The 72089-nt window shown below is 35.3% G+C and overlaps 5 protein-coding genes and 2 long non-coding RNA genes across 12 annotated transcripts in view; 2 read left to right on the plus strand and 5 right to left on the minus strand.

Moving 5' to 3' along the window:
* The window catches only part of LOC144452005 (uncharacterized), a 36359-nt gene extending 26500 nt beyond the window's left edge, over positions 1–9859 (plus strand). For 2 of the 5 annotated variants that reach the window (XM_078142978.1, XM_078142977.1), the window contains 6 exons: positions 1–68; positions 691–756; positions 1425–1906; positions 3448–3465; positions 4404–4440; positions 6505–9859. The exon at positions 1–68 is cut by the window's left edge and continues 43 nt beyond it. In XM_078142978.1, the coding sequence (XP_077999104.1) occupies positions 1–68; positions 691–756; positions 1425–1906; positions 3448–3465; positions 4404–4440; positions 6505–6768 (935 nt within the window). In that variant the 3' untranslated portion in view covers positions 6769–9859. The remainder of the gene's footprint in view (positions 69–690; positions 757–1424; positions 1907–3447; positions 3466–4403; positions 4441–6504) is intronic. The other 3 variants (XM_078142979.1, XM_078142980.1, XM_078142981.1) reach the window with 3 other exon arrangements.
* A 1559-nt stretch (positions 9860–11418) lies between these two features.
* LOC144452507 (hypoxia-inducible factor 1-alpha inhibitor-like) lies at positions 11419–28204 on the minus strand. The gene is made up of 8 exons (XM_078143608.1): positions 28043–28204; positions 18504–18748; positions 17827–17975; positions 16927–17072; positions 16444–16550; positions 15985–16048; positions 15576–15686; positions 11419–14959 (listed from the first exon to the last, which is right to left on the minus strand). Exons 1-8 carry the CDS (start codon positions 28202–28204, stop codon positions 14843–14845), a joined length of 1101 nt encoding a protein of 366 aa, XP_077999734.1. The 3' UTR covers positions 11419–14842.
* Positions 28205–30410: 2206 nt separating this feature from the next.
* Positions 30411–42402, plus strand: LOC144451975 (sodium/hydrogen exchanger 9B2-like). 2 transcript variants are annotated; one of them, XM_078142919.1, is made up of 11 exons: positions 30411–30733; positions 33267–33599; positions 34558–34769; positions 35195–35465; positions 35866–36041; positions 38042–38148; positions 38669–38818; positions 39016–39124; positions 39585–39721; positions 40269–40346; positions 40623–42402. In XM_078142919.1, exons 1-11 carry the CDS (start codon positions 30705–30707, stop codon positions 40821–40823), a joined length of 1803 nt encoding a protein of 600 aa, XP_077999045.1. In that variant the 5' UTR covers positions 30411–30704; the 3' UTR covers positions 40824–42402. The 2 variants fall into 2 exon arrangements, with proteins under 2 accessions (XP_077999045.1, XP_077999046.1); XM_078142920.1 differs by lacking the exon at positions 30411–30733 and adding an exon at positions 31174–31249.
* A 989-nt stretch (positions 42403–43391) lies between these two features.
* LOC144452283 (uncharacterized) lies at positions 43392–48150 on the minus strand. The gene is made up of 3 exons (XM_078143350.1): positions 48068–48150; positions 45416–45626; positions 43392–45205 (listed from the first exon to the last, which is right to left on the minus strand). Exons 1-3 carry the CDS (start codon positions 48102–48104, stop codon positions 44188–44190), a joined length of 1266 nt encoding a protein of 421 aa, XP_077999476.1. The 5' UTR covers positions 48105–48150; the 3' UTR covers positions 43392–44187.
* Positions 48151–51983: 3833 nt separating this feature from the next.
* LOC144451990 (uncharacterized) lies at positions 51984–53612 on the minus strand. Its single transcript, XR_013482326.1, has 3 exons — positions 53569–53612; positions 52326–52550; positions 51984–52115 (listed from the first exon to the last, which is right to left on the minus strand). It is a non-coding gene; the product is annotated as an uncharacterized LOC144451990 (long non-coding RNA).
* Positions 53613–55550: 1938 nt separating this feature from the next.
* On the minus strand, positions 55551–58263 carry LOC144452334 (uncharacterized). Its single transcript, XM_078143410.1, has 3 exons — positions 58220–58263; positions 56973–57197; positions 55551–56762 (listed from the first exon to the last, which is right to left on the minus strand). The coding sequence occupies exons 2-3, from the start codon at positions 57119–57121 to the stop codon at positions 55712–55714; spliced, it is 1200 nt and encodes a 399-aa protein (XP_077999536.1). The 5' UTR covers positions 57122–57197; positions 58220–58263; the 3' UTR covers positions 55551–55711.
* A 3955-nt stretch (positions 58264–62218) lies between these two features.
* Positions 62219–63847, minus strand: LOC144451971 (uncharacterized). The gene is made up of 3 exons (XR_013482323.1): positions 63804–63847; positions 62561–62785; positions 62219–62350 (listed from the first exon to the last, which is right to left on the minus strand). It is a non-coding gene; the product is annotated as an uncharacterized LOC144451971 (long non-coding RNA).
* Positions 63848–72089: the final 8242 nt, after the last annotated feature.

Here is a 72089-nt window from a genome sequence, read left to right on the forward strand (position 1 = left end):
AAGAAGAGGAATGGAAGAAATTGTCTGAAGAAAAAGAAGAAGAAATTAGTCTTTTAAAGGAACAAGTTGTAAGTGAAATAATATTAATATATAAATGGGTTGATGTCGTATTCGTGAACATTCATTTAGGAGGAGGGGAGGGACTTTATTTTAATAGTTGTGTCATAATGTGTGATCATTCCTTATATAGTGTTTTTAGATTATGAAGAGGGATTCATTTGCACAGACACAGATACACACACCAAGACATGAAACAGATACACAGTGTAGACACATACATACATACATACATACATACATACATACATACATACATACATACATACATACATACATACATACATACATACATACATACATACATACATACATACATACATACATACATACATACATACATACATACATACATACATACATACATACATACATACATACATACATACACACACACACACACACACACATACATACATACACACATGCATGCATGCTTACACATACACCCACACACAGGCAAATGATACACATACCACAAACTATGATGGTAGTTTCCAAACTTCTTTTTATAGTATTGTACTCATGTAACTCCACTTTTCACATTATTTGTCACTTCAATAGCAGGTTTTTAAATTATACTGAACAGAAGTTAGACTATCACAAACTCATTTCATGTTTTGTCTTTTGTAGGATAAACTTTCAGAACAAGTAAACATTGAGAAAACAGAAGTTGGAATACAAACAGACGTAGTACAGGTATACTGGACTTTGGACTTTTGGTTCATACCTATTTTAATCTCTATTGAAAAAACTTTGTACGGTGACCCCAGAGTTTTTTTTCTTGATTTTAACTGAGAATATTTTTAAGGTTTCTAGAATAAAGTAACAGCACAAGTTTAAAGAGTTTATTTCTGAGTTGTAATCTAATGCTAAATATACTACAAATTATCCAGCCAAATAGTAATAGTTGAGCACAAAAACTTGAAAATTACTAAACAAATAACTAAAGTCTTACTTAATATAGTTTACAATCCATGTTATTCTGACAAACATTTACAGTGTCTTCAAGGGAAGAATGCACAAAGATATGAATCTATATTGTACTGTATCTCTGCAAAGCAACCTAGTCAAGGAAAATAGAAAATATTAGTATGTTCTTTATGGCAAATGCAAGGATGACCACTTTAAATACCTTTGTAGTTCATCAGTATTCCAGATAACATGTGACAAGTCTACATTATTGAACTGTATACAATAACAGCTGAAGAAGGCAGAGTGATTTAGCCAAAATATGCTTGGTAAATTATTTACACTTTGAGTTTGGAATTAAAAATATGATTCCAGAGCAAGGAAACATTTATGGTGTTAGCATTTCTCTTGCTCTGTTCTTAAAACCATTCTTATATGTATCCTTTCACTGACAGGATTCTAGAGTGAAAAGGCATCAATCAATGCCAGCCCAACAACCTCCAGGCAAGAGAGAAAACATGGTGTCATACAGTGCCAATAGTGTGCCAAAACCCCTACCAGAACCTCGAATAGAACCTAGAACAGAACCCAAAACAGAACCCAGAACAGAGAGCAGACCGGCTAAACCACAGGTGTACCAAAACCGATTCTCTCCTTCAGCTATATCCCTGCAAAATACCAAACTTCAGTCTACCAATCACGGTATGAAGTCAAAAACAAAGAATGAATCAAACAAAGGCACTAGAATTGATCTACCAATGCAATCTTTACAACAACCCCAAACACAACAAAGGAGAGATACGGCACACAACAGGTTAGAGGATCGAGCTATTCCATTGTTGTCACAACCCAATAGAGATAGGAGATCTCCTACCCAAGTCTCGGTAGTTGTGGAAAGCAAGGCACAAACATCGAATAGCACACCAATGATAACCAGGTGAGTAATATGCAAATTGTCAGTACAATATATCCAATTGGAAATAAGCTTGTAGGTTAATTATCAACTTTTAATGGTGAGCAGTCGTGGTATTTGCTATGAAGAGGGATTTAACAAACTCAAAACAGATTATAGATATGCAAAACAGATTATAGATATGCAAAACAGATTAGAAATATGCAAAACAAATTAGAAATATGCAAAATAGATTAGAAATATGCAAAACAGAAGAAAAGATCACTTGTAAAAGAATTGAATTTTTCAAAATTACAAAAGAGTGTTAACCTTTTGTTGAAAGTGTTGAAAGTTTAAATTGTTTTAAAAAACGACTCGTTATTTTGATGTTTTCGTATTGTGCAGCCAACTCAAGTGTAGTTTACGTAAATATCTGGAACTTGGCATCCATATAACCATAAACCCAATACATACATGTACAGTAACCCATAGCCTGAAAGATCCATGCATTCCTTCTGCTTATATAATGCACTTGCTCACACATTATATATGTGGTAGTCAGTGGTTACATAAACGAACCAATGACTGGACCTTTCATACAAAGTAACCCACAACACTGTAAAACATTATGCAAATAACTTATCTCAGACTACATTTTGATGTCCATGTTTGGTCAGTTTGGATAAACACTTCATGACAAATTAATCAAAAAGCACCAAATGTTATCTCACGTTTGAGTCCAGATTTTAGTACATGTTGATCACATGACACATCCCTAAACATAAAGTCTAACATTATATTAAAACATGGTGAAAAAGTTCAACAATGATAATTGTGTTTGAATGAAGAACTAACTGATATTTGAGAGGTAATCTGATATGTTTTGCAAAGATACAATAAAGATGAAAGTAAGATATATTGCTATTATCAAAACTTTGTTTTTACTTCACAACCCAACTAATCATTACTGCTATAACTATGTAACCATGGTAACAGTGGTATTAACGTTGAAACTGTCATCATTCGTAATAACTGAAATAGTCCAAATTAGAAAATAGACCATCATCCAATTAAACAATATTGACCTAATAACCAAAACTGGTCTAGTAAACAGTGCCCCCACAGGCAGCTATCGTAGTGATGTGAATGAATGAAGGCCAACCATGAAACAGTAAAAAATACAAATTTTTTGCTAGGTTTGGTTTGAAAACACTCTTGATAAACTGTTATATAACAAACCATAACAAATTTTGAAAGGTTTTGGCTTCTCATTCCTTGGCATCATAGTTTGACTTTAACACTAGAGGGCGGTATTTACCAGCAAGGTTATACACGAATGCACTTCTACTATAACTTATAACTTCATTCCTCTGAGTAAGAGTACTATGCACAATAATATGAACACATTTACAGAACTTTAAATGATTGCTGACACCACAATATTCTCAATAATTTGTGTATTCTAGATTCTTCTACTGTTTGTATTTGTTCACAGTCACTGTATTATTTCATGTATATCACCCATTCCAATTCTCGGCTAAATTCTCTCATTTCTTTTCACGATTTAATTCCATCCCATCTTGCAGACTTAAACTCTGGAGAAGGTAAACATAAGATGTGAAAATTCATACTGTACAACCTGTGTTCTAATTGGCTGAATTAATTCATATTACTTACTTTAATCATAAACATGACCAATCAGCAGCTAGCTTGTTTGGGTATTTGGCTTTACATTGTAAATTACATAATGTTTTTCATTATTTTTATACTAATTAGAAAATGTTTTCCCCTACTCCCCCATTAATGGTTACCATAGCAACTAATACCAAACAACAGTTTTGCGTAGGGTACCTGCTGCACAATATGCATGTCATCTTTTCAAACTAACTTACTTCTTGAAGCTTATTGCAAAGTGTATATTGTTGTACTGTTCATAAGTATGTTATTTACTGGCGCGTAACCATGTCGTTTGTGATATTTTATCAATTTTTCGCACACTGCATGAGTATTACGCATCCCAGGGATATATATATATATATATTATATATGCATGTTTCGATGGAAACCCCACATCATAAACAAGCCAATGACAATCTCATTCTTTTAATCATTTTACGTAGGCCTTATTCTATGAATATATTACAAATTTTCCTTTGTCAGCAATACTATTGCTCTTTCACATTCATTTATCTCCAAAAAGGCAAACATGTCAAATTGTAATTGTGTACTTTTCAGTGGTCTTGTACCTTCTCTAGTAAATTGTACCTAATGTGTCCTTCAAATCAAATCTGAGGGGGGGGGGGGGGGTTATTGCAGTTTATTAGTTGTAAAATTGTGCCCTTTAACAGAAAATTTTGATCTCGTTAGTGTCTGTCAGTATTTATATGTATATTTTTTTAACAAACAATTTTTGCATGAACCACGTTCAAAGCTTTGTTTGTTTTTTATTGTAGTCTTACTTTGTGGTGACTGATGTCCCTGTATGTATTTGTAAATATATTGCAGCTCACCTCTCCTGTGCTTGTTCTTTCTCTCTTCACAGCAGCAAGCAGCACTCTGCTCATTCCCAAGCAAAAGAGGTATTTTCCAAAAAATCTTCCATCTTGTGTCAAAGGTCACACATCCTGGTATCCAGAGTTCAAAAGTCACGATACCTATAGAGAATTTTTACATTTGATCCTTCAAACTTAAAATTTTGACTGCAAATTTGTGATTTACGGTATTTTGTTACTGTGTTGGATCGAGGAGTTCATGAAATTGGGACTAAGTTATACAGCTTAAAAGAAGAATTTTCACCTTTGCATGATTCTGTGCAGATTTTAGGGTTGCCCATCACTTGGAATTGCACACAAATTTGAAAGTGTTGCCGTAAAATCTTTGTGAAAAAAACTCTACATCACAAAAAATTGAAAGTCTGCCAAAAAAAATTCAGTGATGAAACAAAGTTACAGAGGTATAGCCAGACGATATAGTTGCAGCTTGAATTGAAAGTCTCTTGTAATAAAATTAAAAGCTAAAACAGAAATAAATGTCATGCAATGTTGAAGTCAAATCTTTTTTGCTCCTATACTGAAAATGAATATTATCTGATGAAATTATGATACCAGTAAGTAATGTGCAAAGTACCAGGATGTGTGACCTTTGAGGTCAATGTAAGAGTTTCTATACTGCAACTTTACCCTAAACTCTGCAGCTATTTCTTTCTGTCACACACACACATGCACATACACATACATACAGACATACATACATACATACATACATACATACATACATACAACAGACATACATACATACATACATACATACTGTACATACATACATACATACATACATACATACATACATACATACATACATACTGTACATACATACATACATACATACATACATACATACATACATACATACATACGGACGGACGGACGGACAGACATACATACATACAGACAGACAGACAGACAGACATACACAGACAAATAAACACAAACACAATATAGTGCTGCATGCCTAAATTATAGTAATTTCACATCCCAACTCACAAGGAATTATTTATTTGAAATATGTATAACTTGAGATAAAAATTGAGGTAAGCACTCTGTTGGGTTCATTGGTACTTTACTAAAAATTGGACAGACATCAGAGGTGGTGTAGTATGTTTCTGTGATAGAAGACCTAAAGATTTATATGTAGATATATATGATGGATTGCTTTTAAGTGTCACGTTTGCCACAGCCAGACACACTGTGTTACAATCAATTGCTTTGAAGTGTTCAACTTGTCACAACCAGACACACTGTGTTATAATCGATTGCTTTGAAGTGTCCCACTGATATGTGCTTAGCTAGAAGTGGAGATTAATGGAATGCTCAATCCTGAAGTCTGCTTTCAAAAATGACTGATCATATGACAAAAGACCAACAGTTCTTGCTCTGGCCTCACTTGTCATACTGCAATGCAGTTCTTATTTAGACCTGTTGAGGGCGCTGTTGTGAAATTCTGTTTTAAGGCACATCGAAAGTTGATAGGAATAAAGTTAACATTCTTTAATCTAGTTGTGGAGCTTTTGTGTGAATCACTCAGACATCATCAGGGTACTAATATTAAGCCATGTGGTCAGGTGACCACCTAGTGGAGTCACCTGACAGTAGACAATTGTGGAAGGTGGAAGGTTGTAACCATACCGATAGTTCTCGTTGAGGGACAAGTATTTCAATTGATTTGTGTATTTTCCTGAAAGGTGTTTTTGGATGATAGATACAATTTCAAACATGTAATACTTGTCAGGACACTAACTGTCAACAATGAACTTTTTCTACATTTTTTTATCTCTTTTTATTTCATAATGTAGGATCATTATTCTAAGTTTTTATCAGTAAATCTCATGAAATTACACAATTTTTACAGAGCAAAATAATTATGAAATATTTTGATGTAAGTGTAGAATATTTTATCATATAACTATTTTCACTTTCAAATTAATATATACAGTCTGTCTTTTACTTCACATACACAAACACATGGGATATGGGGAACTGTGCTGTGATATGTTTTCATTGCCATGGCAACCCACAAGATTGACATAAGCACAGCTATTGAATTTATGACAAACTGATATATTTTGTCTTTATTATATTTTCCAGCTAAGTAATGGAAACAACCATGTGAAGAAAAACGGATCTAAAATTGCAACCTTCTTGCCAAAACGTTATAAATCCATATCAGAGAGCCCACTGAGCAAAGAACAGTCGTCCACTCTAACATTAACTAACAATGAAGAACTTTCAAATGAGTATACCAGCCCTAGCAATGGAGTAGTGTCCAGGTTACCTACAGCTACTACTTCATCTGCTGAAAAAAAGAAGTCAAGGTCACGGCTACCTAAACCAAGGTCGTACCACCACTGAAAGGAGATTATATGCATTTCTGTTTTGTAAACAGAACGATGTGTATTTATAATGATATATTTATAGATTTACTCTTTCTACTTGGCCCTTATATTTACATGTGTGCTTAAATCTTCAGTATTTCATAGTACACCTTGTTGCTAGGATTGAGTATCAAGTGCTGCCTAAGATCACTCGTAGAAATCATTGATTTCTCGTTTCACTTGTTGATGAAATGAAGGAACGTGTCAGTGTACACCTCCTTACTTCATGAATATAGGAATCATGTCATAAATATTGTAAATGAAGGATTTTATGTACATGTAAATTTTTTTTTGTCAAAATATAGAAAATCTTGCTAACTCTTCACCTATTGGGTTACCTTTGCATCACATGATATGCAAATTTCAGAATATTTACATATGGATGACCTCACTGACCCAGAATCTGAATGTGAGCATCCAATCAAAATAGTTGTTTGTTGTAACTTATATGTCTTTTGTATTTGTAGTAAAAATATTCAAATGAGCGATTTATTACAACAGAAAGTAATAATGGCAGCTCATGTAAAAATTCGTTTTTTAAAAAGATATCGCTGTTCCGTTTAGTTTCTTCAACTGTATAAATTTGCGTCCTCTGTCAAATCGGTGTGACATGTATATATATAGATTATATATTATCTGTGAAGGCTTGAAATAATGTGTATAAATTGTGGTTTGAAAGGTAAATGGAAAGAGAAAACAAAATTGTGAAATTTTCAAATTGCTGCATGCTTCTGACAGTGTGTTTATGGTGTCTTTTGACACACAGTAATGTACTGTAGTTGTACGTGATATCTTATATAATATGCTAAAATTTGGAAAAGAAATATCAAACACTGTGTCTATCTATGACCATCATTTTAATAAAGAAATCTGAATTGTCATAGTAACACAGAGTACCTACACTACACCAAAGATTGTGTCATATTTGAGTTTACAGAAATCACACTGTTTATTCATAGACCCTATACGAAAGGTAGCGTCTATGGTTTATTGTGAAACTGGCAAGTTTTATTGTTTTGATAAACTTTGTATGTTGTCGTGTGCTTACGTAAAAATATTCCACCAAACGACTTTAAAACTTTTGTATTACATTAAGCTTTCCTTCCAACTAAAAACCTGAAAATTGTTATGTGAAATTTTCAACTGTGTACTTCAGTCTTTGTCAACCCATTATTCAGAAAGTGTGACCTTATGGACACGTGAACTTAATAAGGGGTCATAGGTGTTTGGAAGTTTTATTGCCCTTCATCTCTGTTTAGTGATGGTTGGCATACCTGGACTGGATGTAAAAGGCTTGAAATATGCAGTCAAAATTTCAGGTAACAGTTGTTAAGTTTATGTTTGGAACAAAACTTCAATGTGATACTTTGGATTACCAACACAGATGAATTTTCATTTGAAGATAAAGCAACTTGTGTTCGTAGTGGTTACTTGATATTTGTCTGTACAAGATACAGATGCAAGATTCTGGTCACCTACAGAACGATTATACCATCACACATCATAAAATAGCGACCAAGAATCAATGTATATGTATGACTGCATAAGTTGTACCCCACACATTAAAACACACATTATATAGGCATGCATTAATAACTCAATTTTCTTGTGACGATTCTGTTTTGATCCTGTTGCATGAGGTATGATGTTAATACGTCCTGAGAATTGCATAGTAATCCAAACAACTGTTCCTTGATAATTGAAAGAGTGCTCTGTTTTATAGCTGCAATGCATATTTACCTGGTCTCTAATTTACTTATCTTAGGAAGTACTCTAAACATGGACATTTTCACTGAAGACTTATTGTCACTTATTTCATTTAAAAGTCATAAACACCAAAATAAAGTAGTGACTAAAATGCCTTCTTGTACATGAACACAATGTACCAGTCTGGTAATTAGTAAAAAATTAGTCATTGAGAACTAGCTAAAGACTGTAAAATCACAGAATTTCTAGTAGTGAAAATATCTAGGTTTACGGTATTTCTGTATTTCTTGAGTTAAAAAAATGTTATGCAGTTCTAAGCAGCACATAATCAGGACTTTGATGGCAACTACCTATCCTAAGCACTCCTTGTGCATAATAGTTTATGTAGCCTATTATGTGAAACAGTTACTATCTCAACACTACAGGACTATGTTGAGTTTGCCATCGTACGTACAAAGGTGCTGGCGGCCATCTTGAAATATTGCAGTGCAGATTCTGTAAATATTAACTCAGCGGGGGCATACTTTATTTCTTTTTTGAAACTAGTTATAAAAATATTGTATAAAGTCTGTCAGAAATAGTGTACATTTTGAGGATATGTTTGAAAAGTTTTCGATGGAATTCATGATATAAAAATAAACAGTGGAGCTGTTTAGCAGTGTAGAACAGAAGGACATATATTTTAAATGCTGAGACTATTATTAAAGGAAATTGCTGCCATGCATGTAGGGATATTACATTACATTACACTTTGAAGTCTTTCCTTGAATGTCTTTCTTGAAACTTGTAGATTATACAAATGTCAAAATCTGTACTATATCCAACTGCTGTGTATTCGAGTCAATTCACAATTTCCACACAAGCATCGGGGCCAGGTCATTTTTTATCTGGATTGGGTGGATGTTTTTAAAGTACAACAAAGATTTTCTTATAACAAACTGCCTGCCTGTACCCATTCAGTGACAAAAGTCAAAGCTCAAACACCCCCACTCTTACCCCTTAGTCCCCGATTAAAACCGTTTTCATAAATACCAAAACACCCCACACTTAAACCCCTTACTAGTTTTCAAAGGAAGTTTTGAAAAACCGATGGTGATCAAGATGATTCAAAAAAGGTAAAATAGTGACTACAAAGAATACCATTTTTTTAGATGTTGAAATGTTACTGATAAATATTGGTAGCCAACAAAATTGTAGTGTGATGTATTGTGACAATGTGCAATGTATTCTTCCGTGTATTGTGTATTACTCAAGGAATGATTTTCACACTGCCAATCTCTTACCACAGATCTGTTCCTCTTCTACAAGGGTTTCTATACAGAGAGTATTTGCACGTTGTACCCAAATAAATATAAATAAAAAAGCAGTTTGAAAAAAAAATGTATTGTGTCTTCTTTCTCTTTAATGTAACCCTGATATTGGAATTTTGGGGGGGAACAAATTGTGATTTTTCTCATTTAAAGGGAGGAGGGGTTTATACCCCTCTTAGATAGATCACCATTCACCAGTGTCTCCAGATATCAATTGATGATCACCAAGTATTAATGAAATTCACCATTCACCAGTAAATCTTGTGTAAATTCACCAATATCAAACATACAGTTTTGTCATAGTTCGACAAGCCTTAGAATGTTAACATTATGTACATTGTATGGGGTTGGATATGTAGACCAGAGAAGTGTACACATGAGTTGAGGACAGGGGTGGGGTGGGGTGAGGGGGTTCTATCGGGCTGACAAAGTCATTCACACCCCCCCCCCCTCCCATAAAACCCCTATCACTAATTTCTAAAACGAGATAACACCCCACCCCCCTCCATACCATATTCACATGCTGGGTATTTCAGCGTGACTCAGAATGGACTACTTGCCTATGTCTCACATATACTTATGAGACAGCACCATCACCTGATTAGTGACTACATAGGAATTAAATATTTTTTTAATATCATCTTTGCCAGTAAAAGATGGGGGGGGGGGGGGGGGGCTAGGATGGGAATATGTACATCTATGGGGGGTTCTAGTGGTCTCCCGCTTGAAGCTCTGGACGTTTTTGGGCTGTTCAGGCAATAATTTCCAAGCTTTACAAGACAGCACCAACATGTAATTAGCATCTAAACAATGTTTAAATATTTTTTTGAAGATTAATAGCATCTTAAGAGGGGTGGAAGAGATCTTGAGACAGGGATATGTCCACCTCTCATTGGCGAGAGTTTCTTTACTTTAAAAGTCTGTTTAGGCAATTTTTAGTTGACAGTAAGCAATAATTTCACAGTTGTGATTGACAGTACCATCTATAATTAATTAGCAATTAATCTTTATACATAGGGATAAAGTGTTCAAGATAAGTTTGATAAAATCATGACAATAAAACGTTGGTGCATCTGATTGTTGGTTGAATGAGTATCTCCCATTCATCTGGGGATGAGGGAGTCCTAGGTGGTCTCCTCCTAGCAGATCTGGAGTTTTTTGGCTGTATTTAAGTTATTCATAGCCTTTTAGGTAATAACTTCACAATTTCAAGAAGCTAAAATTAATGTAAGTTTTGCATGTCATATAAAAATTGTAATGTTTTTAACATTGGTATTGTGGCATTGCAGACGGTAAAGTCACTTTGCTATCTTAGAGACCTTCAGGTGCTCATACGTACTGTGTATAATGGAACTGCAATCTGATTATATATGGTGATTTGTAGCATCAATAACATGTATAACCACATATTTTTATGGGACACATCGATTAAATGTAGCTATGCACATGTATATCGCAAATAACGTTAGCGGAATTCCACCACCACCATCCCCCTGTAATTGCAACTGATGTATACCGTGTGTCACTTAACAACCATACAAACAATGCAAGGTACACAACTTACAGACTGTGAATTCCATTCTTTATCATTCTTACAGTTGGAGGCAAAAAACAAGGCTGTGAAAAAAACATCTTCATATCAGCTTCATAAGCATGTTTGTAAAATACACAATAAAAAAATTTCCAGATAAAGCCATGGCCGCTTATAAATTATCAAATATGTCTACATTTTCTTATTAAAGTCACTATAAATAATTGAAAGGGAAAATCTATATTTCAATCAAATCAGAATCTATATTTTGTACTTTTATAAGTACACTGAAATGAAAAAAAACAACATCATTTCTGGCTGATATTAAGCTCCTGAGAGATAATATTCACACAGTATCAATAACTTTACTGTGCATTTTTCATGTTTCCCTATCTAATTAACTTGATATTTGAATCTCTTAACCAATCAGAACACACCTTATATTGGTTTGAGTGCAAAACCTGTCAACCAATCAGAACACACTTTATATTGGTTTAAATGCACATCTGTAAACCAATCAGAACACACTTTACATTCGTTAATGCATAACCTGTAAACCAATCATAACACACTTTATATTGGTTTCAATGCATAACCTGTCAACCAATCAGTATATGTTTTGTTTGAAACATTGTTCACTATCCAACAAAGTCTTCATCTTTGTTCTTTTAAGAACATTTTTGTACATTCAAACTCATCATTAGCAGTGTTTGAATTCATATCATTGGGTCTCATTTTAAAGCAATATTTTTCATTTGAATATAAAAATTACCTTCATGATACATTTTTGGTATATGATTTGCTACAAAGAATGCTCATGTCAAATATGATCAGTAAATACAGCTTGGCAATGATTGGTCAGTGATGATAACAAATTTGGGTTTCATTGGCTGAGCCATGGTAAACTCATGGATATTCATGACACTGGCCATAATTATCACAATTTGCATAAAATAGATAGCAAGTTCACAGGACATATTTAACTGGTAGACGACACCGGAGGAAAACTAAAAATGCTACAATACTTTTTAAAACAAAGAATAAACGACACATAAACATCAAAACAACAGCACTGTACCAAAGACAAGTTCATTCAAAAGCTAAACAACTGTTGTGACTAGTTGAAGTATTTTGAAAAAAATAAGGCAGTATGACTACAGTATCTATCTCTCTGTCAACTGCCTTGAAAGTCATTGAAACTCATATAGCTTAGATCGCCCTCAACCGGTTCAAACCTGTCATTAGCCAGCAGCAATTAACCAATCACAGAGTTCCTTTTATACTATCAATGATGACTGCTTTTCTACCATGGACATTGAGTTGTTGGTGGCAGCCAATCAGGTTAACCGTTTGAGAGCAATCTAAAGTTATATGAGTTCCACCAATCAGGTTAACCGTTTGAGGGCGATCTAAACTTATATGAGTTCCACCAATCAGGTTAACCGTTTGAGGGTGATCTCAAGTTATATGAGTTCCACCAATCAGGTTAACCGTTTGAGGGTGATCTAAAGTTATATGAGATCCACCAATCAGGTTAACCATTTGAGAGCAATCTAAAGTTATATGAGTTTGATAAATGACTTTCCATCAAGGCAGTTGATATATATCATTATAATGCCTTGATTACTCAAGACAGCTTTGAAGACAAAGAATTGCTGCCTCTAATACAGTGAAGATTTCTTTTTATAATTAGCTGAAACAAAAGCCCCATAACACTAATGAACCAATCACAACAAGCGTCTTACAGAGCAGTAACAAAATGCTCCTATCACAGCAAAACATCTTTTCAAAAATAAACGTGACACAAATGCACCAAAATTACAGTTTTTGTAAGCTCCGGACAAAACATGTCTTTTAAATTATCTTTCACAAATCTTATACGCTTCAAATAATTTTATTAGTTATAGAATGAATTTCCAAGAAAAGGAAATAAATCATATTTTTGTAAAAAAAAAAAAGAAAAAAAGAAAAAAAAAAGATACATGACAATTGTGTACATATAACAGAAATTCACAATACTGAAATTCCTTGTCATGTGACATCACATGACTAACATGTGACCAACATTTGGTCATTTTGTTGCCAACAGCTGTCACACTTAGGATATACTTGTACTTATTTGTCTTTCCAAATTATGTTGTATTTTGTCTCTCTACAAATATTGGTACTTTATAACTAATTCTCCCCCCAAAATGTGTTTGAAAATGTTGGAGAATTATATATATTACCGATCTGTGTTAGCATCTTCATCCAGACAAAGACCCAGTGCTTTTGTTGTTGTTTTTTTTAAAGATTGTCTATACACCCAGCACACAATGAAGAAGAAAAAGCTAATTTATTGATATAAACATCATGAAAATAGAGATGTGAAAACACAAGGTAATAATTCCTTGCTTTGTCAATCACTATAAATATTATAAATGCTGTATATGAAAAATTCAATTCAGAAGAAAAATCTGTCTTTGATTGCCTTCAATTGTCAAAATTGTTTTTTAAACATAAAGACATGCAAATTGTGGTGAATGATCATAAGTACAGACATGTACACTCTAAAATAAAAAGTGCTGGTGCAGTGTCAATTGGAGAGTCTACAAAGGAGGTCTGGCAGGCCAGGGAGGGGGAGGGGTGTTGAAGATATGCTCCACTTCTTTGTGCAGTGTCAATTGGCAAGTCTATGAGGGAGGTCTGGCAGGCCAGGGAGATGGAGGGGATGAAGATGTGCCTACTCCTGTCTACTGACTGGAAATTGTCAGTTCAGGTCTTTTTCTGCTGTCAAAGTTCTGAGTCTAAGTTACAAAAAAGTCGAGCCAGAAGAAATTTTAATATTTGTCTGAAAATAGCAGATGATGTCACTGTAGATGGATTGTGTTTCTTTTGTTGAACAACAATCTCAAAAACTACCAGAAAATATTGAATGAAATTATGAGTTATTTTATGAGTTCTTTTTCTCAATGTCTCAAATTCAATTTATGTATTCTACATTTAACTGCATGATAACGCAACATTGAAATAATACTTACACAGTAATTTGATGAATAGAGGTTGTCAGGAATTTTAACTTGAGGTAGCGCCCTAGACACCAGTGCACATTTCACAATCCTACCACTAGATGGCGCTCATACACAAAACATGGAACAAGTGTGGATTTCACCCTATCACTCAGGTGGCAGGGATAGGGGGAGTACTGTAACAGCATAACTACTGGCTGGGTGCAAACAATTTGATGTGAGACTTGGGGACTTGAGAAAAAAAAAGTAAAAGTTCAAATTGTCCTGAATAATTACCACAAAAAAGAATTCCACATGTGGTTCCTTTTGTACATCTACTCTTGAAACCATCACAGTAGTATATTCCTGGAGTGGTTAACCTTTGAACTTCAACCTGAGGTTGTGTCATATCTCAGCATAAAGGTCAAAAGGACAGATGAGGTTCTGGTAGGGTTTATCCTTGAGATTCTATCCCCTTGTGTTGTCTGTGCTAGCTCTAATGTTTATTACACGCAGTCATGACGGCGACGATGACGATGATGATGATGATGATGATGATGATGATGATGATGATGACAACGACGTCTTGAAGTTATAACGTCCTGTAACCATGGTATTCAAAAGAGAAGTAACCTGATGAAGGAAACCAAAAAGTCACAAATGTTAGATTTATTACTCAGTTTGACCATGCCAAACAACTCAGATTTTCTCTGGGTACTCTAGTTTCCCCTATACTGCTTCAACACTAGGGCACTAGGGTGGTGTTCTGTGGTGACCATTCAACAAATTTCCTGATTTACTTGGATGAATAAAGATTATAATTATTATTATTATTATTATGATGATTATTGGTAACCTGGCTATCACTGTTTGATGGGGAATGCCACTGGATTCTGGAAAGTCATTTCATGACTTCACATCACATAAATTTCTCTTTTGTTAGGTACAATGCCTAACTCCTATTATCACACACCCTAAATAGTATTGACTCACCTGTAGCTGTACACATAAAGTGGTACAATAAATCCAACTGAATTGATTTTTGTCCACACCCAAAAAACAGCGCCTTCAATGGCAATCATGATTTCAATCTGCTGCTGTACTACTTATGGATAAAATTGTCCTCTGATCAACCATATGCAACGTCTAGTTACTAGTATTTTCAACAATTTTCATTGACAATCATGTGATGAGTGCATGTGACAATCATGTGATGAGTGCATGTGAGATCCAATGACCAATGACCTACCTCGTCGGGGTCTCCCAGAGCTTCACCTAGCATTTTCTCTATATTTCGCATCACTGCAACTTTTTGTTGCGCATTCAAGGGATGGGTAATTGTTTTTGGAGGAGGACCTCCCTGAAAAGAGAAACAGAAGTGAAAAAAACATTTAAAAAAAAAATCCCAAAATATGACAACAAAGCATTTGAAGTTGTGGGTTGCCAAGTCTGTTTTCGGGGTGATATTTTTCTAAACACAAAATACACACAATTGGTCCTGTGGTTTCTCGAGAGACAGACAGACACAGACAGACAGACAGACAGACAGACAGACAGACAGACAGACAGACAGACAGACAAAGGATACACATGTCCATAGCAATGATGAATCTCAGTTGTGTTAAACATTACAGACTACAAACGTAGTTATATCTCACCTTAAACCAGAAATTGACTGATATTGTAACACCACCTTTTGGAATGGATTCTATTTGGTGCCACCTGTAAAAATAGAGTTGATTTTTATTAAAATATGATCAATATTTTCACTAAAGATAACCTTAGGTTGCAATATTATTACCTAGAATTTAAAGACATTTTCATGGATAAAAACTACAATTTTTTCTTTTGTCTTGTTTCTTTTCCTTTTTTCCTTTAATTCTATGTTCCTCATGACCAACCTTCTATTTCTTTGATCTGACAATTTTTTTTATCACTGCCCTCTATGGCAGGATTAGGAAATGATCACAACATTACTGATTCTCAAGTGGCAATACCATGAGCACACATCAGAATAAAATTATCAGATATTGCTGAAATTCAGGAAATGTAAAAATTTAAAAACAAGCAGTTCAAAGTTGTGCTTCCCTGTGATAGATGTATTAAAGTTAACTTACCAATACATAGGGATGTATAACACATCACCTGGTCCAACTATTGCTTCCCTGGCGTGAGCTTCTCGGAATTTTGGAAATTTTTCAAAGTCAGGATTATCAAAGTCTACCTATCAGGTCATAACAAAGAAAGAACACATATTTAATTGTGAATGTTGCAAACAAGACTTAGGGTATACCCATTTTGTTCATATCGATTTGGAATCACCATGGCTTTTGTCTTATCAGAAAAGTGTCTGTCGGTGACATTTACTATGAATATCAGGAAATTGAAAAGTGGGAAGTTAAATATAATGATGTTAATGTTGGACATCATCACTAATTATTGACATTAGTACAGATATTTCTACAGTACTACTATTGGCTGTGATGATGTACTAAACTATTGTACCTATGCGTCAACGACATTTGGTTAATATAGACTTCACTAGTATGAATAAGAAATCATAGTTGCTACAGGATACATGCAATCATATGACATCTCACCTGACTCTGTCTATCACATGGATGTCCAACAGGGTAGGGATACAAACAACCAAACTGTGATGGGTGATTCAATAAACACCTTTTGTATCCTTTCACTTGAGCAAAAAAGTTCTGTTGTTCATCGTAATGTGATGGCGTAATGTTTCCTTCAAGGGACGAAAAAAGGGAAAAAATGATTACCTTAATATTTATTTCCAATAATTACAATTTACATAAAGGAAGATAGATAGCTAAGCTCAATATCTAAGTGTGAAGCCCTTTAGTGTCATATCAGTTGTTATCAGTTTTACTGACCCATTATCAGTAACATTGCAAATAGTTTTAGAGATGCAAACAAGTTTTATGACACCCGACTTGCTGGCTCACCAAGTCGGGGAAAGTCCGCACTTGAACCGCTAATGCAAAAATCCGTCATGCATTGCCTTAGAATCTATTACCTGATATCATCAGATCATTGGATGGTTTAAAGAGATATTCTCAAAGTCTTTTACCCTCCTTTCTCCTTTCTCCATTTTAAGTCACTGTCCATCTCTGTTTGTATTATCTTCCAATTTTTCCCCCTATCTCCAGTGTCCTCTTTGTCTGTCTGTCTATCTGTCCATCCATCTGTTTGTCTGTCTGTCTGTCTGTCTGTCTGCCTGCCTCCCTGTCTGTCTGTCCATCCATCATTCCATCCATCCATCAATCCATCCATCCACCTGTCTGTCTATCTGTCTGTCTGTCTATCTGTCTGTCTGTCCATTTGGCTGTCTGTCTGTGTCTTTTGTGCTTTTCCCTCTCCCTTTTTCAAAATATACACAGCATATATAAAAAACACCATATCACACAATACACACACACACATACATCTACATATACACACACAAATGGGACAAATTTTGAAAAGTATTTTATTCTTACCTTCCATACCAATCAATAAAAGATTCGATGTGAGCTGCCCCCAATTATGTTTTTTCTGTTGTTGCGTTACCCAATTCCAATTAAACCCAAGAAAGTCTGCCACTATCCTTGAACCGACTCCCTCGCTCAAAGTCTGTTGTAAATATACTCTAGACAAAAACACATTTCAAACAATTCAATATGAATACTTGCATTCATGTAAACCTCAAAGCTAGTCAAAGTTTTATGAAACCTTTTGAGTGAGGTTTGTTTAGTCTGTAAGGTACGCCATGACAAGGCGCCCTCACACATCAGTCATCGAAGAAAGGAGGCCAGTGAGGGTGGAGCAACACGACGTATCTTATAGTCTCAGTTTTCTTGAGCCATCCAGTTTTTTACAAGTTTTGTATTTGTCCTTCATAGACACAATCACTTGAATTTTACACAAAATTTTCACTGAAAAACAATTTTAAAATGTATAAAATAATAAACAGAATGGAAATAGTAGTGGGTATGGATGAGAACAAGCTCCAGTTTCCGAAAAAAAAAATTCTTTATGAGAATTTAATACACCGATGATTTGGTCTCACACAAGAGACCTTCTTCAGGGATAGACTAAAAAAACACTGTAAAAAGTGCATGATGTCTACCAGTTGCAGCAGGTATTTGAATAAAAGTATGTGAATAGAAAATCTTACCTTTCTGAGTCTGGTGATGCTGTTTTCAGTTGATCATAAAACTCTGTCATTTTCATCTCCACCCTCCTGCTAGGGGGTTGAAAATCTTTACAAAACTTTGCCTTTTTTTCATCAAAATACATAAACTTGGATGACTTTGCTACATAGACATTAAATAAAGTGTCTGCCATGTTTTGCTTCAGATATTCTAAGTCCCATTTCAGTGCTGTTTCTGCTAGCTGTGTTCCAGTTATTACAACAGGTTCCTGTCAAAAAAAATCAATCAAAACTGTTTGGTTAAAACCACATCTACCCGTACAACAGACAAATTTCGCTGAAAAATCAAAAAGGGTTTATGCCTAAGGAAAAGAATTGTGTGGTTCCAATTACGCTCAATTTTAGAATAGGTGGGGTTGGTAGATTTTTTATTTTATTTTATTTATTTATTTTTTTTTTTTCATACATGAGTGTCTACTTCAGGTAGATATGTTTTCCGTTGTTTTCCATATGGTCTCTGTGTTATTGGTTTCTTCTCATCAGACGTACAGCCATTACAGATTGGAAGAACAGTTTTATATTGTCTTTTTAAGTTGATGTCAGTTTCACATCCACTGTTTCTTGTGAGACTTCATAATTTTCGCGATTTAATTATCTTTTTTCTTGAATATCATGTAAAAATAAGTTGAGGGTTGGCAGTGAAAAACTAGGTGGGGTCGGGTAACGGGAACCAAACTTTTTAGGCCTTACTAAAGTATTAACGATGAAGTACTACAACATATTGATACATTACTAACTAACCCTGGTGCACTGACAGCTATAGTAGTCACAACACTGTCTACGTATACTCAGCTGTAAAGTTGAATAACAGTTTACTTTGATCATGCCACGGAACGGTCATGCAGTATTCAATGTTACAAACAAACACTGTCTACTGATCCCGATATCATCATGGGTAGACTTACTGAGTGACGTATTTAATAGACAACAAACCTCGGTAACTGCAAGAGGTGCCAAATTTGAAATTTGTTATCACTGAAGTTATCAGTAATGACGCACCCAATTACGGCACATCTTTGATCTGACCTTACTAAGTTTTGTATTTAGACTAAAACCTCTATACTTTAGTAATTTATCAATATATTTCAGTAATTCATTGTTCATACTTCGATTTGGAAGTGTTAATTCTCTCCAAACTTAGCCATATGGAAGATTAATTACTTCTGTTCTTTTTTAAGTAATTTGGCATCTACCTTTTGTTTTTACAGAATTTGACATCCTTTTATTTCCCATAGAGTTAAACAAAATATTTGGACGCCATATTGAATTCTAAAATTTAATTTCAAATGGTAACATTCTGACCTCTATTTTAAAAATTTGTAGTTACAAGACCCCTGAATTTTTTTCTTAATTTTAACTGAGAATGGGTTATATGTTTCTAAGAGTTTTCTTGGACAACGTAACAGCCAAACTTAAACGGTTTATTTCCGAAGCATTCAAAAATCATGCTTTATAACAAAGGTGTTCAACTGGAAAATATTTATGAGATGAGGGCAAGCATTTGTCATGACTTCTCTTTATCATCTTGTGACAAGGCCACTTAGGTCACTCATATTTTGCTTGGCTGAAAAAACAGACAAATATTTGGAATATCATCAAATTATCAAGGTTGGCCACACAGTGTCCACATATAGATTATGGCTGGTTTGCAAAATACCAATTCACTATGTGGTATCAATCATACAGCTTTTGGAATTTCAATACTCAGAGTCTCCATATTTTCATCTTTAAATTTTCAAAAAAGAAGATAACACAAACTATAATCACAACTTTACAAATTCAATATACAAATGAGTATAAAAACAGTTTGAATTTTAAACTAATTTTGCATCTTTTTCTCAAAGTTTGATGAAAATATTGTCCCTGAACAGGAACTTAGACAAGGGCCAGTAGACAGCAAAACTGGCTACACCCCAATTTTTTTGCTGGCTCCTTTTTTCAGGTTTTTGTTAAAATATTCTTTGTTTCAACCAGTATATTTCCATAATTGGGCAGATTTATAAATCTCAATCATGGATATCACCACCTAGTTTTCATATTTCACTGACCACTTTTAAAATTACCTACACCCTTCATAATTTCAAACCCATCTGAGTTCATCTACTGATACCACTGTGCGGTCCTGATATGTGAAATCTGAATTTTGTCTGTAAACATTGGCTTTAATCTTGAAAATAATCATTTCCAACATAAGTTCATATTTTTAATCATCTTGATAGTGCAAATAAATGTTAAGACCCTGAAACTACAAATGCAAAAATAAATCATGACGAAAACTAGTTTCATCTGCAATTATTTAGGATTGGGTATATGAATTTAACAAGATTCACTGATGATGACAAAGTTATTTTGCAAAATAATATTGTTGAGCAAATTGGGTTCATTTTTTTTTTTTCAGAAATTGTAGGGTGGAACTCACTACTCTATGGCTAGTGTATAAAACTACATGCAGAAAAAATACTGAAATTTCTTCATCTGCAAAAGAAAATATAAAGCTTTATTCAAAAAGTAACGTGTGTTTGACATACGGCCATCTTGTTAATATGAATGTATTTCTTTGATTCCATTTACAATAACAGCCATCTGGCTAATATGAATGTATTTCTTTGTTTTCCGATTACACTAGGTGGTACCTTCTACCTGGGGAGAGTCACACATATGTAATGAATGAGATCTCTTCATCTGCATAAATCAGATTTATGTATGTTCTCCCTGTGAATCTACACGTAGGCCATATCTGACTGGCACTGCATTTCACAGTTATGTATTAAATGATTATGTGTTAAAAGTTTCACATCACGTAGCTCAGGTTCTTTGTGATACCGGCTCTTCTAAACACCTACATAACCCCTAATTGTATAGAATACATGTAATACATGACTGTTTTTGTTCAAGTAAGGTCATGCCCTCAGGTAGGATACGGGTGATTGGACAGATGATGGATTACTTGGAGTGGGATGTCTCTAGTCTGACCTTTGACTTTACTTTACAAAATGGTGGTGCATGTATAACTGCATAACAAGGTTGTCAATATAAACTTGTTATTGTTTGATGGTAGTAGGCAGGTATAATCTTACTGAGCTTGCAGAGAGATTTTTACACAAGCTAACAGTGTTTTTTTTAAACAGTACAAAAGGTAACCAATATCTATAAGCAATCCCAACAGTCCATCTATCACGTGCATGAATGACTGAGAGCTGGTTTTCCTTCAAAATTGTAAAAACTGAAAACTTCACAAATTCTACCATATTGAAAATTTATGAGATTTGGAGAAGCATGGTTTTAAAACTTGGGAAAACACACGTCAGTCTATCGCAATGAAAAGAGTTTGAGATTTTGTAAACTTGAAAAAATTTCCCTCTTTTCTGATATTAAATACCTTTATATCAAAACTAAACTGAAAGTAGAAACCTTCTTTGAGAATATGTGTCTATCCAGCCTGACAATGCTGTCTGAAAAACTATTATCTTGCATCAGATACCCACTCCTCTCTGAGCCATGCTTGTCTATGGCTGTGTTTACACTACAACATTTCAAATAAAAATGCTATAAATCAATAATATTGTTTTCGTTTTAATACATTTTCATGTCTTTACGTCATAGGCCAACAAACGTTTTTGACCGTTTACATGGAAACACCAGCAACGGAAGAAATTAAAAATGTGCAAATAGTTGTCTAACAAAAATGGTGCAGAAGTACGTCACTGATAGGGTTTTTCATTGAAGTATTTTCGAATTGTTGCATTTTCGGTTGTTTACACAACTCCATTTTTTAATCAGCCCATCTTCACCCATTTACATGGATTTCATTTTCAAAAAGAAACATATCGTTTTGAGAAAAACGATCCACTTTTGGCAGCATTTTCAAGTCATTGTGTTTTATGTGCGTTTTTGGCATCTCGGTGTAAATGGTATAAATGCAAAAGAGTTGTGTTTACATTTGAAAACGGCATCATTTAAACAATTCCTAAGTTTATGAAGAAATCCTAAGTTTATGGAGATAGGGATATCATTCCGAGATAAGAAACTCTCATATACACAATGTGTGATTCTTAAGTAAAACTGCACTAACTGCAACTTGGGACACTTTTTGATACTTTTCTGGTTAGAAATAATGGTTACTAGTAATAACGATATTATGAACAAGCCATTATTTGTGAGAAGTGACAGTATACCCATTCAAGTATTCAATCATTTGTGGGTAAATATTTCTTTATAGTTATACACATAACATGGTACAATAATTCAATAAATCCAATCACATTGATTTTTGGGTCCGCACCCAAAAATCAGCTCCCAAGTGAATCCTGATTTCAACTTATCACTAAACCTGTAGACTATTTATAAATCATAGATGGAATAGTACTCTACTTACGATGTACCATGTCTAATTATTGGTATTTTAGCAATTTACAATGACTATATTATGAAAATATGAAAATAACACTCCAGTTTAATACAGCTAGTACAGTTTTAGCAATCCAATTAGTACCTATATCGTTCATATATTTATCAGTATACAAATTAATAATTGAAAACAGCAAATTTTTTAATAATTGAAAATAGCAAATTTTTATTTGAAAATAGTAAATGTAATCAATATAAAATGATATCAAAATCTACAAAATAGCCAGAAAATTTAACAAATTTTGTTGAGCTGATTAACAATATTTCTGGGTTGTCCCAATGCCTCTGTTTAAGAGTGAAGAATTATGGAGTATAGGATTTTTTAATATATAGATAATTAACATTCGCTAGAAGCAATCTTTATTTCTAATTGATATATTTACAGTTGTACCAACATCTGTCACAGAGAGCTGAAACTCACTCTATACATAAATACAGACCACTCATTATTTTCACTCCTGTGTTTTTCAGCTGTTGTTGTTTATTCTTGTTTATTTTTGAATTTGTTGTTATTGTTAATAATGACATCATACATGTAAAACAATTATAGAAAAATGCACATCAACAGCTGCAATGGCTACCAGTACAACTCCTAGATGATTTTGCCCCAAGCTATCTTGGTGAGTTGCTATCGCAGCCTAATAACACCAGCTGTGAACTACGCAGGAACTCAAGGAGCAAAATTTATCTCTAACTCAGTCACTCAATAATACTGTTTATTATGATAGGGTATTCTCAACATGTCCTCCACAATTGTGGAATGCTCTGCCATCTTGGCCCGCAACTTTATGGTCCATATTATTTCAAGGGGAATGCCACTCCAGGAAATAAATAAAGATGTAGTTTCGTAAATTTTGAGTTGAAGAGAGTCATTTCATGATTTTACATCACTTCCATCACACAATTGCCGAAAAGGACGAAGTGAAAATTATTAGCCATCCACTGTTCAGACAGCCCTTATTAGCGACTACACGTTGCCTCATGGGGCTAGCCTCACAAATATGAAATGGTTGAACACTGCATATTCATGAGTATGGAACAAATACCCAAATCAAGTCATGTGTGGAAATTATGTAAATGTACTAGGCAACACAACGTAAGGCAACTCATCAATATTCAATGTGCATATGACTCGGGTGAAGTGACACTATTTATATCTTACACAGATTGCAATAGATGTTTTCTTTGTCGTTGCCTAGCCAGTCATAAAATTAAATTAGGCGAGTTGGGTGCACTGCTTACGGGGTAATAAACATTGATCCCAATAGCCAAACACAACTTGGAGAACTTCCATCTTATGTCCGTCTGAGGAGTATCACAGAAAATAATGTCTTAAAATAAACTTCAGGAATATTTATAGTGGCGGACGCTGGGCCAAATTTTTTTTTTTTTTTTAATTGGGCCTAACATCAACATTTAGTGAGTGCTGGTTTGACATGTCACACCTAGTTACTTAGTGTTATCAATAAGCATGTAAGGGTGCTAAGCCCTGTAAGACTCAGAGACTTGTTACATGTCTTGATAGCAGAGACTTTCAGCAAGTACAAAATGATACATTATTACATATATGTACTAGAGATTACTTGCATCGGGGTACACACATACTAGTGGTATTTGTACAGCAGTGCAATACCGAAAACATTACTGCATACCTGCATGCAAATGATATGCAAATGAAGAAGCGATCATTTGTTCTACACAAAAGCACATGATCGCATAGTGTCATTTTTACAAATATTTGTTGTTTTGGACAAACATATATTATTATACCAGAACCCCATACTGTGTAAGTGCCAGTGTGGCGTGCTCAGGGGTATTTGCACTCGTACTTGCAGTGTTTTCTGCTGCACTTTCATTCACTATGCTTGTGAAAGTATTGCCGTAGAGAACACGGCAAGCACTCACGCAAATACACCACACTTGCACTCATGCGTCATCCACTTCTGTCATATTATTAATATTATTCAGATCTACTGAAATAACATACAAAATGGCAAATCTACTACGGCTTAAACAAATATCACTTCTTCTTTTTGCATTTATACAATTCAAATGTAAACAATAGCCGTGCCAGGCAGCCTAACAAGAAAGCCTGGCTGGCCAATCAAAATTTTCACTGCTTCCCTCACTGACATTTCAATGTTTATATTGTGAGTCACAATTGAGTGAAGTAGCATATTGTAGAATAACTGTAGAATATTGATGGTTTCATCACGGTGGCCCTTTTTAGTTTTATGTTTCATATGACCTGATCAACCCTATTTCTTTTACTCCACAAAATGATAAAAACAAAGCAATAAAAAAAAATTAAATTTAAAATGGCATCAATCAATGGCGCTGTAGCACAACTGTAGAGTTTATGGGTTTTTTTTAATGTTATGTACACGGTAATTTTACTGTTGGTATGGGCAGTATCTTCATCGCTGGGTTAATTATGTAAATTTTTTGTTGCATATCACTGATGGGATCATCATGTTTGTTGTGAATACACCTTCATCTACACATCCCCAGATGCATCCCCATTAAATTTCAGCCCAATCTGGTCAGCAGTTTTGGAATTACACATTTTTAACCAAAAAGACACATTTTAGACCTAATTTGCATATCACTGACAGGATCATCATGTCACGAAAAAATTTTTAATCTTATCACCCCAAAAGATACAATAAATATCAAAATATCACAAAAAGATACAATAAAATAAAATAAAGTAAACTAAAATTCCAACCTACCGATGCTATTTTCTGAGGCCCTGTTATCAGAAACCCACAATTATTTGTTCATGCCTTAGTCAGGAAATGTGAAATGATTGCAACATATCAATCCATTTTTTATGAGTATCATTTTAAATTTACTGTATATTTCACATTTTTTATATTTCTCCAAGTTTGACTTTTTCTGGGATTTTTTCGTTAGTTTGATTATCAAATGTTGTGTTGTTTCTTGTTTCAATGTACTCATTGTTATGATACCAAATTTATATACCTGTTTTCAAAATTACTAGGAAACTACATGCACTCATTCACAAAAATAGAATGAATAGCGCATATCAGTAACGTGGCACAACATTTATAAATCTTTGACGAATTCACAACTGTCACAATAGTTAAAATTTACCACAACATTGTGGTTCCAAAGGTCGCAATCACACATTTTTTCCTTGTCAGCAGTTTCCATGGCATGGCTACCAAATTATCACTTGTCTTTTGAACAATCACGAATATCATATAATCAACTTTAAAATATATACCTAAATGTGATGCATATAAATACAACCAGTTTAAACTAGATACTGTAGTTACTGAGGTTTGAAAAGTATCAATGTTTTAACCACATAATATATATATTTCATGTATATTTTCAAACAACAACATAACCTCTGTAATTAGAAAGGTCGTGAACTCTATCTAACGGCAGTCTGGTAAAAATGACAAATATAAGTCCTGTTTCTATGCAGAATCATGAAATTGGATCAAAATCAAAATAAAACTCTCCTATCCCCACATATCGATTTCAAACAGATTCAGTTGAACTGGAGGAAAGTTTTTAAACCGATTCAAAGTAAGTTGGTTTGTTAATTCATGGATGTATTAGGAGAGACAATTCAATTCCATTGCCTAGTTTTCTAATGCCGACAGAAACTGGTTTCAAAGGCCAGGGTTTCAGTCCCAGGTTCTCACATTAGTGTTATCTATCAGTGGAACCATGAGGATTACATCGGATTATTCTCTTGTTCTGGGCCATCTTTTTTCTATAGCTTTGTCAGATAACTGTTTTCACACCTAATGTTTAATCATTTTTCAAAGTGAGCCTTTCACTGAATTCATTCAGAATTGGTTTTGTTACTATTTGAAGCATTGTACTAATAAAAGCCAGTGTCTGCATCCCATATTCTCAGTGTAGCTACAGGATAAACATAGCATTATTCTTTTGACCAACTACTTCTATAAATCGGTCAATTGTTTTAATCTTAATCCAAACTAGGTCTTTAAAGGCTCATAATTCAATCCCAGGTTCTCACATTAGTTTCATCTTATCAGCACAGTCAGAAGGACAAGATACGGCCATTCTTTTGTTCTGGACAAAGTTTCTCTACAGCTCTGTCAGACAACAGTTGTTCACATCCAAACATTAAATCCTGACATGGTCTATAATTTATCACGGATACTTTACACGTCTCTGTCATTAATAGTTTGTTTTCATTTTTACTCTATCTGGCAAACGATTACAAAATGTAGACCAGTTTACTAATAGTTTAGCGTTGACTGACAGAAAAATGAAAATAATGGAAAAATCCATAAAATTTTTGAAGGTTTGCAGTAATTTTTAAGGGAAAACAGAGATAAATATGCCACAAATACCTCACAGAATTTTTGTCTTTAAACACTCGAATCAGATTACAATTAAAAATTTTCTATGAAAAAGTTTTCCAGTTGAGCTTATAGAAAAAGATGGTCCACAACAACGATCCTGTGCAATCGTTATGGCTGCACTGATAAGAAAGCAAGAATCTGGGACTGAAGTCCTGGCCTTTAAGAACTATGCATCACGATGGCTTCCATGGTCGTTTTCGTCTTCTTTATCATATCAGTAACGATGGAAACGTAATATTTCAAAATTTGATTTTCATCACCATATTTTGATATCACTACACTAGACTTTCTCATTTATAAGTTATATAATTTATCAAATTGCTACGTACATGTATGTAGTTTTGACTTGAAGAGAAAAAAAATTGCCCATCTCTTTTAATTCGAAATCGTTCGGTTTATTCCTTGTCCATTTTACTTTAAGGACTGTTTTCGTTATGATATACAAGAAAAGGATTTCATTGTCTGTGTTTTAGCATCATGTTTTAAATTTATGTGTTTACTTAAATTTTGTAAGGTTTCTGTGTCAACATAACAGCTCTCATTAAAACAGGAGCACGATCTGTGACTTTCCCATTAGCTTACCCTACTTTATATCGTGTCACGTCTGGCACGTAGGCAATAAGCATCACAGGGCCATAAAACCGGTATCTGCATGCGTACATGCGTGACGTTGCTGCGATCGAACGAATACATACTCTCGTATTTGTATTGCCACTGACTTACCTCCGCGCTGATCAGTTCTTCAACTCTTGGATCCTCAACATGAAGTCGAGGGATTTGTTCTGTTGTAATTTGGTACTGTTTTATATCTGATAACCGAAATGGAAGTGTCTGTCCCCTCGAACTTTCTCCCGACAGCCGTCTTCCTGTTCCGAAGGCAGCCATTTTTTATTGTGAATGAAATGCTAGTAAATAATAAAAAGGTCATGACCTTAAACTATAAACGCCACCATGCGACAGAATCAAGGTAGGACTGGCCTGTCGTTTATAAATCAAATTATAAATCGACCCAGGTGGTACACCGCCCTCGACGACAAGAGGACGTACAAATCTAGAATTTGTACGGCAAGAGAGCTTTCCATGATATTGCGTATTTGTTAAAAAATAAAAGTGAAAGAGTTGATAGGAAAAAGTCTCAAAGTTGCAAAATTAAGGAAAATCTGCAGGAGTTGAGAGAACATCTATTGTCAACGGAGACTTTGATTTGGACTGTTAGTGGTACACGTTGCAATTTAATAATATTAAGGGAACATACCACAATACCACATTTCCACAAGATTGAACAGGTGACTGATCAAGACTAGGTTGTGTATGGGGAAGTATCACATCATGATGGTGGTCTCTATATATACTGCTCTTTAATCATCACCATCATCACCATCACAGGGGCGTGTAATATTTCATAGATTGTTGTTTTCCAGGTCTACAGACTAAATATAACAACCTTTTGATTATATATTCCTACCTGTACAGGGGAAGAGAGTATACGTAGTACTATAGAGATTGATACATTTGTAGCAGCAAGATTCGTATGATATTTTCCTAAGAAAACGGAAATCTAAGCAATAATACACGCCCCTGTGATCATCATCATCATCATTAACATCATCATCATCATCATCATCATCATCATCAACAAAAACAACAACAACAACAACAGCAACATCTTCATCATCACCATCATCATCATCATCATCATCATCAACAACAAAAACAACAACAACAACATCATCACCATCATCATCAACAACAACAACAACAACAACAACAACAACAACAACAACATCATCATCATCATCATCATCATCATCATCATCATCATCATCATCTTCTACTTCTTCTTCTTCTTCATCACCATCATCATCATCATCATCATCATCATCATCATCATCATCGTCATCATCACCATCATCATCATCATCTTCATCATCATCATCATCATGACGGCGATTTCCTATTGCAGTACCGTAGCCTGCGGGGTGGGGGGGTTTAGGGGAAGAGTCAAAGTGGCTATACTTACACTGACTCCTCGCTAATATGCCTCTCTATTGTACGCCGGTTTAACTTTCAATAAAAATGTGTCCAGTTAACAATTGTAACTTTTTGCAATGTAGCGAATTAAAAATTCTTTGTGCGAGAAAGTGCAAAAGAATAAATTAAATCTACTTGACATTGTGTTCCAACCAAGGTCACCCAGAATTGTTTCATTTACAGTGTATCTGTATGCTTTTAATATGAATTTTCCCACTGTACGTTGCATTTTTCAAAACACTAGTACTCCATATCAGTTTGACTTAATATGTAATTCACCAACATATTCAAGTGCAGGACGCAGTATGTAGTTCCATAAAGACAGACCAAAATCAACCCTATTGATGTTACTATGGCTACCAAGAATAGATTTCATGATGGGGAATAAGTTGTCAAATTTCTTTGACGTTTTCAAAAAATTAGTATGATCTGAAAGGTTGCCAGTGATCCAGTACCCTAGATACTTGTGTTCATTTGCCTCTTTTATATTTAAATTACCAATTAACCAGTTCTTTTGTCTGTCTACTTTCTTTTTGATTACCAGAACATTTGATTTCTTCTCATTAATATTTATTTTCCAAAGTTTACAATATTTATTTGTGACATCTAGCATGTCTTGTAGTTTGTTTTCATTTAAGTGCTACAACTTTTACAAGGGCTACATCATCAGCAAAAAATAAGCCATTCATGATTTCACCATTTAGATTAACCCCTAGGTGTGATTCACTTAGCATTTTTTTATTCATTGATATATACAGGAAAAAGTATCGGCGCTAGAACAGATCCCTGTCTCAGTGAGACCCTCATTTTGGTTAAAATAGTCTGTTTCTATATCACCGAAGGAAACTTTACTTTCAATGTGATCATATGTGTGTTTTACCACACGCCATAATTTACCTTTTACACCATTGTTCCATAATGCGTACCACTGTCCTTCTCTCCAAACACTGCCATATGCTTTCTTGAAATCGAGAAGAAAGATCTCTCTATTCATGGCAAGTAACGCTGACCCGGTTTGACCTTTTTATAATGCACTCGCACGTCATCTGGTGAAGTCATAAACCACATCCATCAGCTTTACTCAACTCATGGTGAGAGTGAGAAACTGTACCACCACTCTCACTCAGAAACGTGTAAACCGGTTTACACTGATACACATTTCCAATTTCTGTGTATTGAATTTTGTGCAATACATCTGGTGATTGAAAGCATATGTGTTCATAAAAGTGAACGTGTTTTCGTCTTCTTTTGTATGTGTACGTGTGACATTGAAGCTGCCTGCTACATTGTCATAGGCGATAGTCCTGCTCTGCTGGTATAAACTCGTTTCGACGTTGAACTCTGCATCACTGAAATGATTTCTTCTGACCAATTACATAGCAGGTAGGTACGTCGTTTTTATAAATGAGTTGTGAGTACAACAACTGAATATTGCCTTTACATGAATACTTAGCCACGTTGTGCTCTAATAATTACAATCAACAAACACAGCTTACAGTAACGTGTACCGCAAGCCAGACTATTTGAATATAAAAAGAATCGTATTTTTGTGAATAACCCTCTTTTGCCAGTTTTGGTAAGGTGAACTAATGATAAATGTATTTCATGGAAGCAGTTTATGTATTGTTGTATTACGTATTAGGTGTAACTACATACTTAAGTGGTTTGACTGACAATAGCGAAAGTGCCTGTTTTCACAGACCATGTCAAGGTCGACTTGAGATCGTGTATGGCATGCATACCATGGCACGATTATGTTAAACAGCGCCACCATACGTTACGTGCTGACCGCCGTGTACTCAAAAATTTGCATATCACTACAGCTGAACCAGAAGAACGAGACCCCGCTAAGCAGTCGACGTACCAGAATTATATTGGCCGTGAAAGAGTCTGCATATGGTAGATGTAGTTATATTTTTCCTTATGTAATGTAATAATAATCACTTAAGACAAAGTATAAATTTATGTTGTTTCCCAAAACACTAACCTAAAAGGGTGAACAGTTGTGTCGAGTTGACGTTTCGCGTTTGTGTCGAAATTGTGACACTAATCTAAAGTTACATGTACTTTAACAGGATGTTATGCACAGGCACTCGAATCAATGTGTATGATTTTTTTAAAAAAATATGTAAATAAGTCTTATTTATAAAACAATACATTTTTTTTCTACACATTGATTCGAGTACCTGTGATGTTACGTTATGTTACAATTTACACTACTCACACTGCTTTTAGTTTTTTACTTGTAAAAATGTGTGGTTTACGATAAATATGTGCAAATGAATGCATCCATGTGAAAATAACATGTTGAGAGACATTGCATAATATTCAACGTACATATAATCCCGTGTGTGACCTCAATTCACCGTGATCGTATTGTCATCATCATGCAATCATGTATATCATACGACTCGACGCTCGTGTACATTATCTACTTCCGTACATAGCTATTTCCGGCTGTACAGAAATCAGTCCAGTCTAGTAACTTTACATGTGGTCGCTTTCTACGATCTCACTCTCCACATGTAGTCAAATGGACAAATTCTACTGGAAATCTAGCTAAATCTCCTGCTGGGAGAATGATAAACAGCACATTTTCAGATCTATCACACTGGCAGTTTGTGAACTTCATTTATCAAAATTGGTCTGGGAAGTAAGATAAGAACATCACATGTTTGGAGCGTGGACGTCAGGTTTTTACATCATACCAGATCACGGCAGATAGAGTACAGTTACCGCGTGGTCCCATGAATGATGTCAGTGGTATTAAAGCACAGAATGTCGTGCTAAAGACAGCCATTGCACTTATAATAATGTTGAGAGAGATCGACCACACATATAGAACTTTACTAAACCTTGGAGGAATTATACTGACTAAACTAAAATCAGTCCCGCTTGCAAGCAGAGGATGGAGCCATTCTAACATTGTCCCTAAACAGGAAGAAGAGGGACATTGTCAGAATTGAGTCCCGACATCTTTCCAGAAATCAGTCATGATTTCAGACTGAATAAGTTGAGAGACACCATGACCCATTCCCTCTTGGTAGAGACAATCAATGTCAAAAGTTAAGTCCCAACTTACAGACGGGAAGAGACAATATCAGAATGTATATCAAACATTTTCTTGGGTTATTTTAGTGTACAAAGTGTAGGACGGGTACCACGAAAGAGTAGTCTAACTGCTAGACCTCAGGCTTTCTTCTGATAGATATGAGGGTGGAACACCTGAGGGTTATCACCCTCATTAACGACCTTTGGTCGCCTTCACAGTGAGCAAAATAGCCTGAGGGGTCTAGCAGCAAGACTAAGGAAAGAGTTTCTATTGTATTCACCCATCACTTAATTGATCAGCTTAAAAGTATTAACTGTAACATGTGGTTTATACTTATAGGATAATAAATGTGTAGTTGTTAAAGTTAATACTATTATTATTATTATTATTATAAAAAAAGAAGATATTTTATAACAACAACAATGATGACACATTTATTATCCCATAAGTATAAACCACATGTATGCTAACTAACCCCTAGCACATACTCTGAAAGTCAGTAGTCTTAACTTCTCAAGAGATTATAAAAACTGTTGCTAGTAAAAAGTAACACAAAAACTGAAGAATGTCTGTGGTTCTAGGTTTTGCAGCTATCAGCTTTCATATACCCCCATGCATAGTTGAGGAAGCTTCTGCCTGAACACTGGTGGGGAACCCCATTAAAAACACCAGGGGTCAGGAACTTAGATAAATTTGACCTATTTATATATCCTTAACATAAACACTTCAAGTATGTTTAACTTTTCCAGGAACATGTATGGTTTCATTGTATTTAGTATTTCCAAATTTCACTGCACAGTGTGTTCATCACTGATATTTAGCTTATTTCATTGAAATTTTTGCCTTTTATGATTCATTTTTCAGAAAAAGTCCATTGTTACGTAAACCCTGTACTACATATGGAACTACGGGGTCTACAGATGTCACCAGTGACGACAATGATACAAACTGTCGTGTTTTAATGAACGGAACAGTCACCATGACAACTAAAGACATAGTGGGCAATGATACCAAGGAAAGGGATGATGACATAGGAGACAAAGATGATGACCACCAAGTTGTCGATGACCACCAAGTTGCCGATAACAACCAACAATCATGTATGGATAGATGTGAAATGCGATGTGACCGGTGCTGTTCACCATGTCTGTTGAAATATCACCAACCTCCCAAAGATGGTGACACTTGTTGCTATAGGTATATAATTGTTTTGATCCATCTACTACGGACCTTGATCTCACAATGATTTAATTATTCAGTGTATACATCAACATGTGTACTGTAATTAAATCATTGCATGATTGAGGTCTGTAGTAGACGGATCGAAACGTTGCAGTCTTTACCAATTTACAGTTCATTTACATATTAAACATTGTACTGTCCTAGTGATTCTTGGAACCATTATGAAATGTTTATTTTGCAATGGAGAATATATTGAATCACTTGTAATTTACTGTAACTTTTCTTTCCTATAGTATGCACCTTGGATATAAAAGTCCTTTGACTTTTGTCGTTACTTTGTTCGGGAAAACTACAACTCATTCTCAGTTCAAATCAAGAAAAAAAATCAGGGGGTCACGGTACAAATTTTTGAAGTATGTAATCACACTATGGCTTCACCGATCAGACAGTAGAACCTATCAGACGGTAGTAGCAATCCGAAACTATGGAATTCATATATTGGAATTTAAAAGTGGCCATATCGATGACAAATGGGGATTCACTTTGCATTTTTAAATTATAGAACAATTTCATCATTTCTTCCTACTTGAAAAAAAGAATGTGAAATAACATATACCAAGTCCATGTTTATGACTCAATCAATTGCAAAAATCTATTTAAATGTACGTATTAAACATTCGTCATTGTATATACAATAACAAACCTCTTCGACACTTTCTAGCTTTTTGCAATTTATTACGTTACAAGCATGGACTTGGTATATGTTGTTTCACATTCTTTTTTGTCAAGTAAGAAAACATACATAGTAAAGTTGTTTTATGAATAAAAATCCAAAATATATACAATTTTTTGGTACCCATTTGTTATTCATGTGGCCACATTAAGCTAATATAGAATAGAAAATGTTAAGTTTTTTGGTTTTCTAGTTTTCTAAAATTTGTCTAATGTTAAAATATTTGTGTTGATATTTCAGATTGCGGTATAGCTTACTCTGTCCACCACATGGTATTATTGCTGTTGGTATTTTGTATATTCTGTTAGTATTTATAGTATGGGGTGTTTTATGGGCCATCACTGGTGATAATGCCCTACCTGGTGGTAACTTATTTGCACTGTTTGTGCTGTGGGTTGCAGCTGTTGTTGGTGGTAAACTTATATCACTCATCAAACTACCTCCTCTGTTAGGTATGTGACATAGTTTAAGTTTAAGCAGCATCAGATGATATTTGTGTGATAAAAAAGCATCCCCGATTTCATTTGTGTGTGTGTGTGTGTGTGTCTGTCTGTCTGTCTGTCTGTCTGTCTGTCTGTGTGTCTGTGTGTCTGTGATGTATTTCTTTCACTTTACTCTGGCTTCTCAGATTTGACAACAAATTAATGGATTCATAGAACTGAATCTGTGAACTTACCAAGCGGAAATCTAATATATCCTTAAATGATCAACGTAAGGATTTCAATAGCAGATAGATTCCAGACCAGGGTGTGGTGGTCAGATTCCAAAATCTCTACCTATTTCTAAAATTTTGGGGAGCTATATATAATAACATTGGTGAAGTCATTACAAATACATATATGCAAATAATAAATCTAACTTTGTTCTTTTTTCACAGGAATGTTAATAGTCGGTGTTTTACTACGAAATGTTCCGTACATAAACGTTGCGGCTGACATAGAGGCTGATTGGTCTATGACTCTACGTAATATCGCCTTTACGGTAATACTCATACGAGCTGGGTTGGGTCTGGATGCACAAGCTCTCAGAAAGCTGAAAATAGTGTGTTTACGTTTGGCATTTACACCATGTACAGTAGAGTGTATTACTGCAGCAATTGTTGCATATTTGTTGCTTGGATTTCCATGGGACTGGGGCTTTATGTTAGGGTAAGTATAGACTTGGTTGACGTCAAGTCTCTGGGATTTTTCACTCATTTTTTGAATACAGTTTTTTAAAACACAATTGTGTGAAAAAGTGAGGTGAGTGAGTGATTGTGAAACAGTCAGGTAAACACGTAGTCCATATATAATACGGGACAGAATAAAAAGTTGCCCATATTTTCCTTCATAAAATTTGAAATGAATAACAATTCAGTTGATTGTAAATTAAACTTTACAAAAGTCAGACTTCTTTCCAATTCCTAGAGTTCTGTGTCTTCTCTTCACCAAACATTGTGAAAATATTGGCTATATGTATGGATCTAAATTATCTTTCTACATTCTAATCAAAGATTGGTTTCCTTAAAACACATTTCTAAAATAATCAGTATATTGTTTGACTTGACAGATTTGTACTAGGGGCTGTATCTCCAGCTGTAGTTGTACCATCCATGTTAAATCTCCAGGAGAAAGGTTATGGTATGGATAAAGGAATACCAACATTGGTAATAGCAGCTGCCAGTGTGGATGATGTGTTAGCAATCACTGGATTCAGTGTTGCACTTGGTATTACATTCTCTACAGGTAAGGATTTCAATAGGAAGTACTTCAATTTTAATGTGAACCTCCTGAGGTTTGAAGTTAAAAGTTTATTTTCATTTTGGTCACAGAGTGGACCAATATACTTCTATAATAGGAACATTTCTTCAAATTTATACATAATATTGTCTAAATACATATAATGATCATATATCCTTTTATTATGCTAGACCACCAGCTGAGTAAAATTTAAAGGGAATGCCACTCCAGGAAATAAGGTATTTTCATAAACCACAAGTTCCGGAGTCATTTCATGATTACACATCACATAATTACCACTCAGTTGCCAAGAAACACCAAAATGAAACTCATTTGCACCTTGAGTGTTCTTTCAGTGGAACACCATTGCATTATGGGTCTTAGCAGACATGATTATTCATTAGATGCACACTGAATATTCATGACTGCTAAGAGCTTACTTCCTTCACAGAAATGATTTAACAAATGACAAATATAGACATATCTTTTAACCCATTCTGACAGAGAAAGATTCCTAAGTTGGCAAACTGTAGATAGGAACCCTGTGAATCAATTTTATCCTTCAATGGATACAAGCTGAGGTTATACATTTTTAGGTGTAATTTTCGCTGCATATCCAAAATGTACTTTTAGTATTCTACTTACTGAAGCATACCTAACCATCACTTGCAATTCTCGCTATCTGCAATACAATTCTATGCATTGCTAAGGAGTCAAATGGAACGCAGTCTCGTGACTGCGCTTGCATTTGTCGACACCTACACTTCTGGTCGCCTATGTCAATACATGTGAATGTTTCTTCCAAACAGTTTAATTTGTAACAAATAAGATAAACGCACGTTTTAAGCTCAAATAATTATGGAGGTGGGAAATTTAAATATGTACAGTATCTTTCCAGAGCAAAATTACAAGAGATGTCTACAACTGAAAATGGGAAAGAAACATTCCTGTGTATTAGCATATCCGACCGGAAGTGTAGTTGTCAACATTAGAACGTGTTGTCGCGCGACTTCATTCCATTTGACTCCACAGTGATGTGTAGAATTGTATTGCAGGTAGCGAGAATTGACTGAACTCAAACCTCATGCAACTGGCGAATGTAGAGCAGTGTGTTTTGCTTGCATGAAGTGAGCTTCAAGCTGAGACAATTTAGGTAACGACAACAAGATAACTGACACAAAACAATAGCCTCTGATGTAGGTATTCAGATACCCAATAATAACCCGATGATATTATTGTTTATATGTATGAAGAAATATCAAGGACATCCCTACTATGCAATCAATTATTCTTAGACTAGCAATCCCAGTAGTCAACTATAGTGTCCTAGAAGGCATGCATCTACATTAAAGTGGACATATGGATGAGGATTGGATATTTATTTTGGATTCTTAATTTATAAAACAATTTTGTCGTAGCTTCCTACTTGAAAAATCAATGTGAAACAACATAGACCAAGTCTGTGTGTAACTCAATACATTGCAAAAATCTATTTTAAAAAATGTGTAAAAAGTAAGTTAAACATTTTACACATATATTAATCTTTTTTAATTTATTGAGTTACAAACAAATACTTGGCATATGTTGTTTCACATTAATTTTTCAAGTACGAAGCCAGGATAAAAATTGTTTTATGAATTAAAAATCCAAAATAAATACCAACTTCTCATCCATATGGCCACTTTAACATTATACTAGAAAAGATTCATTTAGATTTTATGGAAATATTTTCACCTGAGTAAAAAGCCTTGTAAACTCAGCATGTATCACTTTAAGTTAAGAAAGTTAATGAGTTGGTTTTATTCCTGCCATGGAAAAGAAAGGTACAAATCCAGGTGACACATGGAATCTACTGGTTGACACATTAGCTCAGCTGGTCAGAGCACTCTGACTAGAGACTTCAGAGGGACATAGGTTTGAGTCCTATATATGTCACTTGTCTTTTCTCAATTGCATTTGTTAAAGTTATCCAAAAATTTCAACTTAAGATATTTTGTTCTGCACAGGTAGTATTGTGTTCACTATATTCCGTGGACCTATTGAAGTTCTTGTTGGTATCTGTTTGGGAATAGTACTGGGAATTATAATGTGGTATATTCCACATGGAAAACAGGTAAAAAACAGAAAGTTCCTATCATTAAATATATTTTTGACCACCCCCCCACCCCCTTTGAAATGAAATGAAATGCAAAGTTACAATTACCCAATAATTTACAGCAAATACTTTACATATATTGTTTCAAGTTAGAATTTTGTTAATGTCCAAAATAAGTTTTTAAGAAATAAATGAAATTAATTGTACATTTGGAATGATTCTCGGTTCTTTCTTGAAATATGATGTTATCGTAATAGTCAGAAACTAATAAAATGAAACCTGCACCAAGAAAAACAGTGCCCTCTATAGTTGATTTTATGATATCAAATATACTTGTTTTTACATGACTTTCAATCCATCTTTTGTCATTTCATTATTTTTGCTTGAGTTCAGGAAGGTCAAGGTCACTTTTTTGCGTCATTCATTCTGCCATGCAGGAGAACAAGAAATAATGAAAATAATACAACAGCCTCTTCCTTTCTGTGAAGTAATTTCTTTATTCAAGATTTTTAAATTATAATTTTTTTTTTCACATCAGACATCCCTTATTGGTTATCGTAGCCTATTCTTGTTTGCTAGTGGGTTATTTGGATTGTTTGGTACAGGTGCATTAGAACTTGCTGGATCAGGAGCACTGGCTGTGTTGACTATGGCCTTTGTGGCTGCCCATAGATGGGGGGATGATAAGGTAAGATGAAATCAAATCTCAAATCTCAAAATCCCAGTAGCTGTTATTGAAAGTTGGAGATAATGTCTTTGACGAAGACTTGTTGTTTGAACTTGAATTCCAAGCTGGTTTACTGAGGTGTCCAAATTAATATTCCAAACTGTTCATCAATGACTCATAAATTCAGAGGATGCTATTAACATCTTCTTTTTTCCCAGGAACCAATAGGAAATGTAATGGCAATCTTCTGGAATTTCTTCCAACCCTTTCTGTTTGCTTTGATTGGAGCTGAAATACTAATTGAAAACTTAGATCCAAACACAATTGGTGAGTTTTGGAATTATCTGATTTTCTTTGTAGATGAGTTTACACTACAGTAACAGGGCATAGCCCAGATCTGAAATGTTTTCTGTGTTCTTGTAGATTTTCATTCATTTTCATCATGCATTCATTTTGTTTCATATTCATCAAGAATTACATGTATTAAAGGAAAAGTCCTGTCAGACTTATTTCTGTCTTTAGTACACTGTCTTGTATTGATTACTGCTATCAACTTAAAGGAAAAGTCCAGTCAGACTTATTTCTGCCTTTAGTACACTTGTATTGATTACTGCTATCAACTTAAAGGAAAAAGTCCAGTCAGACTTATTTCTGTCATTAGTACACTTGTATTCTCAGCCACCTCTTTCCAGTCACTTGCCTGGCATTAGGCCAGACTGTCTGGCTTGGCTGAAGCCGGAGAGCCCACCATGGAGTTTATTCATGACTATTTATAATTTATTTGCAGGCTTAGGTATTGCTGTACTAGCTATTGGTTTGACAGTTAGGGTTATTGTATCTTTCTTTGTGGTACTCAAATGTGGATTCACTATCAAAGAAAGACTGTTTATAGCGTTGGCATGGTTACCCAAAGCTACAGTACAGGTAAGATAGAAAGTTGCCCAAACATCCCATGTGAGATGTGTAATGTGTAGTAGTAAGAATTTGCATGGCAACTTGTCCACCCTCACTTGGTTGCTATGGATGCAATGCAGGATCTCTTGAGATCTGCCGTGAGATGAAAAACAGTTTATTGTCAATTGCTAACTGATAATCAACTGAACAGTATATGTAATATTTATCGTCTATGAATTACACCACTGATACAACTGCATGTAAACTTGTATGTATGTACAGTATATGTATGTGTGTGTGTGTGTGTGTGTGTGTGTGTGTGTATGTATGTGTGTGTGTATGTAGGTATGTATCTGTATGTATGTTTGTATGTATGTATGTTTGTATGTATGTATGTATGTATGTATGTATGTATGTATGTGTGTGTGTATGTATGTTGATGTTGTGTTTATACGTTTGTGTTTACGTGTCCGTGATTGTGAAAGTGTAAAATATCCGCATCAAAAATCTTGCCACAATGTCTTTTTAAGTAACTAACCAAACTTCAAAGCAACTCATTGTATTTTCTACTTCATAGGCTGCCATAGGATCTATAGCATATGATACAGCAAGAGAAAGAGAAGCAGGAGATGAAGCTATACAACTTGGCAGTCAGGTAAAACTGTTTAAACAGTTTAAAGACTTTGATGCGAAATTTTAAGCATACAAATACTCACAAATTTATTTAATTTTATCGGCTGAAAGATATAAATCATGGCCTTCAATCATATTGATAATTCATAGCAAATTGAATGTTAGAGAATACCACAAATTCTGTTACTTTATGAAGCATTGACTTGTCAGTGATTTCAAACTGAGAATTATTAGGGTGTATAATCCCTATTTTTTCGTAAGACAATAACTTCAATTTGTGTTATTTTGTTCCCCAAAGATCTTGACCATAGCAGTCTTGTCCATCATCATCACTGCTCCTCTCGGTGCAGCTGCCATTGCCCTAAGTGGACCAAGACTTTTGCACAAATCACAGGATGCCAAGTACAAGAAAATTGACGCAAAGCAGGAAACTAGAACAAATAAAGATAATGATGCCGAGGCAGGTGTTGCTATGATCACTACAGAGACTGGTGTTTGATATTCACTGAAGTATGTTTAGGTTGATGCAAAGCAGGAAAATAGAACAGATGAAGACAATGATGCAGAGGAGACAGGTGTTGCTATGATCACTACGGAGGCTGGTGTTTGATGTTCACTGAAGTATGCTTACAGGTTGGCGCAAAGCAAGAAATAGCCATTATAGAACACTATGTAATGGAGGAAGCAAGGGTTGTTATAATCACCACGGAAACAGGAGGTTGAAGTTCATATGGACAGATGGACAGCAATAAAATTTAACTGCAACAGAATTATTGTCTGTGAGTCTATCATTGTAACCTTTGACCTTGTTTAATTTATAGCTCTAAAAGTAATAAAAATGACCTTTGAACTCTTATACCATACATGAGTACCAGCTCTTTGATCCTATCACTGTAGGCTTTGACCTCGCTTGAGTTGCTCAACAGGGATGATCTTTGAACTCCTAACCTTTTACTGAACTGGCAGGTCTGAGACCCTATCCTTGTAACCTTTGACCTCGTTTGAGTTACTGATCAAGGGTGACCTTTGAACTCTGAACCCTTTTAAAGGAATGGCAGGTTGGCAATCTACTATGAGGGAGTGATTTTTATGTGTACTTTTTATAATCCTACCCAGCTGAAATTTGAACTCATTTGAATTTTTCTCTAAAGGATGACATTTGAACTTCAGTGACAGAGTAAACCACCACATGGTCAGCCTTTGAATCTTACAACTTACAAACACACGCTAGACTTTTTGCTCGCTTGATTTGGACTATTTAGTACATATGTACCAGAGGTTACTTGCACCAGTGCATACGCATACTACTAGTGGTATTTGCACTGCAGTGCAATACCAAAAATATTACTGCTTACCTGCATGCAAATAATATGCAAATGAGGATGTGATCGTTCAAAGCGCATGATTGCATAGTGTCAATTTTACAGAACTTTGTTGTTTCGGATAAACATATGTAATAATAACAGAACCACATGCTGTGCAAGTGCCAATGTGAGTACGCTACACTGGCACTCATGCACCAAGGAGTTCTGTCATAGTCCTCGCTAGATGCTTAGACTTTTGATTTCAATATTCAAATGAAGTACAAGCCAGAAAACTGGCCACAGATGATTCTTACTGGGTTTAATCTACCCACAGTGTCAGATGATGTCAGCGGCATCCGAATCAATAAAAGAGAGTGGAGTTGTGTGATGTAAACATAGTCAGTAGATAGGATCAGCCAATCACAAATCACGTTTTATCGTAATCTAATTTTAGGTTCCGATAACGAACTGTTGGGCAAATGTCTAAGCAAGCAAGTATTGAGAGAACATGGCTAAAATCAACAAGAAAAGGATGAAGGATAGGAAGTTTTTGAAAAATTTTAACAGTAACAGTTTTACCTTTCTACTACAAGGTTGACATTGAATCCGAGCCATTCAGTAATACATATTGTGTGTATTTGGTTGTAATCGCAGTATTGCATATATTTGTAATACTACCATGAGCCGAATTGTTATTTTTGTAATTACTGATGTTGACAACTATATACAGAAATGTGTAATTTCATATGCTTAATTTTGTTGCAATAAATTCCAGATACCCATGATTTTATAATTTTAAGGAAAGAATGCTTCGTTCATGCATGCCAGTGGTGAAAGGCGCCCTCTATTGGTCAACCATGGCAATCACACACCACGATTGCAGTATGTGGAGTTTGTGTTGTGGAAGCAAATGTAACATATGTCCATTATGAAAAAATGACAAAATGATGAATGCAAATTACTAATGATGATAGAAGAGACAATATTTACCTCTTTATTATTTATGATTTATGAACACAAAATATGAGTGATCTATAAAGACATGAATATTTATTAATAGAAAAAGATATATATACCAGTCCCAATGAATTTCGAAAGAATTAACCATTAAAACCTGCACCAGCTGCAACTAGGACATTTTTTATCATTAAGGAACCAAAGATATGTTTGCTAAAAAGTGTTGAGTTACTGAAAAGATATTGTACCTGTTAATTAGTGGTCGATTTTTATCTGTTGGTGGTGTGGTGACAGATTGAAATCTTGAGTAAAAGCTTTGTTTTGAATCTGATTGGTTAGTCTCAATACCCATATATGGAGATACTCCTTGAATATTCTTTTTTGAGGTACAAGCTAGGGTCATACACTTTCAGACACCATTATCTTGTGTCATGTCTCACAAATCATTATGTTTGTATGTTAATATATGCAAATGAAGTGTGGTCAGGTTGATGGAGGCACTCATTTTTAGAGATCTATATTAAAATGCAAATTCAGTTTGTACTGTGTTTTTAAGTATTATTCCCCAGCATTTTTCTTCATTCAGCCAAGGAAAATATGAGTGACCTAAGGGGCTTTGTCACTATGAGTGTAGTGACTAGTATCGACAACCCTTAGGTCACACATGTTAATTTCCAGCTGAATGAAGACAAATATTGGAGAATAACATAATTATACCAGTACCAGTAATATCAAAGACAAATATGGGAAAGTGATGGCATTTTTGAACATTTTTACTGATATTTTGAACACAGCAGAATGAGTGATGTAGATACACATTATTGTAATATAGGTGCATATTGTCATGACATAGAAGAACCAGGGTGTAAATTCCATATTTTTTGTTCAGGCATAGAACAACCAGGGTGTAAATTCCATATTTTTTGTTCAACTTGGCCTGTGCATTGTATAAATACAGTTGTACACAAAGTCTACATATACATAATTCAATACACCTAACAGTATCCAATATTGAAAATAAGTCATTAATTGTATCGAACAAAACCATTGAAAAAATTGTCCTGGTGTGGCTTTAATTACAGCTTACCAATAAAAGCATGACAGTTAGGTGCACAAATTTAATTTATAGCATGCAAAGAACAATTTTGAATATATAAGTTAATCAATGCAAATATGAATTTTATCTATACAAATAATTTAATGCATGCAAAAGCATTTTATTGAATATTAAAACACATGTGGTGTCATAGGTATAGCTTTAGTTATGTCTACACACAAACAGATGCTCTGAGGAGAGACAGACATTTATGATAACATTATTTTGGGATGTGTATGAGATGATCTCTCGTCATCAGGCTAGGGAGTCATTTTGACCACAGTAACACATTCAAACCCCAATTATAAAGTTAGCAACGCTGATTGGTATTTCAGTGAATTTCAAAAAATTAAAAATATGTGCTTAGCAACCGTAGCCATAGTGACAACCAGACAACTTAGATAGCAGAGATAGTAATAGTGTCCTACGTAGATATATACATTTTGGTGATACTTGCACGCGACGCTATTGGCACTATTTTTTTCTGGGGTTTACATCGGGTTGTTTCATGGCGCTTCCCTTTTATATGCTAATACTTGACGTCTAAAGATATCCTGTGCTTTCCTGAAAATCTTAACATCATAATACAAGACTTCATTTACATCGTCATCAGAGACCAACTCATCACGAAGTCTATCTTTAATCTCATCTTTAGTTACGTTAGTGGATTCGCCTTGTGATGTGTACGGTCGTGCATTAGAGGTCATGCCCTCACATTGACTCGCAAATGGTAGTTTATAAACACGTTCCAGTAAACGGAAGTTTGTGTCAAATTCTGTCGTCAAACCTATAACTGCAAACCATGATTCTAAATTGTCTAGAACGTATTCCAAAACAATAGCTTTCTTTTCCTTTGGCATAACATACCGCAACATTAATTCACTTCTCCACCATGGAGGCATTTCGGTAGTGCTTGGATCATCCGGGGCTCTAATTCTCTCGATACGTTCATCGAACATTTCAGTTAAAAAATCTGGATTTAGAAGTAACTGCCGAAAGAACCAACTACCCTGGTGCAAGGCCCATTCTTTCACAGAAAGGTCTGCAGCATTCTTGATATGACACTGTTCAGTTTTTGAGTTCGTCACAATACACAGGTTATAGGATGAAACGACTCGTTCATACGGATCTCTAAGAATCGTAAAATAGGAACATGGTCGTGTGCTGTAGTCGCAGATACCAAATGTTGAATCCCCAACATAGGCTTTTTTCGTCACTTCAATATTGCCCAAATTTATATTAGTGTAGTATGGTATGGCGTTCTTTTCCCCAATGAGGAAGAGACCTTGGTTATAGTTTGCACGAATTAGTTTACCCAGGCAATTTTTTATGGTGCTTCCTCCAGACTTTTGATTATGTACGAATACAATAGTACCATTACTATATGCATGGTCAGGTGGTTGTCTTGTCTTGCTTTTTGAATTATGAGATCTTGACGTGAAGTAATTTGGAAGAGTGTTAGTCCCTTTCATCAGCCATTGGTAGTTTAAATCTCCAAAAACTGTCTCTTTGTCTTTTCGCGAACTGAAAGTAAAAATCGAACACAATTTAGTATAGAATATATGCACTATGCCATTTGACGCACTTGACGCATAACAACTACTGTAGGGTCTATGTAGGGATATAGTTAGTAGTAGGTGAGACCATGGATCTATTATTTAGACAGTGTTGCAAAGGGGTCACTTTACGAAGATGCCAGGGATGTGAAAGAAATCTTTACTATCGTGTACCTACCTTTGTTTCACAGACTTCACCAAAGTACCACTTTGTCCATGTACAAAATACTTTATCAAGACTTCATGTGCGACCAATATCCCAAATATGACTGACAAGATGATGCATATTTTTCCTGTCGGTCGAGTCACGCTTGATTTTGAGGACATAGTAGTGATGTTACACCAACTGTGTGCACTGATTGTATCAAAGAAATGCCAATCCGTAGTACCTGATGATATAACATAAAGTATCAGACACTAAATAAACTTAAATAAACTGAATAAAATATTCTCTTGCATTGAAGAACGTTTATCTTCGGTGTGGTATGATTAGGATTTGCATATCGGGATACTATACTATTTTATGATTTGCATACTTATTTGCATACCATCATACCATATTCTATAATTTACATACTGATTTACATATGACACCATTCTTGATACAGATGACGAATTCTTATGTACCATATACCTTTGAGAGTCACTCAAATTTGTAAATAACTCATTAAAACAAAAACATTTTTTGTTTGAATTATTCGAGTTTGATCTTATCTCGAGTGTTGAGACAACTTGAAGTGATTTTAAATTTGGGTTCAAAAGTAACTATTCCACTGATATGTGTATTTTTTATGCTAAAAGAGATAGTTGACTTTTATAAAAATCAATATTCTCCAGATTTTTATTCGGCTTTTTATTGTTGTATGAATGCTACGAAAACGTTTGATAAGGTGGACCACTGGACTATGTTTAGAAAACTGATAAACAGAAAAATTCCTTTATTTATACTTCGTATGTCGCTAATAATGTATAATTTGGGCGTCGGATAGGCCTGCTTGCAGACGGAGTAAGTTGTCCCTTCCTTCCTTCCAAACGAGTACACCATCTGCGCTGCAAGCAAGACTAGGTGTTGGTTTTGTCCAGTTCAGGACGGGCGTGTTCCGATTTTACATGAGTTATCTTCACACATTACTGTAACAGGATGTGTTGGTAAAAGTTGTTTAATTTCCCCCTCCAGGATCAACAAAACCAAATATTTTTATTCTGACGATAAGAGTGCTTCTAGGCGTTATTCCAATGAAAACATAAACGACAACTTGTTATTACATGCTAAGTTCCCGCGATAGTCAAAACAGCTATACCATGTGAGTATTAATGAGCGATGACGACAACCTGTCAATATTTGTGATGGATATGATTACTACTGACATGCGCTATTTGCGCTTCGCCCAGCTTGACTGGACCTCAGACCACTAGTGGTCTGAGACTGTACGTAATGTGTGAAGATAACGTATAGTGTAAAATCGGAACACGGTCGTCAGGAACTTGCACATCATGTCTTACGTATACACAGGTGGTGACTAAGCACTGATATATGCAGAGACAGCTTAAAAAGCTAAAAATGTGAATGTACTACCATTACTGGAACAGTCTGTTGACACTGCACTGTGGGGCGTGGCCCTACAAATTCCATCATCGTTTTCAGCTAAACAGATTCTTTTAAAGGCGACAATTCCTTTTCAAACAATAAGCTTATTGATTAAAAAGACCATTTATGAATGTAAGTTATCAAAAACTATACCATCCTTTAATATTGTGAAATTAAATGTAAAACTTGCAAAAAAGATTGAATGCTATATTGCCAAAAGAAAAGACTGTCTCCCAAAGTTTTGTGCAAAATGGGACAATTTTGGAGTTTAAGTGAATTTTGTTCTCTACGTCTGCACTGTGCCTTATTTTTCTCAAAATGTTTTAGATGTGAAATGGTGCCACGTGTTATTTTTGCACTTGTGTTGTTGCTGTAATTTGTCTCTCTCGAAATAAAACACTAAAAAAAGAGCTAGCAGCCAATCAGAATACCATGTAGGAATATTGAACTAGTAGTTAAAAAACGAAAAGGTTTCTTGTAGATTGGAGATTGAGCTTGGTATCTATAAGGAGTGTGTTCTCTCGACCAAGCTCCATAAACACGACACTGGCCTTTATTCTATACCCACGTGCACATTTCTAGAGAAGTGTGGGTGATAGCCCAAATACAAGCATACAATATAAGATAACTTTATCCATATTGAACAAACTCATACACTCACTTATGCGAAGTGACCATGCCCAATGTTTGGCATGTATATATATATATAAACAGACAGTCAGACTGAGTACAAACATTTACTCTTCCACCTATTGTCTTATAATTGTATATACAGTGGTCCATACAGGAAATAGTTAACTGATCATGAAATATGTCCGAAACAGGATTCCAATTAACTCTAAAATGCTGATAACGTTTTGACAGGAATAAAGAATTGAACACACTGTTAATTTAAAAAAAAAAAAAAAAAAAAAAAAAAAGATTTTGATTTGCATATCAGGATATTCTATAATTTACATACTGATTTAAATGTGATACCATTCTTGATACAGATGACGAATTCTTATGTACCATATATTTTTTTTTGTAATTTTGTTTACAGTTTATCTGTAAGGGAAGTTTGTGACCATTAAAAGTACCTTGCACATCATGTCTTATACAGATTGTGACGAAGCACTGAGATATGCAGAGACAACTTAAAAGCTGCTAAGTGGTCGATGAAATCGCCAAAATTGACAAACCGAGCGTAAAAGTGCTCAAAGCACACTTTGTGGAAAATGGCAAAGTTTGCTGAAAACTCACGTCGTTCTGGAGTGCTGCTGTTTATAGCGACGTACATTCCACGCAGTCACAGAACCGCTACTCGTCAATCACCGTCCCTCTGATACTATACTAAACGTAAAATGAATAACTATATGGATACACCTTACAAACACCTAACGTCACCACAGTAACTATGGATACACTTTACAAGCATCTAACGTCATCACTAACTCAGACCACTAAAATTCCCTAATTCCCTAATAAGTACCTGATAAATGGCTACCTGTGAACAGCTGAACGAAAAAGAATTGCCGGAATGGGATTAACCTCAGACCACTTATATGGTCTGAGTATTATTATATAATTATGTATACATGGTGTAAGTTTTCGTTTAAATTAATATTGATATCTTTGTACTACAACGACGGCTTGAAACTTTCTGTAAGATACGACATTAGTGCCACGTTATTAACAGGTACCGCTTGAAATTTATCATAGATTAAATACACTTAAATGCAATTTTGAAATATGCAAGACAAAATCAACACCCTCCCCTCCCCACAGAACCGCTACTCTTCAGTTAAATCCAGTCACCGTGCCTCTAATACTATACTAGAATGAATAACTATGGATACACCTTACAAACATCTAACGTCATCACTAAGTATCCGATGATTGGCTATCTGGTGAACGGCTTAAAAAGAATTTCCAGAACAGGACTAATTTATTTAGGTATAACATTTATCGTAATATTTGATATATTTACTCCAACGACAGCTTAACAATAAAACATTCGTGCCACTTTTAATAGCAGGTACCAAATGAACACAGAACATTTAAATATTAATGTCTGTGATAATATCATTTTATGATCGATTAAAAATCCTTAAATACAATTTTGAAGGATGCAAGACGAAATCAATGCTAACCTACCCCTTCAAGCGAGGAACTGCGTTCAACAAGTTTGCCGTGCATCAGTTGTTAAATGGCACGGGCAGTCAAGATTAACTACCACCCTAGCCTTCCACATTTACAATTTAAAAACAATTCAATATATTAAAATAAATTGATACATTTTCGGCTCAAATTTGCGAAAAAGTGGGTGACCCTAAAACGAATGACAACCTGAATGACGGAAAACGAATGACAGCATTTCTAGGTGGTAAACAGTGGAATGACACCCTTTTCTACATTCAGTTAGTTGAATGACACCCTCTGCACTGTAAAACCAGTGGAATGACAGCCGCCACTCTATAAAATAAGTGGAATGACAGCATTTTCAATGCTTTAGAACTGGAATGACAGCATTTCTAGGTGGTAAACAGTGGAATGACACCCTTTTCTACATTCCGTTTGTTGAATGACACCCTCTACACTGTAGAACCACGGGAATGACAGCCGCCACTCTATAAAATAAGTGGAATGACAGCATTTTTAATGCTTTGGAAATGGAATGACAGCATTTCTAGGTGGTAAACAGTGGAATGACACCCTTTTCTACATTCAGTTAGTTGAATGACACCCTCCAGCAAAAAAACAAAATAAGTCTCTGCTTTGAGATATTTACATTGTAATATTGAAAAAAGACAGTCAGCTAGATTGACTGATAATGCACTTTAATCAATAAACTAATGACTGCCACAAAGAGATAAACCAAGTCATAGGGGCGAGTAGTATTTCATAGGTACGGTTTTCCTTGTTTAGACTCCCGTACCATTTGGAAAGAATTTCTAGTATAGTATAGAGCGTATATTGATGCATTTGTAGTAGCAGGATTCGTCTGATATTTTCCAATCTGAGCAATAATATGTGTCCCGATGAACCAAGTTTGCTTTATTCCTTCTCAATGCATATGTGGAATTTTAGAATTTGCAGTAATGTTTATTTTATGGATTTAAAAAAATATAATTTCTGTCATTTATTGCTGAATTTTTACCAATAAGAAATTTCAATATGGCATTCATAATGAGAAACCTAATATCAGATACGTTGTTATGTTACCAATGGAAACCAATCAAGGGTGAACAATCTGTTAACAAAAAACAAAACACTTTTTATTTTGAATCATATTAAAGTGGCCATATGGATAAGAATTGGCTATTTATTTTGGATTTTTAATTCATAAAATAATGTTCTCATGGATAATCGTTGTTATTGTACGTACAAGAACAAACCTTTCATATTTTTTTTTTAGATTTTTGCAATGTACAAACACAATTTAAATTTGATCATGAATTCATAAATAAGTATTATTTTGTATGATTCCACCCTAGAATCTAGTTCAGAATTTTAAAAAAAGTTATGTGAACATGGGAATTTTGGAGGGAAAGTGACATTCAAATTTAAAAACTGAAACTTGAAACTTGAAAACTATTACACGGAAGAGGTGTTCATTGTATGCCGGTGGCAGGTGTTTAGTTCCATTTATTCACAGATCTAATGACCTAAAAGGTCCTTTGCTTGAAATTGCTATTTCAAGTTCTTGCACTCCGATCACATAACAATTTCAACCAGGTCAAAGGTTATGCACTGCAGAGATACCTTTATTCAAATCTAATTGCTTTCAGATGAAATTATTCAGTACTGTAATTGCCGAGTTCTAAAAAAATATGTTTTTTGGTCCAAATTATTGCCCCCAATATTTGGAGTCTGTTAGGCAAGTGAGTAAACATTCAAAAATATCTGCAAAAACCCCTAGCAACCGTGACCGCGCCCATAACAACAGCCAAACGATGGTGTATTTCACAAAGATAACATCAGGGATTCATAGACAAGTGAACGAACATTCAAAAAATGCATGCAAATATGCCTAGCAACGTGACCACGCCCATAGCAACAAATGATGGCGTATATTGCAATGGCAACAGAGTTGGATAAGCAACTGGATAGTCATCCAGCAAATGTACACCTATACCTAGCATGGATCAGCATGTGGGTAAACACTTTTAAAAACTGTACAGTTGTGCTACAACGCCATTGGCGTTATTCTATCAAACATTTTGGTGATACTTGCACAAGAGCATCGACGTTATGGCACTATTTTTTTCTGACGTTTACATCGGGTTGTTTCATGGCGCTTCCTTCTTTGTATGCTAATACTTGACGTCTAAAGATATCCTGTGCTTTCCTGAAAATCTTAACATCATAATACAAGACTTCATTTACATCGTCATCAGAGACCAACTCATCACGAAGTCTATCTTTAATCTCATCTTTAGTTACGTTAGTGGATTGGCCTTGTGATGTGTACGGTCGTGCATTAGAGGTCATGCCCTCACATTGACTCGCAAATGGTAGTTTATAAACACGTTCCAGTAAACGGAAGTTTGTGTCAAATTCTGTCGTCAAACCTATAACTGCAAACCATGATTCTAAATTGTCTAGAACGTATTCCAAAACAATAGCTTTCTTTTCCTTTGGCATAACATACCGCAACATTAATTCACCTCTCCACCATGGGGGCATTTCGGTAGTGCTTGGATCATCCGGGGCTCTCATTCTCTCGATACGTTCATCGAACATTTCAGTTAAAAAATCTGGATTTAGAAGTAACTGCCGAAAGAACCAACTACCCTGGTGCAAGGCCCATTCTTTCACAGAAAGATCTGCAGCATTCTTGATCTGACACTGTTCAGTTTTTGAGTTCGTCACAATGCACAGGTTATAGGATGAAATGACTCGTTCATACGGATCTCTAAGAATCGTAAAATAGGAACATGGTCGTGTGCTGTAGTCGCAGATACCAAATGTTGAATCCCCAACATAGGCTTTTTTCGTGACTTCAATATTGCCCATATTCATATTAGTGTAGTATGGTATGGCGTTCTTTTGCGCAATGAGGGAGGGGCTTTGGTTATAGTTTGCACGAATTAGTTTACCCAGGCAATTTTTTATGGTGCTTCCTCCAGATTTTTGATTATGCACGAATACAATAGTACCATTACTGTATTCATGGTCAGGTGGTTGTCTTGTTTTGATATTTGAATTATAAGATCTTGACGTGAAGTAATTTGGAAGGATGTTAGTCCCTTTCATCAGCCATTGGTAGTTTAAATCTCCAAAAACTGTCTCTTTGTCTTTTCGCGAACTGAAAGTAAAAATCGAACACAATTTAGTATAGAATCTATGCACTATGCCATTTGACGCACTTGACGCATAACAACTACTGTAGGGTCTATGTAGGGATATAGTTAGTAGTAGGTGAGACCATGGATCTATTATTCAGACAGTGTTGCAAAGGGGTCACTTTACGACGATGCCAGAGATGTGAAAGAAATCTTTACTATCGTGTACCTACCTTTGTTTCACAGACTTCACTAAAGAACCACTTTGTCCATGTACAAAATACTTTATCAAGACTTCATGTACGACCAATATCCCAAATATGACTGACAAGATGATGCATATTTTTCCTGTCGATCGAATCACGCTTGATTTGTAGAGCATAGTACTGATGGATCCGTACTGATGTTACACTAACTGTGTGCACTGATTGTCTCAAAGAAATGCCAATCCGTAGTACCTGATGGTATAACATAAATTATCAGACACTAAATAAACTTAAATAAACTAAATAAAATATTCTCTTGCATTGAAGAACGTTTATCTTCGGTGTGGTATGATTATGATTTGCATATCAGCATATCATTTTATGATTTGCATACTTATTTGCATATCATCATAATATTCTATAATTTACATACTGATTTACATATCATACGATTCTTGATACACGCATGACGAATTCTTAGGTACCATATACCTTTGTAACATGGATTATGGAAATTTGTAAATAACTCATTAAAACAAATAAAAACAATATTTGTTTTAAATTATTCTAATTTTGTATTTTACCTCGCATTGAGAAGAGTGTTGAGAGTTTAAATTTGGGTTCAAAAGTAACTACTCAACTGATATAAGGCATATTGTCCAGTTTTTTATTCGGCTTGTTATTGTTGTATGAATGCTACGAAAACGTTTGATATGGCCATGGTGAACTACTGGACTGCGTTCCGGAAACTGATAAACAGAAAAAATTACTTTAAGTACACTTCACATGTCGCCTATTATGTATAATTTGGTATGTGGTAGTCAATTATTTTTGTTCGCTGGCAGGGCGTCGGCTAGTCCGGTCCTGCTTGCAGACGGAGTAAGTCGTCCCTTCCTTCCTTCGAAAGGCGTGCACCGTCTGCAAGCAGGGGACGAGGTGTCGGCAGAATCGGACTCTCTAGTGTTAACAATGGGGTTCGCTAAGGAGACATCATTTCGCCTAAGTTATGTGATGTCTATTTAACGAACTGAGTTAAAAGCTTCAACAAGCGGAAGTAGAATGCACGTTTGTCATGGAAACTTGTTAGAATCCCTATATGTTTACAGTTTATCTGTAAGGGAAGTTTATAACCACTAAAAAATATCCAAGCTTCCACATCATGTCTTGCACAGGTGGTGACAAAGCAATGAGATGTGCCATGTAGACACATCTTAAAAGTTGCCAAGGGGTCGAAGAAATATTGCAGAATAAAAGGTTGTTGAAAACTTACGTCGTTCTGGAGTGCTGCTGTTATTCCACACATGCAGTCGATCACAAAACCGCTACTCTTCAGTTAAAACCAATTACCGTGCCTCTAATACTATACTAAAATGAATAACTATGGATACACCTTACACACATCTAACGTCATCACTATAAAGTACCTGATGATTGGCTATCTGGTGAACGGCTTAAAAAGAATTTCCAGAACGGGACTAATTTATTTAGGTATAAAATTTATCGTAATATTTGATATATTTACTCCAACGACAGCTTAACAATAAAACATTCGTGCCACTTTTAATAGCAGGTACCAATTGAACACAGAACATTTAAATATTAATGTCTGTGATAATATCATTTTATGATCGATTAAAAATCCTTAAATACAATTTTGAAGGATGCAAGACGAAATCAATGCTAACCCACCCCTTCAAGCGAGGAACTGCGTTCAACAAGTTTGCCGTGCATCAGTTGTTAAATGGCACGGGCAGTCAAGATTAACTACCACCCTAGCCTTCCACATTTACAATTTAAAAACAATTCAATATATTAAAATAAATTGATACATTTTCGGCTAAAATTTGCGAAAAAGTGGGTGACCCTAAAACGAATGACAACCTGAATGACGGAAAACGAATGACAGCATTTCTAGGTGGTAAACAGTGGAATGACACCCTTTTCTACATTCAGTTAGTTGAATGACACCCTCTGCACTGTAAAACCAGTGGAATGACAGCCGCCACTCTATAAAATAAGTGGAATGACAGCATTTTCAATGCTTTAGAACTGGAATGACAGCATTTCTAGGTGGTAAACAGTGGAATGACACCCTTTTCTACATTCCGTTTGTTGAATGACACCCTCTACACTGTAGAACCACGGGAATGACAGCCGCCACTCTATAAAATAAGTGGAATGACAGCATTTTTAATGCTTTGGAAATGGAATGACAGCATTTCTAGGTGGTAAACAGTGGAATGACACCCTTTTCTACATTCAGTTTGTTGAATGACACCCTCCAGCAAAAAAACAAAATAAGTCTCTGCTTTGAGATATTTACATTGTAATATTGAAAAAAGACAGTCAGCTAGATTGACTGATAATGCACTTTAATCAATAAACTAATGACTGCCACAAAGAGATAAACCAAGTCATAGGGGCGAGTAGTATTTCATAGGTACGGTTTGCCTTGTTTAGACTCCCGTACCATTTGGAAAGAATTTCTAGTATAGTATAGAGCGTATATTGATGCATTTGTAGTAGCAGGATTCGTCTGATATTTTCCAATCTAAGCAATAATATGTGTCCCGATGAACCAAGTTTGCTTTATTCCTTCTCAATGCATATGTGGAATTTTAGAATTTGCAGTAATGTTTATTTTATGGATTTAAAAAAATATAATTTCTGTCATTTATTGCATTTTTTGGAGGGAAAGTGACATTCAAATTTAAAAACTGAAACTTGAAACTTGAAAACTATTACACGGAAGAGGTGTTCATTGTATGCCGGTGGCAGGTGTTTAGATCCATTTATTCACAGATCTAATGACCTAAAAGGTCCTTTGCTTGAAATTGCTATTTCAAGTTCTTGCACTCCGATCACACTTTATGGATAACAATTTCAACCAGGTCAAAGGTTATGCACTACAGAGATACCTTTATTCAAATCTAATTGCTTTCAGATGAAATTATTCAGTACTGTAATTGCCGAGTTCTAAAAAAATATGTTTTTTGGTCCAAATTATTGCCCCCAATATTTGGAGTCTGTTAAGCAAGTGAGTAAACATTCAAAAATATCTGCAAAAACCCCTAGCAACCGTGACCGCGCCCATAACAACAGCCAAACGATGGTGTATTTCACAAAGATAACATCAGGGATTCATAGACAAGTGAACGAACATTCAAAAAATGCATGCAAATATGCCTAGCAACGTGACCACGCCCATAGCAACAAATGATGGCGTATATTGCAATGGCAACAGAGTTGGATAAGCAACTGGATAGTCATCCAGCAAATGTACACCTATACCTAGCATGGATCAGCATGTGGGTAAACACTTTTAAAAACTGTACAGTTGTGCTACAACGCCATTGGCGTTATTCTATCAAACATTTTGGTGATACTTGCACAAGAGCATCGACGCTATGGCACTATTTTTTTCTGACGTTTACATCGGGTTGTTTCATGGCGCTTCCTTCTTTGTATGCTAATACTTGACGTCTAAAGATATCCTGTGCTTTCCTGAAAATCTTAACATCATAATACAAGACTTCATTTACATCGTCATCAGAGACCAACTCATCACGAAGTCTATCTTTAATCTCATCTTTAGTTACGTTAGTGGATTCGCCTTGTGATGTGTACGGTCGTGCATTAGAGGTCATGCCCTCACATTGACTCGCAAATGGTAGTTTATAAACACGTTCCAGTAAACGGAAGTTTGTGTCAAATTCTGTCGTCAAACCTATAACTGCAAACCATGATTCTAAATTGTCTAGAACGTATTCCAAAACAATAGCTTTCTTTTCCTTTGGCATAACATACCGCAACATTAATTCACCTCTCCACCATGGGGGCATTTCGGTAGTGCTTGGATCATCCGGGGCTCTCATTCTCTCGATACGTTCATCGAACATTTCAGTTAAAAAATCTGGATTTAGAAGTAACTGCCGAAAGAACCAACTACCCTGGTGCAAGGCCCATTCTTTCACAGAAAGGTCTGCAGCATTCTTGATCTGACACTGTTCAGTTTTTGAGTTCGTCACAATACACAGGTTATAGGATGAAATGACTCGTTCATACGGATCTCTAAGAATCGTAAAATAGGAACATGGTCGTGTGCTGTAGTCGCAGATACCAAATGTTGAATCCCCAACATAGGCTTTTTTCGTGACTTCAATATTGCCCATATTCATATTAGTGTAGTATGGTATGGCGTTCTTTTGCCCAATGAGGGAAGGGCTTTGGTTATAGTTTGCACGAATTAGTTTACCCAGGCAATTTTTTATGGTGCTTCCTCCAGATTTTTGATTATGCACGAATACAATAGTACCATTACTGTATTCATGGTCAGGTGGTTGTCTTGTTTTGATATTTGAATTATAAGATCTTGACGTGAAGTAATTTGGAAGGATGTTAGTCCCTTTCATCAGCCATTGGTAGTTTAAATCTCCAAAAACTGTCTCTTTGTCTTTTCGCGAACTGAAAGTAAAAATCGAACACAATTTAGTATAGAATCTATGCACTATGCCATTTGACGCACTTGGCGCATAACAACTACTGTAGGGTCTATGTAGGGATATAGTTAGTAGTAGGTGAGACCATGGATCTATTATTCAGACAGTGTTGCAAAGGGGTCACTTTACGACGATGCCAGAGATGTGAAAGAAATCTTTACTATCGTGTACCTACCTTTGTTTCACAGACTTCACTAAAGAACCACTTTGTCCATGTACAAAATACTTTATCAAGACTTCATGTACGACCAATATCCCAAATATGACTGACAAGATGATGCATATTTTTCCTGTCGATCGAATCACGCTTGATTTGTAGAGCATAGTACTGATGGATCCGTACTGATGTTACACTAACTGTGTGCACTGATTGTCTCAAAGAAATGCCAATCCGTAGTACCTGATGGTATAACATAAATTATCAGACACTAAATAAACTTAAATAAACTAAATAAAATATTCTCTTGCATTGAAGAACGTTTATCTTCGGTGTGGTATGATTATGATTTGCATATCAGCATATCATTTTATGATTTGCATACTTATTTGCATATCATCATAATATTCTATAATTTACATACTGATTTACATATCATACGATTCTTGATACACGCATGACGAATTCTTAGGTACCATATACCTTTGTAACATGGATTATGGAAATTTGTAAATAACTCATTAAAACAAATAAAAACAATATTTGTTTTAAATTATTCTAATTTTGTATTTTACCTCGCATTGAGAAGAGTGTTGAGAGTTTAAATTTGGGTTCAAAAGTAACTACTCAACTGATATAAGGCATATTGTCCAGTTTTTTATTCGGCTTGTTATTGTTGTATGAATGCTACGAAAACGTTTGATATGGCCATGGTGAACTACTGGACTGCGTTCCGGAAACTGATAAACAGAAAAAATTACTTTAAGTACACTTCACATGTCGCCTATTATGTATAATTTGGTATATGGTAGTCAATTATTTTTGTTCGCTGGCAGGGCGTCGGCTAGTCCGGTCCTGCTTGCAGACGGAGTAAGTCGTCCCTTCCTTCCTTCCTTCGAAAGGCGTGCACCGTCTGCAAGCAGGGGACGAGGTGTCGGCAGAATCGGACTCTCTAGTGTTAACAATGGGGATCGCTAAGGAGACATCATTTCGCCTAAGTTATGTGATGTCTATTTAACGAACTGAGTTAAAAGCTTCAACAAGCGGAAGTAGAATGCACGTTTGTCATGGAAACTTGTTAGAATCCCTATATGTTTACAGTTTATCTGTAAGGGAAGTTTATAACCACTAAAAAATACCCAAGCTTCCACATCATGTCTTGCACAGGTGGTGACAAAGTAATGAGATGTGCCATGTAGACACATCTTAAAAGTTGCCAAGGGGTCGAAGAAATATTGCAGAATAAAAGTTTGTTGAAAACTTACGTCGTTCTGGAGTGCTGCTGTTATTCCACACATGCAGTCGATCACAAAACCGCTACTCTTCAGTTAAAACCAATTACCGTGCCTCTAATACTATACTAAAATGAATAACTATGGATACACCTTACAAACATCTAACGTCATCACTAAGTACCTGATGATTGGCTATCTGGTGAACGGCTTAAAAAGAATTTCCAGAACAGGACTAATTTATTTAGGTATAACATTTATCGTAATATTTGATATATTTACTCCAACGACAGCTTAACAATAAAACATTCGTGCCACTTTTAATAGCAGGTACCAATTGAACACAGAACATTGAAATATTAATGTCTGTGATAATATCATTTTATGATCGATTAAAAATCCTTAAATACAATTTTGAAGGATGCAAGACGAAATCAATGCTAACCCACCCCTTCAAGCGAGGAACTGCGTTCAACAAGTTTGCCGTGCATCAGTTGTTAAATGGCACGGGCAGTCAAGATTAACTACCACCCTAGCCTTCCACATTTACAATTTAAAAACTGTATTATATAAAAATAATTATATACACTTTATTTAAACATGTATATACGGAACATCGTACACACAATTTGATGTTGTCTGTAACCGGACGCGGCGTTTGGTATGTGTGATTAGAAACCTGATATGGGTGATATCGATGAGCCATATGGCGTATTCTACAGTCTAATCATACACTTGTTACAGTAATGTAATCCTCGATCATTTCCTACTAGTAAGTAATAAATTAAACAAATAAAACAGGGAACATTATTACACTGGGTTTTTTTTGCCGTTTGGGATATGACACTAGGCAGATAAATGAAACAAACTGAAACAATTTTTTCAATATATTAAAATAAATTGATACATTTTCGGCTCAAATTTGCGAAAAAGTTGCTCCAGAACAAAATAACGGTGCCTTGCTTCCACTGATATGATAACACATGACTAATGTGACAACCTGGGAATTGAACCATAGTCTTTAAAAGGTTTTATGAACGGCCAACATACATACACGAAAACGTTACAGATACAATTAAATGTAAAACAAACTGATCCGACGTCACAGATAAAACAAAACAAAACACTGAGGGCGCAACAACAGTGTATCCTAAGCTCCGGCGCTAGCGCTGTGTCACTGTGTTGCAAGCCAAATATTATCAACCATACCATAAAACCACTTACAAAGAAATGGCAATACACAGCCACCTGCTGTGTGACCTGTTATATGTTTTAACATAGAATAAAATATCGAAACTATTACAAATGATTGCCGACGATATGTGAAAGACAGTCTGAAACACTGGTTTCTTGTATTAGTTGTAACACAGACTCAGTATCATTCCAACCTGATGAAATGCAGACGAAAAGTTTTGGAATTTTTGTAAGATAATGTAGGTGGGAAAGTAAAAGAAACTTCGAATGTTATTTCTAGGATTTTAGACTAAAATAACAGTTGAGATGAATGTGAGAATTTTCGGAGGGACCGTGAGCAAAAGTCGCACAATGTGCAGGGCGCCGCCAACGACCGCATTTAACAATTTACGGGTGATGAAGAGCAAAAAACCAAAATAAGTCTCTGGTTTGAAATATTTATCATTTTAATATTGAATAAACACAGTCAGCTAGGTTAACTGCTAATGCACTTTAATCAATAAACTAATGTCTGCCACAAAGAGATAAACCAAGTCATAGGGGCGAGTAGTATTTCATAGGTTGTTTTCCTTGTTTAGACTCCCGTACCATTTGGAAAGAATTTCTAGTATAGTATAGAGCGTATATTGATGCATTTGTAGTAGCAGGATTCGTCTGATATTTTCCAATCTAAGCAATAATATGTGTCCCGATGAACCAAGTTTGCTTTATTCCTTCTCAATGCATATGTGGAATTTTAGAATTTGCAGTAATGTTTATTTTATGGATTTAAAAAATATAATTTCTGTCATTTATTGCTGAATTTTTACCAATAAGAAATTTCAATATGGCATTCATAATGAGAAACCTAATATCAGATACGTTGTTATGTTACCAATGGAAACCAATCAAGGGTGAACAATCTGTTAACAAAAAACAAAACACTTTTTATTTTGAATCATATTAAAGTGGCCATATGGATAAGAATTGGCTATTTATTTTGGATTTTTAATTCATAAAATAATGTTCTCATGGATAATCGTTGTTATTGTACGTACAAGAACAAACCTTTCATATTTTTTTTTTTAGATTTTTGCAATGTACAAACACAATTTAAATTTGATCATGAATTCATAAATAAGTATTATTTTGTATGATTCCACCCTAGAATCTAGTTCAGAATTTTAAAAAAAGTTATGTGAACATGGGAATTTTGGAGGGAAAGTGACATTCAAATTTAAAAACTGAAACTTGAAACTTGAAAACTATTACACGGAAGAGGTGTTCATTGTATGCCGGTGGCAGGTGTTTAGTTCCATTTATTCACAGATCTAATGACCTAAAAGGTCCTTTGCTTGAAATTGCTATTTCAAGTTCTTGCACTCCGATCACACTTTATGGATAACAATTTCAACCAGGTCAAAGGTTATGCACTACAGAGATACCTTTATTCAAATCTAATTGCTTTCAGATGAAATTATTCAGTACTGTAATTGCCGAGTTCTAAAAAAATATGTTTTTTGGTCCAATTTATTGCCCCCAATATTTGGAGTCTGTTAGGCAAGTGAGTAAACATTCAAAAATATCTGCAAAAACCCCTAGCAACCGTGACCGCGCCCATAACAACAGCCAAACGATGGTGTATTTCACAAAGATAACATCAGGGATTCATAGACAAGTGAACGAACATTCAAAAAATGCATGCAAATATGCCTAGCAACGTGACCACGCCCATAGCAACAAATGATGGCGTATATTGCAATGGCAACAGAGTTGGATAAGCAACTGGATAGTCATCCAGCAAATGTACACCTATACCTAGCATGGATCAGCATGTGGGTAAACACTTTTAAAAACTGTACAGTTGTGCTACAACGCCATTGGCGTTATTCTATCAAACATTTTGGTGATACTTGCACAAGAGCATCGACGTTATGGCACTATTTTTTTCTGACGTTTACATCGGGTTGTTTCATGGCGCTTCCTTCTTTGTATGCTAATACTTGACGTCTAAAGATATCCTGTGCTTTCCTGAAAATCTTAACATCATAATACAAGACTTCATTTACATCGTCATCAGAGACCAACTCATCACGAAGTCTATCTTTAATCTCATCTTTAGTTACGTTAGTGGATTGGCCTTGTGATGTGTACGGTCGTGCATTAGAGGTCATGCCCTCACATTGACTCGCAAATGGTAGTTTATAAACACGTTCCAGTAAACGGAAGTTTGTGTCAAATTCTGTCGTCAAACCTATAACTGCAAACCATGATTCTAAATTGTCTAGAACGTATTCCAAAACAATAGCTTTCTTTTCCTTTGGCATAACATACCGCAACATTAATTCACCTCTCCACCATGGGGGCATTTCGGTAGTGCTTGGATCATCCGGGGCTCTCATTCTCTCGATACGTTCATCGAACATTTCAGTTAAAAAGTCTGGATTTAGAAGTAACTGCCGAAAGAACCAACTACCCTGGTGCAAGGCCCATTCTTTCACAGAAAGGTCTGCAGCATTCTTGATCTGACACTGTTCAGTTTTTGAGTTCGTCACAATACACAGGTTATAGGATGAAATGACTCGTTCATACGGATCTCTAAGAATCGTAAAATAGGAACATGGTCGTGTGCTGTAGTCGCAGATACCAAATGTTGAATCCCCAACATAGGCTTTTTTCGTCACTTCAATATTGCCCATATTCATTTTACTGTAGTATGGTATGGCGTTCTTTTGCGCAACGAGGGAGGGGCTTTGGTTATAGTTTGCACGAATTAGTTTACCCAGGCAATTTTTTATGGTGCTTCCTCCAGATTTTTGATTATGCACGAATACAATAGTACCATTACTGTATTCATGGTCAGGTGGTTGTCTTGTTTTGATATTTGAATTATAAGATCTTGACGTGAAGTAATTTGGAAGGATGTTAGTCCCTTTCATCAGCCATTGGTAGTTTAAATCTCCAAAAACTGTCTCTTTGTCTTTTCGCGAACTGAAACTAAAAATCGAACACAATTTAGTATAGAATCTATGCACTATGCCATTTGACGCACTTGACGCATAACAACTACTGTAGGGTCTATGTAGGGATATAGTTAGTAGTAGGTGAGACCATGGATCTATTATTCAGACAGTGTTGCAAAGGGGTCACTTTACGACGATGCCAGAGATGTGAAAGAAATCTTTACTATCGTGTACCTACCTTTGTTTCACAGACTTCACTAAAGAACCACTTTGTCCATGTACAAAATACTTTATCAAGACTTCATGTACGACCAATATCCCAAATATGACTGACAAGATGATGCATATTTTTCCTGTCGATCGAATCACGCTTGATTTGTAGAGCATAGTACTGATGGATCCGTACTGATGTTACACTAACTGTGTGCACTGATTGTCTCAAAGAAATGCCAATCCGTAGTACCTGATGGTATAACATAAATTATCAGACACTAAATAAACTTAAATAAACTAAATAAAATATTCTCTTGCATTGAAGAACGTTTATCTTCGGTGTGGTATGATTATGATTTGCATATCAGCATATCATTTTATGATTTGCATACTTATTTGCATATCATCATAATATTCTATAATTTACATACTGATTTACATATCATACGATTCTTGATACACGCATGACGAATTCTTAGGTACCATATACCTTTGTAACATGGATTATGGAAATTTGTAAATAACTCATTAAAACAAATAAAAACAATATTTGTTTTAAATTATTCTAATTTTGTATTTTACCTCGCATTGAGAAGAGTGTTGAGAGTTTAAATTTGGGTTCAAAAGTAACTACTCAACTGATATAAGGCATATTGTCCAGTTTTTTATTCGGCTTGTTATTGTTGTATGAATGCTACGAAAACGTTTGATATGGCCATGGTGAACTACTGGACTGCGTTCCGGAAACTGATAAACAGAAAAAATTACTTTAAGTACACTTCACATGTCGCCTATTATGTATAATTTGGTATATGGTAGTCAATTATTTTTGTTCGCTGGCAGGGCGTCGGCTAGTCCGGTCCTGCTTGCAGACGGAGTAAGTCGTCCCTTCCTTCCTTCGAAAGGCGTGCACCGTCTGCAAGCAGGGGACGAGGTGTCGGCAGAATCGGACTCTCTAGTGTTAACAATGGGGTTCGCTAAGGAGACATCATTTCGCCTAAGTTATGTGATGTCTATTTAACGAACTGAGTTAAAAGCTTCAACAAGCGGAAGTAGAATGCACGTTTGTCATGGAAACTTGTTAGAATCCCTATATGTTTACAGTTTATCTGTAAGGGAAGTTTATAACCACTAAAAAATATCCAAGCTTCCACATCATGTCTTGCACAGGTGGTGACAAAGCAATGAGATGTGCCATGTAGACACATCTTAAAAGTTGCCAAGGGGTCGAAGAAATATTGCAGAATAAAAGGTTGTTGAAAACTTACGTCGTTCTGGAGTGCTGCTGTTATTCCACACATGCAGTCGATCACAAAACCGCTACTCTTCAGTTAAAACCAATTACCGTGCCTCTAATACTATACTAGAATGAATAACTATGGATACACCTTACACACATCTAACGTCATCACTATAAAGTACCTGATGATTGGCTATCTGGTGAACGGCTTAAAAAGAATTTCCAGAACGGGACTAATTTATTTAGGTATAAAATTTATCGTAATATTTGATATATTTACTCCAACGACAGCTTAACAATAAAACATTCGTGCCACTTTTAATAGCAGGTACCAATTGAACACAGAACATTGAAATATTAATGTCTGTGATAATATCATTTTATGATCGATTAAAAATCCTTAAATACAATTTTGAAGGATGCAAGACGAAATCAATGCTAACCCACCCCTTCAAGCGAGGAACTGCGTTCAACAAGTTTGCCGTGCATCAGTTGTTAAATGGCACGGGCAGTCAAGATTAACTACCACCCTAGCCTTCCACATTTACAATTTAAAAACTGTATCATATAAAAATAATTATATACACTTTATTTAAACATGTATATACGGAACATCGTACACACAATTTGATGTTGTCTGTAACGTGACGCGGCGTTTGGTATGTGTGATTAGAAACCTGATATGGGTGATATCGATGAGCCATATGGCGTATTCTACAGTCTAATCATACACTAGACTGTAAGATACGTCGTGACGTTTCGCCCTCACCGGCCTCCTCTCACAGGTGTAAGGGGTTGGCCGATGTTTGAGGGCGCACCGTCACGGCGTACCTTACAGACTAATCATACACTTGTTACAGTAATGTAATCCTCGATTATTTCCTATTAGTAAGTAATAAATTAAACAAATAAAACAGGGAACATTATTACACTGGGGTTTTTTTGCCGTTTGGGATATGACACTAGGCAGATAAATGAAACAAACTGAAACAATTTTTTCAATATATTAAAATAAATTGATACATTTTCGGCTCAAATTTGCGAAAAAGTTGCTCCAGAACAAAATAACGGTGCCTTGCTTCCACTGATATGATAACACATGACTAATGTGACAACCTGGGAATTGAACCATAGTCTTTAAAAGGTTTTATGAACGGCCAACATACATACACGAAAACGTTACAGATACAATTAAATGTAAAACAAACTGATCCGACGTCACAGATAAAACAAAACAAAACACTGAGGGCGCAACAACAGTGTATCCTAAGCTCCGGCGCTCGCGCTGTGTCACTGAGTTGCAAGCCAAATATTATCAACCATACCATAAAACCACTTACAAAGAAATGGCAATACACAGCCACCTGCTGTGTGACCTGTTATATGTTTTAACATAGAATAAAATATCGAAACTATTACAAATGATTGCCGACGATATGTGAAAGACAGTCTGAAACACTGGTTTCTTGTATTAGTTGTAACACAGACTCAGTATCATTCCAACCTGATGAAATGCAGGCGAAAAGTTTTGGAATTTTTGTAAGATAATGTAGGTGGGAAAGTAAAAGAAACTTCGAATGTTATTTCTAGGATTTTAGACTAAAATAACAGTTGAGATGAATGTGAGAATTTTCGGAGGGACCGTGAGCAAAAGTCGCACAATGTGCAGGGCGCCGCCAACGACCGCATTTAACAATTTACGGGTGATGAAGAGGAAAAAACCAAAATAAGTCTCTGCTTTGAAATATTTATCATTGTAATATTGAATAAACACAGTCAGCTAGGTTAACTGCTAATGCACTTTAATCAATAAACTAATGTCTGCCACAAAGAGATAAACCAAGCCATAGGGGCGTGTAGTATTTCTTAGATTGTTTTCCTTGTTTAGACTTTAATACTCCCCTACCATTTGGAAAGAATTTCTAGCAGCAGGATTCGTGTGATATTTTCCAATCTAAGCAATAATATGTGTCCCTATGAACCAAGTTTGCTTTCTTATAAGTATTATTTTGGATGATTTCACCCTAGAATCTAGTTCAGAATTGAAAAAAGTTATGTGACCACAGGAATTTGGAGGGGAAAGTAACACTCAAATCTAAAGATTGAAACTTGAAACTTGAAACTAGTACACAAGCAGGTGTTCATTGCATGCCGATGGGTGTTTAGTTCCATTTATTTATAGATCTATTGACCTATTGACACTCAATCACACTTCATGGATAGTAGTAGTATTTTATTTATTATTGTGACCTGCAACTCTAACGAGTTGCCCATAATAACAATGGATAACAATTTCAACCAGGTCAAAGGCTATGCACTACAGAGATACCTTTATTCAAATCTAATTGCTTTCAGATGAAATTATTCAGTACTGTAATTGCAGTGTTCTAAAAAAATATGTTTTTTGGTCCAATTTATTCCCCCCAATATTTTGAGTCCATTCAACGAGTTCACTTCTAGAATTATAGTGAGCTAAAAATGTGAATTTTGATCAAAAACTTACATCTCAAAAAGTACTTGGTCAATGAGACTGAAACTTTGTGAGATGTTTCTAAAAGTGTTATTCTGCAGATTTTCTTCATAACATTTTGACACAGTTGGCCTTAGCAACCATGACCACGCCCTTAGCAACAACCAAATGGTAGTATATTTTGGTCAAATAACAACATCATCTGGTAGGCAAGTGAGTAAAACATTCAAAAATGTATGCAAATTCCCCTGGCAACCACGACCGCGGCTATAGCAACCGCCAAACGATGGGTATTTCACAAAGGTAACAGGGATTAATAGACAAGTGAATAAACATTCAAAAAATGTATGTAAATATACCTAGCAACAAGACCCCCCCCCCATAGCAACAACAAAATGATCACGTATATTGCAAAGATAACATCAGGGATTCATAGACAATTGAACGAACATTCAAAAAATGCATGCAAATATGTCTAGCAACATGACCACGCAAGCCAAATGATCGCGTATATTGCAAAGGTAACAACAGGTTTGGATAAGCAACTGGATAGTCATTCAGCAAATGAACACTATACCTAGCATGGATCAGCATGTGAGTAAACACTTTTAAAAATTGTACAGTTGTGCAACAACGCTATTGGTGCTTTTTATCAACCATTTTGGTGATACTTGCACAAGAGCATCGACGCTATTGCCAGTATTGGCACTATTTTTTGAAGTTTACATCGGGTTGTTTCATGGCGCTTCCTTTTTTATAAGCTAATACTTGACGTCTAAAGATATCCTGTGCTTTCCTGAAAATCTTAACATCATAATACAAGACTTCGTTTACATCGTCATCAGAGACCAACTCATCACGAAGTCTATCTTTAATCTCATCTTTAGTTACGTTAGTGGATTGGCCTTGTGATGTGTACCGTCGTGCATTAGAGGTCATGCCCTCACATTGACTCGCAAATGGTAGTTTATAAACACGTTCCAGTAAACGGAAGTTTGTGTCAAATTCTGTCGTCAAACCTATAACTGCAAACCATGATTCTAAATTGTCTAGAACGTATTCCAAAACAATAGCTTTCTTTTCCTTTGGCATAACATACCGCAACATTAATTCACCTCTCCACCATGGGGGCATTTCGGTAGTGCTTGGATCATCCGGGGCTCTCATTCTCTCGATACGTTCATCGAACATTTCAGTTAAAAAATCTGGATTTAGAAGTAACTGCCGAAAGAACCAACTACCCTGGTGCAAGGCCCATTCTTTCACAGAAAGATCTGCAGCATTCTTGATATGACACTGTTCAGTTTTTGAGTTCGTCACAATACACAGGTTATAGGATGAAATGACTCGTTCATACGGATCTCTAAGAATCGTAAAATAGGAACATGGTCGTGTGCTGTAGTCGCAGATACCAAATGTTGAATCCCCAACATAGGCTTTTTTCGTCACTTCAATATTGCCCATATTCATTTTACTGAAGTATGGTATGGCGTTCTTTTGCGCAATGAGGGAGGGGCTTTGGTTATAGTTTGCACGAATTAGTTTACCCAGGCACTTTTTTATGGTGCTTCCTCCAGATTTGTTATTATGAACGAATACAATAGTACCATTACTATATGCATGGTCAGGTGGTTGTCTTGTCTTGCTTTTTGAATTATAAGATCTTGACGTGAAGTAATTTGGAAGGATGTTAGTCCCTTTCATTAGCCATTGGTAGTTTAAATCTCGAAAAACTGTCTCTTTGTCTTTTCGCGAACTGGAAGTAAACATCGAAGACAATTTAGTACAGAATATATATATATATTATACGACATACTCGATCAGCTGGGGACCATGCTTAATTGACTCTCTACATGCTAGACACACACCAACTATGCCCGGTAACTATGGGCTAATTGTCTCAGTACAGGACACATAAACACAAAGAGGCGATGTGAAAGAAATCTTTACTATCATGTACCTACCTTTGTTTCACAGACTTCACCAAAGAACCACTTTGTCCATGTACAAAATACTTTATCAAGACTTCATGTGCGACCAATATCCCAAATATGACTGATAAGATGATGCATATTTTTCCTGTCGGTCGAGTCACGCTTGATTTTGAGGACATAGTAGTGATGTTACACCAACTGTGTGCACTGATTGTATCAAAGAAATGCCAATCCGTAGTACCTGATGATATAACATAAATTATCAGACACTAAATAAACTTAAATAAACTACTAGTAAATAAAATATTGTTTGCATTGAAAAAAGTTTGTCTTCGGTGTGGTATTATTAGGATTTGCATATCAGGATACTATACTATTTTATGATTTGCATACTTATTTGCATATCATCCTACCATATTCTATAATTTACATACCGATTTAGATATACCATTCTTGATACAGATGACGAATTCTTATGTACCATATACCTTTGAGAGTTACGCAAATTGTAAATAACCCATTCAAACAAAAACATTTTTTGTTTAAAGTATTCGAATTTGATCTTATCTCGAGTATTGAGACAACTTGAATTGATTTTAAATTTGACTATCGATAACAAAGACATAGTTGCTATCATTACCTTTTCTCATTTATCACTCCTATCAGTGAAAAATGCTACCATCTTATTGCCTTATTTGGTGAGGACAATACTGTTGTTGACTGTATAATTAGTGAACCGTCTCATTTATCACCACTCGCAAAAAAATACTGTTGTATCACCTTATATGGTAAGGGAAGTGTTTGGCTACACCAAGCTTTTTCTTTCTGATGGAAAATTTCAAAATACTTTAAGCATGGTCACACCGTGTATTTGGTATGTAATTATGTTTTTTCTTAAATATCTACATTTCTGTTCATTTAAATTACTCAACATATCGCTACACTGACTACAGTTCCCCTAGGTACAAGTCTTGACAATAACTGACAGTGACCCTTTGGTAGAAACAATAATAGATAAACAGATTATAGAGTGAATAAATCTGTTTGATGAATTTATTGTAGAGTCTATCTCACTTCGTTTGAGTCTAATATGAAAACATATATATATTATAGTCTGTTTGGATTTACATGGTTTTCGACTCCAAGTTGAGTAACTCTGATATTATAATTATAATGTTTAGAAATATTAAGTTGGATTATATAATCAATGTTAATTTAAGAGCATTGAATATCGTATAAAATAATTGTGTTGATTAAGACATGGTGGAGAAATGCGTTAGGATAGATGAAACAAGGCATTTTGTTAATAGTGTATATCACTCCTTCTATAACGTTGGCATATTTACCTTTCTTAAAATAGGTTATGTCAGATATATCGTTGAAGGCAAAAGTTTTGTATTGGGTCTATTTATTTGATAAGATTGCTATTCGCGTGATTCACGGATGCAATCGACTAGTCAGTAACTTGTTAAAACTTAATCGGGAAATTCCTGTTGGGAACTGTATCTCTAGATGACAAGGTCTAACAGCTGTACAAAGCTCGACGTAGTAACGACAATTCAATCAATTTTAATGACGGTTCACTAGGATATATCTTCTTCATTCTTCACTCTGAGCTGGGTAACTTTGCTCTTATCATGCTGTTTTTTTACTTGGCCTTAATATTATAATTAATGTGGAAAATGAGAAATTTGAATATAGCATTACAAATCTTAATGACTAAAAAAGTTGATGCGCAGCAAATTTCTTGGTTTAAATCTACAATCCCATCGCCTACACAAGCATTTGAACCTACGCAGAACACCGATTATATCAAATATATTATTGAAGCACTGTGTATCTTTGCTCTCTGTTTGATATTCATGGCCACCTACAAATACTGTCTTCGTACATTTAAACAATGTTGGCGAAAACTAACGATTAAGAATAGAGATCATGAAGAGGGTCCTGTTGAGATGTCAAGCATTCCGATGCTACCCACTCAATCTAATGATAGTATGAACAATAGTAGTAAGGACATGACACCCTTGACTGTTTGTACGATTCATGACAACCCCTTAGAAGGCCCCTTCATTCATGAAAATAAGGACGCACCTAATGCGAATATTGGCATACCAGATGTGACTAATACACGGCCTCATAGTGTTAATGCTAGTAAATCCAGCGCTAATAAGACCTTACATACTCCGGGTAAACATGATAAGGCTAATTCACAGTGACCCCTTGAGTTTAACGTGGTTTACAATATAAAGGTAGCGTCACTGGAATTGTGATGGTTGACTATAGTCAATTTTGATTTCTGACTTTGAAATTATTATTAATGGTACCTATTTATAACGATGATTTCAATTTTGACGTCAATTTGTGACATTTTACTGAGTTTTTTTTTAGTATTATTACTTTTGAACATTATTACTTATTGAAAAAGAGAACTTTCAACTCTGAACGTTGAGATCATTTCAACGCTCAGCTGTTCATTCAGTTTTCAGAATGTAGACACGCTATTGCGACAGCTGCCGTCGCTACTACTACTAACATATATGTTGAGATCAGAAAAATTACACCACAGACTTTCAGTATGGGGGCCCGTTCCCGTTCTGGTCACAATTATGTAGAAATAATAAAGCTACTGCTGTAATTAATATTATGTATTCCCCAAATTATTTCAATGTGCTAGAATCAGTTTAATGTAGTCTAGAATTATTTTATGTATTTCTTGAATTGGTATTTATGGTTACTGCAATTAATAATATGTATTCCTTTGCCTAGTTAGGGACTGGACAGAATTAACAGGGGGCGGTGCATTTTGGGGGTGGGTCACTATTTTTGCGCAGTGGATTTGGGGTAGGGTCACAACTTTTTGTGTATACGTTTAGGGGGGTCACTAATTTTTATGCACGTTACATGTCTTAATAGTCAATGATAATAATATGCAATAAAAGACATGTATAAATCAAACAACAAGTAATTCAAACAATGGACATTTTATTGGTTACATGACCATGAGTTCCGAACCATATCTAAACTAGAACATTGTCCATACCTAAAAAGTTTTCTTTGCTTACAAATTGTAAAATATATGTATACCTCAATAAGCCATAGACCCTAGAGGAAATGGAGGAGTCCACTACTTCATACCACAAAGGAAATCTCACTACCAACAGTGCAACATTTGAAATACCCTGGTAAACTTAAAAAAGAATGCCAAATTAAGTGACTTGTCCATTTCCTTTAGGGTCTATGTATAAACTGAACACCTCTCTAAACCAAACAACATTTAATGATTTGAATGAGAGGCAGGATATACACTAAAATACAGTAAAACTTGTCTATCGAACCATGTCTACACTAGTCTAAGAACACTGCCTATACCTAAATAGTTTCTCTGTTTTAATAATCTATACCTAAAAAGTTTTCTTTGTTTACAAATTGTAAAATACATGTATACCTCAATAAGCCATAGATCCTAGAGGAAATGGAGAAAGTGGAGAAAATGAAAGTGATTAATGCCCATATTGCACAGAGTATGATAAGTGAAAGACAACCAAGCCTTGTAAAGAGTGTTCCTGATTCGACGAGTGACAGTGATGATATTGACAGTAATTTTGAGGATGTTGTGATATGTGAATGCCACTAGTCAGAAACACGGACGTGGAAGATGAATGCCCTGAGAGTGACTACTTCCAGCCTGTGTTACGAAGCAGATATGGAAGGAAAACAACAACTTATTGGACACGACAGGTTTTTTTGGGAGACTATTAAGCAGACTGTGATCATCTTAATGCATTTATCAGGAGATTCTAGACATTGTTATCCAGTATAAAATGTCACAGTACAGTATATTACCCACAATTCTCTTTGATTTGTATGCTTGAATGTTTGTTGTGTAAAGGCTTTTTACTCATCCACA

Source organism: Glandiceps talaboti, chromosome 22 (assembly GCF_964340395.1).
Source record: "Glandiceps talaboti chromosome 22, keGlaTala1.1, whole genome shotgun sequence".
Lineage (NCBI taxonomy): Eukaryota > Metazoa > Hemichordata > Enteropneusta > Spengelidae > Glandiceps > Glandiceps talaboti.

Excerpts from the sequence above, each read along its gene's own strand:
- LOC144452334 (XM_078143410.1), bottom strand. The coding sequence starts at position 57,121 with ATGCTCTACAAATCAAGCGTGATTCGATCGACAGGAAAAATATGCATC. Across the intron at positions 56,763-56,972 it reads GTGAAGTCTGTGAAACAAAG|TTCGCGAAAAGACAAAGAGA; the intron begins GTAGGTACACGA and ends TTTTACTTTCAG.
- LOC144452283 (XM_078143350.1), bottom strand. The coding sequence starts at position 48,104 with ATGTACGTCGCTATAAACAGCAGCACTCCAGAACGAC. Across the intron at positions 45,627-48,067 it reads CAGCAGCACTCCAGAACGAC|GTACTACGGATTGGCATTTC; the intron begins GTGAGTTTTCAG and ends TTATATCATCAG. Across the intron at positions 45,206-45,415 it reads GTGAAGTCTGTGAAACAAAG|TTCGCGAAAAGACAAAGAGA; the intron begins GTAGGTACACGA and ends TTTTACTTTCAG.
- LOC144452507 (XM_078143608.1), bottom strand. The coding sequence starts at position 28,204 with ATGGCTGCCTTCGGAACAGGAAGACGGCTGTCGGGAGAAAGTTCGAGG. Across the intron at positions 18,749-28,042 it reads AAGAACTGATCAGCGCGGAG|GAACCTGTTGTAATAACTGG; the intron begins GTAAGTCAGTGG and ends TTTTTTTGACAG. Across the intron at positions 17,073-17,826 it reads TTTATTGATTGGTATGGAAG|GAAACATTACGCCATCACAT; the intron begins GTAAGAATAAAA and ends CGTCCCTTGAAG.
- LOC144451975 (XM_078142919.1), top strand. The coding sequence starts at position 30,705 with ATGATTTCTTCTGACCAATTACATAGCAG. Across the intron at positions 30,734-33,266 it reads TCTGACCAATTACATAGCAG|AAAAAGTCCATTGTTACGTA; the intron begins GTAGGTACGTCG and ends TTCATTTTTCAG. Across the intron at positions 36,042-38,041 it reads TGGTATTACATTCTCTACAG|GTAGTATTGTGTTCACTATA; the intron begins GTAAGGATTTCA and ends TGTTCTGCACAG.